The sequence below is a fragment of the Corapipo altera genome, unplaced genomic scaffold, assembly GCF_003945725.1.
Source record: "Corapipo altera isolate COAL_440 unplaced genomic scaffold, ASM394572v1 2b, whole genome shotgun sequence".
In the NCBI taxonomy this organism is placed as follows: Eukaryota; Metazoa; Chordata; class Aves; order Passeriformes; family Pipridae; genus Corapipo; species Corapipo altera.
The window spans coordinates 28,209,043-28,281,131 of NW_020884874.1; the positions used below are offsets into that span (position 1 = coordinate 28,209,043).

Consider the following 72,089-nt stretch of genomic DNA (forward strand, 5'->3'; position numbering starts at 1 on the left):
TCCTCATGAAAGCCAAGGCAAAGAGCCTGGGCTGTAAGATTTAATTTCAAGTTGTTTCAGTAACAGTGTGCTATTGATATGCCCCTTGAATATTGCCCCAAAGCCAAGAACACCCACACAGTATAAAGACATAAAGCACAATTAAATGTTCAGTGAATGGGTCAATTCTTTTCTCACTTATACCAAGGCCAAGAGTATCTCCATTAAGTAAAAATTAGCAAGAATGAGACCCTGTAAGTCCCTAGGAAAATCAGGCCAGCTGCAAACAAAAGCTATTTAGAGCTTGGTTTTGCTCACTGACACTTGTAAGACAGCAAAATCCGTGAAGCTGGAGGAGAGGACGCTCTTCACAGTAGTGACTTGTCCCATCTACATAAGGCAAGAAAATAGTAAGTGCTGTCCCAGTCTTCACCATTTCTAAGTGTACCATCAAATCTACCGGTTTTAGAAGGAGTAGACTACTACTTTCCACTGCTACTTCAGTGCAAGATGAGTAGGACAAAAGACACAAATGTGTCATGCATAGAGTTGGATGGGCAGCTTTTAGTCAAACAATAGAAAGAAAAAATATTTGTGGATAGTATTTTGCTGTAGGAAAGGAAAGAAGTGGTGCAGTTGCGAATAATTCACATTTCTGATTTTGCACACCATTATTATAAAGGAAAAAAAAGTTATATTTGGAATTGTTAGTGAAGTCACAAAATGCATCTGTGGATGTTGAAATTGCTAGAACTCTTACCGTTCATACTTTGGGTTTTTTCACCCATGTATCAAATGCATGTGAAAAAATTTATGAGTCAGTACCCACAAGCACACAGTTCAGACTCCAGCTCAAAACTCTAAACTTGAGAGCTGACAACAAGTCTCAAATCAAAAGGTTTTTCCCAATTTTGGACATACTAAACCCAGGAGTTCAAAAAAGGCTCTCAATGGTTTACAAACCAAGAGATTTTCCAGCAAAAGTACCTGCCCACTCAAACATCAGGCTTGCTAGTAAGTAAGACTTCTTTACTGAAACCACCGATTCCTGCCTCCAGAGTTGAGTGAAAAATCTAACAAAAGGCCCCTTACCTCAGCAGTTGAAGCTTTTCCTGTAACATTCCCTCCTTCAAAGGGTGATGTTTATACAAACTTGGCCATTTAGATCTAGCTACATGAGATCCTCTGCAAGGAGCACAGACCAAGGAGAGACAGTCTTCCTTTGTCAAGACACATCATTCACATGGGCCTCTTTCAGAACCAAAGACATCCCACTAATAATGTTGACAACAATAGCTGGATATTCCAACACAAAAACAGATGAATTTACAAGCTCTCTCTGATTTCCCTGAAGCACTGATTTCATTTCACAATTTCAAAAAAATTTGCTCAGTCACTCTTTAGGAATCCAGAGTTAAACTATAATTTCAGTAAAACATGAGATTTAAATTTAAAATGCTGCAGGCAAGCCTTTTCTGAGGGCCATTGGAATTTCTTGAGAATTCAGAAAGGTGTATAATGGAAGAAAGGTAGAATGCTTCCAGCTGAAAGACCCTCCTTCTGCCCTACCTTCAGTAGAAAACTGAGAGCCACAGCAGGTAAGCTCTCCCCTACACTCACCTCTGGTGGACAGAAGAAATTACATGAACTTACCAGCATTTATCCGAAAGAATTTCCAAGCTTTTTTTCCACCCTGTTTTATATCCCTTGAGGCACAGGAAAGGAAGACCTCATCTGCAGCAGAGTTTCAAAAGTGAAGATGTGCACCAGGTTACAGGAGTTTGAGTGATACTGGGCACATTAAAAGCCAAAAAGGGTCAGTACAGCTGGGTTTGCATGTACTTACCACCTCACAGGTTTCTCTTTTTGACAAGCAATTCCATTTACAAACCTACTAAGCAACAGTAGTCTTGTAAAGTGTACATGTAACAAGTCACAAGTTGTTCCATTTATTTGAGTAAATATCTGGTAAATAAAATCATCGGTAAACATTACAAAATTAAATACATTAAAAAAGCTTGCCAGTATACATGAAATTCACAAACATGTACTTCTTTTGAAAAATAAAATATGTTCAGAGCACCCTTGATATAAAATGTCTGACTAGTGTCACCTACCAGTAAATGGTAGCTTATTAAACATTCCAGTTAGGACATTTTTCAGAAGGGAGCAGGGATCTCTGTCTGTTCTTGCTTTTACAAGTAAGAGAACCCAAGTTAAGAAGTCTCTCCACTTCTCAGGGCAGAGCTATAAACAAAGACTGTATTATTCTTTGCCTACCTTTATAAGAGAGGAATCTGCATTTGATTAAGACCACATCATTAAATGCAATACAGTACTTGCAATTCATTTTGGTATCACTGCCTTTCCCCCACCCTGAAGCAGCTTTTAAATGGTGATGGACATTTCTCTAGATATCACTCCAGGTCCTTATTCAGTATAGGTTAGCACGGCTCCAAGACACCATGAGGTGAAGAGGACGTGATCCTGGCAAAGCATCAAGGTCAATCAAATAACTTTTAAATCTACACATTAGGTCCTTAAAATTCCCAATTTTCATATGCTGCAGTCTGAATAAGGAGATATGATAAAATTCTTCACTGGGCTGCTTTAAGGGTATTTAGAAAAATGGGAGCACTTATTTTAGTAATCTAAACTAGTACCTTCTGGTAGGAAATTTGCAATAACCACCATTTAAATAATTTACTATAACAAACCTTTCCTTCCATCCATGTGAAACAGTATTCACAACCCACTTTAAAATTTATGTACAGACAAGCACAAGAAACTGGACATCCATGAGTCAAATGTACAACCAACTTAAGAAACGTTATCCAACTAGTTGCAAGGAGAAGTCTCCTAGCTCTGTAAATTTACAAGATCTTCTGATTCAACACATAGGCTTGCTGCCCCTCATCACTAACTCTTGGATTCTTCACTTGCTTCAGTAATCCTCAGCTGGAAGTTGAGCAGCATCCAGATTGTTGATATTTTTGATAAAAAAAATTTGACACTTAAAAAAGAACCCTTAAAACACACAAAAGAAATTCCTTGAGTCAAAACTGAATAAAATCAAAGAAGTTGTGGAGAAAGACAATTATTTTAATAAAGGTCTTGTATTCAAAGTCCTGTTTCCCTTGCCATGTCTTTTACAGAGTGCTACTACTTCAAGTTATTTATATACTCTTCTTTTGAGGGGGACTGAGTTTCCTCATTCCTCTTATCCGAGTTAGCAGCTCTTTGATAAATTCCTAGGGGAAAAAATAGAAAATATGAGTAATTTTAATGATCCCATAATACCATGATTGAGAATTTTTAGAAAGTAAACTATACATTTTTATTTAAGCTTTTACTGCTAAGCTAGAATTTCTCTGGCCTGATCATCAGAAACTTTATAAGCATATTTTCATCACCCAGCAGAGGTGTGAACAATTAGCTTTTCCTTGTGAGTGTGCTGGCTCAGTTTTTAGTCATCTTTCAGGCTTTTGCCACACAGGGTCTTCTACCAACTATTGAATGAAGCAAAATCTATGGTTGGATACAATGCAAACAGTCAAAGCAGACTTTCACAGCCTAAGCCTGCACAGAAATCAGCACTCCTGCCAACAGAGGTGTTTCTTTAGCCACTTTACCTGCCGGCACTAGTATTTTGGTTGGTTGCATACTCAGTTGTAACAGAAAGAAGATACGGCTAAAAATTCGTCTGTTTTTCCTCTTCCCTTGCTGCTTTCTAAGCTGGCTCAGCCCTCTGAACAGGTTCACCACTCAGCCCACACTAACACTGAGTGAGGCAAGGCAGGAATAAGGAGCTAGAGGTAGTACCACTGGCTTATCATGGGCGAAAGTGGTTGCGGAGCTAAGTGAATGACACTACTCTGGAAAAACAAAACAAAACAAAAACAAACCCTAAACCGAACCAAAAAGAAAAAACAAACCCACAAACAAAACCAAACCCAAACCACCACACAAAAAACCAACCAAGCAAACAAACCAACCCACCCAAAAAACCCCAAACCAAACCAATTCAGTTTTTTGTGAGAACAGAAGTTTACACAGTTGCATCATTATCTGAAATTCTTTTGGTATACAATTTCTGATGGTAACTGTAGATGCATTAAAAGCTAAATCATCTCCTTACTGTCACACTAGGAAAATAATATTTACCCACAGTACTGTATATGAAAGCTGTTAGCTACAAACAGGGAATGTAATTATGGATTTTGTCAGTCAGGTTGAAGTGAAAAGTCAGGTTGGATAGGGCTTTTTCCTGGTCTAGTGGAAGTTGTCCCTGCCCTTGGCAGTGGGTCATACCAGATGCTCTTTAAGGTGCCTTCCAACCCAGATCATTCCATGATTCTATGAAACAATAAAAAGCATGACTTCCTGTTTGAATGCTTGAAGTTAAAAATTCCAGTGAACAAAGTTACCACCAAAATGACAGTACCTCTCAAAAAAAGTCACACAGGAAATTATATTATCCAGGTACTACACTTTGCATAAGGAAAGTCTCTGTAAATGTGTATTTTAACTTGAGAAATATGCCAGGTTTTTCTAGTGGGACCACAATCCTAGCAGGTATCATCCCAAGAAAGCAATTTCCTTTCCTGACCTTTTACACATCTTTATACTGAGCTGCATGTGCTGCTGCACCATGGTTATCATTGCACCTACACTACCTGTGGCTGAAACTAACAGCAGCAAAGGCAGAGCAGTATACACGTCACTGTGTTCTACACTCACTAAGAAACCTTTGATATTTGGGCTTCCACCCTTGAACTAAGCCAAGGCCAGTTCAGGAATACATCTCTGTATATCAATATCACGTTTCCCATCTGGATAGACAGATAGCCTAAAGAGATGACCAGAAAAACAGATTTGTTAAGACCCCAAATTCTCCCCCTGTACCCTCTAGAAGTTATGTTTTTTCCCATAGGCACAAGCCACTGCAACAATGTCTACTCTAAACTTGTGGGAATCCAGTACTTTTCCAGTCAAAACAATCAGAAAAATGAGGAAGACATGTTTACTTTGAAAATTCACAGTTTTCAATGCACTTTGCATTGGTTGTCTCAACGTTTCATCATTGTAAAGACCTGACAGATAAGGCAAAACTATGTGGCATGGTGCTGGTTGAAACACATAAACACACTTCAGGATTTTTTACTATCAAACTTAAATAAAGCCCTGCAGTAAAATCATTATAGAAATAAATGCCCTAAAGTGATCTTAAAAGGCCATTATTATTGCCTTTCAACAGCTCTTTCCATAAAAAAACCCCTATACTCCCATGCCAAAACATCGGATTAAGACAGTTTTAGGAAGGAATGGGTAGAAGTACAGTTCTTCCCTTTGATAAGCTTTTTTTTCTGTTCAAGCCACAAATACTCTATACCACCTTCATTCACCATCAAGGCAGCCACAAGACACTGCAACTGGAAACTGTTCAACAGTTTCAAATAAGTTGAAAGTCAGAGCCTTACAGGAAGGGGCATATGCAGAGTGAGCAGGGACATCTATGGTACTGTTTGGGAGGCACTTCTGCCATTTCTCTGTCCATTTTCTCTCAGAGAAGTTCAGAGCAAGTTTCCCTTAGATATGAAACATAGCCACAGGTCAGTTGCTTTTCAATATGACATTAAAGCAAGAGAGGAATTCCTCCCCTTATATTTTTAAGTGGTATCACAAGCGCCTTCTTTTGCAAAACAAGATATTTGCTTGAAGTTTTCAGGCAAGTTTGACACCACCTGAAAACTTCTTAGGGCTGCCAAAATAAACCACACTGTAGGGGCAACCCCCTAAGCAGATCTGAGGTAACTGCAGCTATTCTTAAGGCAGAGCAATCATTCATTTGAAGAAGCATATATAATAATTTACAATGCTTTACCCCTCAGGAGTTATTTTTTCTTGAAATAAGGGTCTGCAGTATGAAACAGTAAAACCCAACAAGAGCATTTTGTATGTGGCAGACATTTTGCATAATGCAATAGGGCTGTTGTGCACATCCCATGGGTGCACAAACCACACCACTGGTTCAGTATATTTCTGATTTAAGTATCATTTTGCATCTGACACTTGCATGGAGTTGGCTGTTATTAACACAGTTCTGCTCTGGTGCACTTTCCTGCTTTGCAGCTCCCCATCAAGGAAAGGCAGCATTCTAGAAAAGATGTACATTTTCCCTTATGGAGGCAGGAAAGGAGACTTCACAGCATTTCAATAAGCCTTCACTTTATAACTAACTTTGCTTTATGACAGTAATACCCTTTTTTTTTCCCTTTAGCCATCACTCAAAAATTGCAGTTTTGTTACTTGTGGTCATTTGAGTCAAGGTTTAATATACAAATCTATCTCCACCTTGTACACAAAAATCATTTTACACAGAGCATTTTATTGAAATCCCCTTTAACAAGATATGCTGAAATTTAGCATCTGAAAGCTGATCATGTACAAATCTTTGTTAAAAGTAGTCCCATAATACAGGTTGAATTATCTACCTATTATACTGATTTAATTCACAGAGTTGAAAAACATACAAGAATAATTCAGCTAAAGATTCAAGAACCTATTATTCCTTGGAGAGTTACAGCCAGGAAAACACAGGTTACATCCACTTTTAATAGAAGAAAAATCCCATAGCAGCACTTTGTACATTGGTAAATAAAATAGAAAATATTTTTTTTTTAAACAAGCAAAAGTTTACACAAACTTGGTTTCAATTCTTTTTACAGATATTCTGCAAAGAGATACCCTTGTTACAAGTACTGAGAATCCTGTTAATTTATAATACTAAATTATTGTTTCTAGAAGACATCTTTCTAATTCCAAAGGCAAATTTAAATGAGAGACAGAGACTAAATCTACAGTTCATTTGAACTCATTTATATTCAGCCTTAGGCAAAAAAAATCAAAACAAAAGATGACAAAGGTGAAATGATAATTCAGAAAAGCGGAGGAAATCACTTCACCTCTCTGCTTTGGTGGTGTGACTCATTGTTTTAATGAGGTCATTTGCCCAACAATGAATTCCAGGTTTTCTATTCAAGTCTTCCAATTAATTCTGGAAACTAATTAGACTCTGTCTCTCCAAGTTTCTCTTCCACAAACAGTACACATGTAGTGAGACTAGTTCTTAGACTAAAATTTAGAGTTTCTAGTCCACCTGCTTCACTAGAGCATGAAATGAATCCTAAGTCAGCTTTCCTTCACCGCTTTGCTTTCCTTCACAGCTTTACTTCCCTGCAGTCAAGTCAAAAATCAAAATTTTCTTAACTGTTTGCCCAAGGCTATTTCTTCAAGAGGCCTGATTGGTTGGATGTAAAAACTAAAGTCAGCCTGGAGAGCAATCCCACAGCTACCTGTGGAAGAAATTAAATAATTACTTTAAAAAAAAAAAAAAAAGAAAAAAAGTGCCATCTGAATGTGAAAAAGGGGCAGGCAGGGGTGGGAAGGAAGAAGAGGGAACACTACCTGTCCTACTGCCAAACGTACTCCTTTCCACACAGGCTCAAACCTGAAGCCAGTTGTACAGAAAGAAGAGAACTGACGAGACATAGTTGTTTTGGGAGAACAGGACCAGAAGCTGCCGTCTGATAGCAAGAACCAGTGCAGCATGTCTGTAGCCTCACTGAACTATCCCATCAATACACTCTCTCCAGTGAGGCCACAGCACCATCAGTGTCCAGAGGACAACAATAAGCAGTGAGAACAACAATATGCAGCAATTTAGGTTCTCATTGAGCCCTGTACAAGGCACTAACTACATACCACAAAGCTTAGCCATGCTAAAGACCTGCAGTCCAGTTATTCTCCAATTTGGTAGCATGTAAACAAGCTTATTCTTGCCAAGTCACTGTTTGCTCCTCCATTCTTGGAGGAGGAATATTGCTGTGGGTATTAGCTTTTTATAAGTACTTGCAGAAATGAAAACATAAACGATTAATTCCCTCCAACACTACAGTACAATAAAGGGCAAATCTCAGCAGCCACATAAAGGGTTTTAGTTCATTGAATTCAGTGGTCAAATGGGTGAACAAGAAATCATGTTTTACTAGAAATGCCTCCATCTGCATTGCTTTTAAATATGCATGATTCTTAACCTTTTTTCTCTACAAATTGTCCTATTTGATTTCAAGTAAAATGGGCACATAATACAGTTACTGTGACTTAATAATTTACCACTCATCAGCTGCCCTGCAGCTGATGTCTATGAGTTCCTAGGCTTACCCAGATGTAAGGCCATACACTGCACTGAGGTTTTAGGACACATCTATAGTGACTATTGCTTCAAATGACTATCCTACATATCGCTGCCTTGCAATTACATTGAAAAAACAAGTAGTAACAATAACTTGAAATAACTCATTCCATAGTAGTACCAAAAATAAATATACAATCCTTCAAAAGTTTAGGGGTTCTATTTCAGAGACACTGAGCTTTCTACTCATGCCTGCATACTAGATACATACATTATCTGAACAAAACAGGTTTTAGCTTTAAATCCACAGTGCCTAGACCACTCTAGAAAGCTGCATCACAAGTCTGTCATTTGCTCCAACTAGAAATTAAACTTTGCAAAATACATAGTTAAGCAAATGCATCTCTGTGTTTTTCAAAATGAAGTTTTAAAAGCTGCTGAAATAGTAATTGAGTAGTCGATGACTTAAATCTCTGCCTAAGTTTTCCAGAAAATATGCACAACAATTCAACATAGTTTGTTTGCAAATCCTATTGAAAATCATTATTAATTCAAAGTTCCCGGCAATGCAACTTTCTTTAATGATGCAACTTCATCTCCGATTTCTCTCATTTTGCACTGAGTGAAGAATTGTACTAACGAAATGGTCTGGATAGATTTAATCCTGATTGAATGAGAGAGCTCTCCAGCCCATTCATCTGAAGCTTTGTATATTTCCATAAGAAAAAAAAGAAGTAAATAAACCGCAAATCTAATTTATCCAGTTCTCTTAAAACATTCATCATCTGCAGCCATTGTGTTGCTCAGCTGCATCTTTTGGACTCAGCATAAAAATTGCCCATTCATTGGATTTCCCTCCCATAGTAGGTTAAGAGTTTCCTTGTAATTTCTTCTGTCATCACTTTGGCAGTCCCAGCAGCGGAAGCTATAATTCACATTGACCACAAATATTTCAGATTTTCTGCAAAACCCAGTCTAAATGAGTGGCTTTGCTGCTACCAATAGCAGAGATATAGTAACACAGATTTAGTCAGCCTTCTTCAAAGTATATGTCTTAAAAAAACCTCATTGATTTCACAACCACAACAGTCTTCCTATCCTAAATAAAAGTCTATTGTCGAGTATCTAAACCTTATCATCAGGATTGAAGATAATATTTAAATTTCTTTGTTCCTCTGCTAATGTGAGACTTGAAATTCCCTGTGATCTACATTAAAATTCTCCATCATATAGACAGAACTGAGACAGCAACTTGACAAAGGTTCCACAGGCGATGCATGGGACTGAATGAAGAACTGGCTGCTCTGGCACATGGATGATGCAGGAGGATGTTGCTGCTACCTGCTACTCTTCAGCTACAAAAGTTCATATCCAAAACTTGGTTATGGCACTGATTTAGCAGATACCATATCCCTGAAATCAGTGTGCAGGACTCTTTACATAAAGTTCCCACATGAAGCATATTTCCATGCAAATTAAAACAGTCATAACTGCTACCTTAGAAAAGCTTTTAACATTTTAGAGCACATTCAACAGTCTAGCTATATTTCCATTAGAAGAAAGGTTTCATAACAGTTCCTCATAAGTTACAGTCAGCTATTATATTTGACTTAATTATTAAAGAGGCTCAGAGTTCTTTCTATCTTTCAGGTGACCTGGTGAACTCTGTTTCCTCTAATGACAAGTCAATCCAGAATACATGCAAAAATGCCTCAGTCTTTCCTAAACTTTTAGTCTAAATGGAAAGTACTAAGCAAAACTGACTTAAGATATACATTTGCAGGTTTGGAGGCTTTTTTCAACAGATGGGATAAGAGCTTCAAGTTATTAAGCTTTCTGCCTCTACTATTTTTCTTTATGTTTGAATAGCAGAGACATCATATTATATAACTTTTTCCCCAGTTAAGAATTACTGCCTTTTGCAAACTATATTATTCTTGATGATAAAAAACCTAATGCGCTTGATTGCCTGTATTTGACTGGTCAGGATAAATTCCATCAGCTCATATCCATTCTCCACAAATCTTCTAAAAATCCTTTCACAAGCCAATTACCTTAATAGCCTTGAATGGTCTGCAAATATAAAAGGATTGCAGATTTTCTAGACGAAGTGTAGATCCTGATATAGCAATTTTAAGCCAACTTAAAGGCTGTTCTTAGTCCACACATGGCATGTCAAAAATCTCTATTTTTAAGTGGCCTTAGTTAGCAGTCATGCAGTATTACATGCCATAGATGAAGAAAAGCTGTTGCTGGGAAGTGACACTCATTTTGGCAACTATCCTAACAGAAGAGTGGATTAAGTACTCCTCTCAACTTAGCTGTCTCAAAAGACTGTCAAGGAAGATGAATATTCTCCCAGATAAGGGAGCTGCCTCCATACAATCAGCAGATGACTGAAGATGAAAGTCACCACTTCAGTATTAAAATCTCACCCTCATCCAAGTGCCTTGAGGGCAGTCAAGCACATGTGTCCAGGATGTTTTTTCCTGTGAACTGCCATGCCAACTTAATTTACCAGCATGGCACAAGTATTTCCTGTAGGTCTATGACCAAGGTTTCCAGTGAAAAACTCACTAACATCTGTCATGTACCCTTATCAGCTCTCTGAATTTGTCCTTGCATTATGTCAAGTTTCACATTACACGTTCAATGAAGAAGGAAGAAGAGTAATTATATGAGTCTCTGCTTTCTTCATCTGCCTTCAGATAACACAGACATAAGAGGTCAGCACATGAATGACTGTTAAACTCTTGGCAACCTGTTCCTACCACCTGGTCATGACTGAGAAGAGCCATGTCAAGCTCCACATGCCCTATCAGTCTTCACACCTATCTTAAGAAGAGCCACAAAGGTTCAATTGCACTTGCTTAGAGAAAGCTGGAGGAGGCTGACAGGGGTCATCTATAGTGAAGCATTACTACAGTGAGACATCTGAACACTTGGCATTATGGTATCTGCACAGTGGGAGATGTGTTTTATCTGCTGTAAAGAAACCAAGGTACAACACAGATCAAGTTACATGTGCGTTATCATGTAAGTCTTTCCGGGTGAATTCTCTGCACTGTCAAAAAGTTTGTACCAGCAACTATAATAACAATTATGGAGAATTTCCCCAATCTACCATAGGAATCAATAAAAATGAAAAAGCCTTGAAGAAAATATCTGATGGATTGGGAAGTGCCTATTCAACCACCCAGTGGTTCTTCCTGACAGTCTGACTGTCAGGAAGCCCCAGTACTTTATGTGGTAACAGATGCAGATATTACAGAAGAACCAACCTATATGCAGTCTTGTTTCAAGAACCTAAGGCCTGGCGTCTAGTCATGCTGTAGTGGGTTTCTGTGGCTGGGTTTTGGTAGCGGGGGGAGGGCTACCGCAGTGGCTTCTGTCAGAAGCTGCTAGAAGCTTCCCCTCTTCCGTGGAGCCAATGCCAGCCGGCTCCAGGACAGACTTCCTGCCGCTGGCCAAGGTTGAGCCAATTAGGAGTAATAGTAACACCTCTGTGATAACATATTTAAGAAAAGAAGATTGTTGCGCAGAAGAAATTCCAGCCAGGGAAGAGCAGAGTGAGAACATGGGAATAACAACGGAGACACCAAGGTCAGTGCAGAAGGAGGGGCAGGAGGTGCTCCAGGCACCGGAGCTGAGGCCCTGCAGCCTGTGGTGGAGACCATGGTGGAGCAGCTGTGCCCCTGCAGCCCATGGAGGACCATCGGGGTGCAGAGACCCACCTGCAGCCCATGGAGGAGCCCATGTTGGAGAAGGTGGATGCATGAAGAAGGCTATGACCCCATGGGAGGCCCAGGATGGAGCAGGGTCCTGCAGGAGACCTGCAGCCCGTGGAGAGGGAAGTCCACGCTGGAGCAGGCTTTTCCCAGGTAGGACTTGTGGCCCCTGTGGGGGACCCCCGTCAGTACAGCTCATTTGTGAAGGACTGCACCCCATGCAGGAGTGACCCATGGGACAGCAGTTTGGGAAGAGCTGCTGCCTGAGGGATGGACTCACGTGGAAGAGGTCCATCAAGGACTGTCTCCCATGGGAGGGACCCCACCAGAGCAGGGGAAGGACTCCTCTCCCTGAGCAGCAGCAGAAGCAACAACTGACCATAACCCCCATTCCCCATCCCCCTGCACCGCTGAGGAGGAGGAGGGAGAACATGGAAGGAAGGAGGGGTGGAGGCAAGGTGTTTTTAAGACTGTTTTATTTTTCGCTCTTTGTTTTTTATCCTATTAGTAATAAATATAAGTACTATCCCCGCTCTGAGTCTTGTTTTGCCTGTGAAGGTAATCAGTCACTGACCTCTCCCAGCTCTTATCTCTACTCATGAATCCTTAGCTGTTTTCTTTTTAGCTCTCTCCTCTGTCCAGTTGCAGAGGGAGAGTGAGAGAGCAGCTTCAGTGGGTACCTGGTATCTGGCCAGGGTCAACCCACTAGACACGCACAACTGAAAGGTGTCTGATTAGGGGAGTCCTGTAAGCCACCCCCTCTACTAAATACTGTGCACCAGCCGCTTCTGGGAAAGCACTGACTCTATAAATGGAACCAAGAAACTGATTCATGACCTTGACTTTTGAATTTTATTTTTTTTTAATGAGTCCAAGGTTTTTTTACAATATTTACTCTTCCTAGTAAGCACACATTACTATATGAGAAGTAGACTATATTGGCACTGGACATATTAATAGGTATGCAAGTTGAAAGCTGAGTAACTAAATTCTGCTAGTTCAGGTTATCCCACAATTCTATTCAAGTCCACTCACAAATACAATTAGCCAAACTGCATATCTGCATAACAGTCCTCAGAATAAAAAATTTTACTGTCAGAGATAAAATTAACTGTTTTCAGATTGAAGAGCACAGTCTATCATGCAAATATTTTAACCATCTGATGAGAATTGTTTAGTTTTTCTATCACATGACAGGTTTAAGTATCAGTATAGTCAGTACAGACATTACAGAAGACATTATTGATACTTCAGCCGGAATAACCAGCAGTTCCTCCACAGGGCAAAATCATGTTCCTACTGTAGCTAAGGGACAGGGTACAAACATTTCCAGGTTATAAAGCCCCAAGTCCATCAGCTACCAATAACATTCTTCTAATAACTTTATCATATGTATAAAAATAAAGTTACTTTATCTTGAACATAGCTACAGTTTCCACACGTGAATAGTATTTAAGAAAAGTCTTTTACCTCTGTTGGTTTGTAGCAATCTACAAGAGTTTCCTAGAAGCAAAATATGAAAGAGTCAGTTCCCATAGAGAATAACAGTGAACATAAACAAGTCACAGTATGAAACCTGACAAGACGGGGGGAAAGGAAAGGAGTAAGAACCAGGAATCACTGAATAAAGATGCTACTGAAAAGCAAGTGTTATAGCAAGTTATCTTTGCTTTCTAGTTGGATCAGAATGATTTGCAACAGGAGAGAAATAATGGTTTCTTCCTCCAGGTAGCAAATTACAAAACCCCTCTCTCAAAAAAAAAAAAGAGAAGAGGAGGAGAATCCAAGAACATTTCTTCCAGCAACAAAAGAGTGAAAGGCAGCTTTCTATGAGGGCACCAGAGTTTTTGTAATGCAGAAATACAGGCAGTTATTCCTAGCAGGGAATCTGCTGCAGCTAGTTTAAACAGAAGCAGCAAAGCTATTAATGAATACTCAGTAAACAGCCCAGGGCCATGACCCACATCTCTGTGGCTGGTCAGTGGGCACTGAGAAAGGGTGCCAACAGGCACTCAAATCAGGTGTGCTGCATCTAAGCACCCACATTAGTCACCTTCCAGAAGAAGCTGAGGGCAAACCATGACTCTGGAACAGTTTTCCTTTTAGTAATGCATCTGAAAAGATTATAAACAGAGACCCTTCATATTGGTTTTACACCTTGATTTAGATAGATAGATAGATATTAAGAGAAATATATTTCTTTTCTTCTCCCTCTCATTCTTCCATTCATTAACTTCTACCTCACAGAGGATTCAAAGAATTAGAGAGCTGTTTTGAACTGTGCCATTTCAGCAGACTCCTTTTGAATTTCCCTGTTAATTCCTGTTCCTGACCATCTTACCTTTCCTCAAGCTTTTTGACAGGTTACTTCAAGGTAGCTTGATGAGTTACAATTTCTAGCTAGCATAGACAGAGAAGTAATTGCCAATAGTCTAAGGACAAGGGAAGATTTTTGGTCTGTATACACATGCATGTATGTTTCTGCTGCTGAAAGAAATTATCTGGCCATCATAACTTACTCTCGGCCATATAATTTTTCCTATGTGACTGTTCTTTATTTTTTATACTTGTACAAATTAGAATGAGGCTTATATGGCTTAGAATATTTCCCTATAATACTGGATTCTTTGAACTTTTATTTACTCCTATTATCACCTCTCTTCCAGAAATTTTTTATCTAAAAGGATTTTGATTACCTTTGAACAGTCTAGTGGATTATGCTAAACTCAGACCTAAGAATCTCTCAGTTCTAATTCTACACTTACAGTGGATTCAATCAAACACAAGATGTGGATCCAGATGCATTACTTCAGCCCCATTCCGATTTAAAATTATAAAATACTACCTGTAATTTGAGAGCTCTCTCCTCTTCATTGGCTGCATCAAGAAGGTCATCAATGTCAATTTCTACTTCTGGCATCTCTTCTTCCTGAAAAGAAAAAATACCCACTTAGTTCATAGATCTATCCTTTAACTAACCTCAAAACCAGCATAGTGATAGCACACAAACCCATCTTCCTGGAGCCAGACAAGGAAATCAGTAAGGGATGGTGGTTTGATTCCTTGCTCCCAGGCCAGTAGAAGGTCAAGCCTCAGCCACATGGGAAGTAATGGCTCTTAAGCAACCCTTCACTCACAGCCAGGATCTGTGTTACTAACTCATGCCCAGCATTACAAGTCATGCTATTCTCACAGTACTGGGCAAGAAGATGAAGAAGTAGTCAGGGAAGAGGAAGTAGATAACAGCTGCAGCAGGGCACAAAATTGCTTTGAAAGCATTCTTGATTGAACTGCTTATTTTGTTAACACCGTGGAAGATCTCCCTTGCTTAAAGCTGGCTTACAAGGATGACATACATGGCCTATCAGAAGAGCTCGGATTTTCAGTGTCTGCAGTGGAGCACAAAGTCTAAGGCATAGAGTATTTTAGATAATTTTTCTTAAAATTCCTCCACCCACACGCTTCTCCCATTGCATCATCAACACCTCAGGTGCATTGTTCCCTGAGTCAGAGCAGCAGTCCACACATTTTGAAGGACCCCTGAACTCTGGAATCCCAATGAAAATTCATCATCCACAGATATCACTATTTATTGCATTTTCAATTAAGCAAAAAATATTCTTTTGGACATTTTTTGCATTTTCTCATCAAAATTGTTACACAGCACCTCACTTCACATACAAAACTCGGGTCTCAGGCTCTCTCCCACATCAAATCTGACCCTGGTAGTGCCCTCAGTGTCATGGACACACAGCTCCTCTGTAGCCCCTCCTCCACCCAAGCCAACACACAAGCAGTGCAAAACTGTCCCCTCCCACATGTACACTGCCATCAATCGACTCACTAACACAGCATCACCTTGGCACCTCCTGAATGAAAGCAGGGACCTGAAAGCCTCCAAATGGAAGGGTGGATTTGAGAGTCAGGATGAAGCAACAAGACCACTATCCCCAACAGCAACTGGCTTCTTGAACCCCACCAACACATTTCAAGATCCTTTAAAGAAACATTTTGACAAAAACGTGGTGGTTCCAGCAATTTGCAAAAGTTTCAACAATTGTGAAATAATTTAACAGTTCAAATGGCAACTGCTCCAGGTAACACTTATTCTTAGCCTGGGAGCAAGGAATCAAACCACCATCTCTTAAAATTACTTTTCTACTGGATAAAAGATGAGATCAAATATTAGCAAGGAAAATAACAAGTTAGCTCCAGTTAATCTAACAGAAGCTAAACACCAAGGTAGCAAACAACTACCCGTATCAGAAACTCCAGCTAAAATGCCAACTGTTCAACATCTTTTCGAGTGTGAGAAGGAAGGACAGAAGTTGGATGATTAAGTTCCCCACTCTCCACCTCTGAAGGAAAGCGTGTAGGAACACGATAGCGGAGTTGCACAGGCAGTTAGACCAATGAATAAAATACACAAAGAACACTCTTTACCCAGTTAGCAGGTTTAGAAAGGAAGCATGGACATCTGTTGAGATGAATCAAAGACACTAGTTATTGTAATGCAATCTGGCAAAAAGGGAGTTTCTAACCTAATCATACAGACTCCTTAGCAATTTAAACAAGAAGAAGAGGAAAGAAGTCTTCCACAGACTATAAAGATATTCAGCAAAAGCCATTAGAATTTGAAAGGATAAAAATTAATCCACAACTAAGTGATATACTTAGTAGCTTACTATCCCAACTCTACACTAATTAGCATATCACACCAAGAACCAGAAATTCCCCAAGTAGATAGTAAACCTCCTGAACATTTTATCTAAGCAGTTCATCTTAAATACTGTTAAGACAAGGCGCCTGGAGTTACTGTTATACTGTAAACTTATCAAAATACCCATTCATTGACCTGTGTAAATGCCAGTTGTGCACCTCTCTGCATTCAGAAGTGCTGTTCAGCACACTGAATATTTTGTCAGATACACATTTTGAACTCTCGTCTGTTGGAGCAGCATTCTGGCAAAGTGAAACAATGCTGGAAAGTGACAGTGAGGGGGAACTGTCTGTAAGGCATATAATTCTTTTTTGTGGTCACACTTCATTGAAGCTGAGTACTCCTGAAATGTTAGTTTTACTCTGATTGGTACCAATAAAGTGGAAGAAATCCCTGCTTGTATTCTCCTTCACTCTTATCTTCTTCAAGTCAACTTTTCCTACATCTTCAAGGTTCACAGTGCCATCAGACCAGAGGGCAACTGTACCACTGAAGCTCTGGCGTAAGAGGTAACACAGCTCCTCTACATCACAGAAAGCCATTAAAAAAAAATAAATTAGAAATACTTCCAAAATGAGGAACTTTGTGTCTGACATACTGCCATTCAATTGAGTTACATTTTCTGTAAAAGATCATGTGTATCTTCTTCACAGCAGATTTGAACTCTGACACAGAACACAAATGAAGGGGGAAGCCAAAAAGGTAACTCTTGCTCTTATTTTTGGCTGAAAGAACAAACATAATCAAAGCATTTTTTTCTCCATCTGAACTACTGTGCCTGCATGATCTCAAGAGTTTTATGTTAGGCATAAAAAACACGTGCTTAGGTCAGGAGCCTGACTGCTTCACAACAGCTGTAATGACAGAGGGAAGGAAGATACAGTCATGTCTTCTGTTTGACACATTTTATTGGTGAGATAAATGTGATTGTTCCTACTACAATTAAGCAGCTACAGATTAGGCTGGGGCAAGCCTGAAAGGGTCTGTGCATAGCCAAAAGGTGGTATTTTGAGGGTCTTGTTAGCATCACAAGGCTGTGAAAAAAAACCCCAAAGCACTGCCATGTTCTGCTCCAGTGAGAGGAGATAAGGTGATGCAAATAGCAGACGATGGGAGGGGTAGGGATGGGGCAGAAACCACAAGCAGCATACTGACAGGGAGCAGCCCCCAGAGAAGCTAAAATAGAAGACATGGGGGGTTGCAGATGCTATCTATGAATTGAAACACACGGTGGGGAGAGAATGGACACTGCTTTTAAGCACCCTCACCAGTTTGCATTAACAATGAAGGCAGAACGTGAGCTGATTTCTGCTGCAGTATTCAAAAGTCAAAAAATATGAAAGTTAGTTTCCATGATATTTAATGCTACTTAAATTCAACCTTGCATTGAAAGACAGCCCCATGACTGAAGGTTGCATTAACTCTTTGCAGGCTACTGACAAAAGACCTTGGGCACAGATGTGCATTATGTAGTAAATAGATGTAGCAGTTTAAGATATTACAACCTCTCCAGCTGACAGAGGTGATCACAGCCTCAGTTGTGAATGGAATAGAAACAGGTGAGCATCCTTTAGTGAGACCAGAAAAAAAGCCTTTGAAACCAGCTCAAGCCAAAGGCCGGATTTGGCAGGGGCATCTTGAAGAACACTTACATATCCCAGTCTGCTGACCTTGAGGACAGCACCTCCAGTACAGCAAAAGCTGGTCTGACATAATTCCAGGTATTTACTAACTAAACATTTATCTGAGGCTTTAAAATTTAAAAGGCAGTAGTTGCCCTATGGATAACTTTCCCCTATAAATCCAGCTCTTAAATTAGCCTATTATCCCACATCCTCACTGCCCATTCACTGTGCATCATCTCATTTGCAGTGCTGGAAAATAATTAAATAGGCTTGTTTGGTGTTTAGTTTAGATTTTAAATTTGGCAAAGAAAGGAGAAGTTAAATGCAGGAAGAAAAGTTAAAGCCAATATTTGTATAGTGCATTTGGAAGCAACATGAAAGGACAGCAAGAGGAAAATGAAAGCAAAGGAAGGAAAGACAACCATATAGTTCAGATGTATGGAAGTTTAAGATTGTATGAATCAGGGATTTCTCTCAAAGTCCTGGAAAATGCCAGTGTAAGTGATCAAAACCAAACTAGAAAATAGGATCAGTTTTTCTAGAAATATCCATTTAATATAGAAAATATTTATTTATTTTGGAACAGACATGTGATGGGCATCTAATACAGTTAGCTCTAAACAAGGTCATCTGCAGACATGGATGGCACTGCTAGACAATGGCTTAAGTCTCAGGATGATAAATAAAAGTGCCATAAATTACCAGGACTAGAAGTCATTGGTTGCATGTGTAACCTGATGGGATTATGAATGTATTGCACTTAATTCAGGTAAATGACTATGACCAAATAGTCATTTGTCTAAAAAACAAAGGAAAAACTCATGTGTTCCTTGTTTCAAAGCCTACAGTTGCTTTGGGTCAGGGCAAAAGTAGATAAAAGTGAAAATAAAAAAAGAATAATTAAGTGGGGAGTCAAAATACACAGGTAAAATAAAGCTATTTGCAAGACAAAAAGACTACTCATGTCTACTGACTGGTATGAGGAAGAGAAAATTAGGAAAGGATGCTGGAGACAGCAAGAAGAGACTCAAAAGTGCCAGGGTTTGTAAAAGTTGCAGTAGGAACAAGAATCCTCAGTGGTACAACCAAATTACTAAATGACAGCATGTTTTCTCCAATCCTGAAATATTGGCAGCAGTAATGCCATAGCAGACATGATGATCTAATGTTAGACATGGAAAAAAATTATTTCTCATGCAGCAGTGAATATTAGTTTGTACAGCTGACAATCAGTGAACACATTTAGGATGCTGCTCCCAGTATGATACAATCTTTAGTATGCAGTTACATATTATTTTCTCCCTCATCAGGCACTTATCTCATTAGCAACCAGTCATTGAACGAGAAATCTGAAAGGCAACACACAGTCGAGGCCCCACACTTCTGAGCACATGCCATCCAGTACTGGCTCCAGCTAAAAGCTAGAAAAACCTGTGTTGTCCCCAATCTGTTCTAACCAGAGCAGCAGCCTCTTCCACCAACAGCCAATCTACCTTCATCCATCACTCTTGTTCATTAAATGAAAGTGCAGGCACATTCAAGGCAAAGTTACCAGATTTGTCCACTCATTTTGAGTCAATGATCCTACTGTTTCTGAATAATCATAATTTATCTGTGGCAGCATGGCCATTTAACAGTAACCTTCTCCTGTGCTGAGCCCATCTTCAAGCCTGACATCATATGGATTAAGTTAAATACACAGAAAAGGAGGGTCATCAAGTGTTCACCTGTCAAGAGAATGGCTTATGCAAGCTGCCCAGTATCTCACATCTACATAACACGGTATGAACGGCTGGATAAAAGTCGAGGAGACAGTGTTTTATCTATACGGTCTAGATATGACCTACCCTCACCCCCCGGCACTAGCAGTGCATAGTCTTGCACTCACACCACTAGAGGGAGGTAACACTTTGCAAACACAGCAAGGGCCCCTGAAGTTGCTGGTAGACCATGGAAAGATCTTCTGAGATCTGATGCAGTTCTCAGATCTGGAGAACAACAGTCTAACTTTTGTCCTCAAGTACACATTGTCCTCTACTCCAGTTCTTAAAAATCTAGCCCTCAGCTTTTACTCTTACAGCTTGATTCCTTGCAAAATCCTATCGCCTCTGTGTCTACTTTTTGGGCTATTGCTCCTACATCCATCCAATCTACCTTTCCCCTTCAACTGAGGGCCAAAGAAAGAACTGCTGCAAGCAGAAAAGGGAGCAACTCAGCTCCCAGCCACTGTGACCAGGGCTTCCTGCCAAGACGAACTGCAAGAGCCGAGCCACTTCTAGCTCCCTACAGAGCAAGTTTGTTCACATATGACAATCTTTGAGCTTATTGCCAAACTTTAACAAGTTCAGGCATATGATAAGCACAAGTGAAAGAGGAGGGGAGGTATGTGATTAAACTGAGAACACTTCCATAAACTGGCCACAGGCATCTCTGACACACAGTAAATCTGATCCCTCCTAAATTTCCAAGATCGGACATATTAGAGTTTCAACTCAGTTGTTGAAAGTCCTCAAGCAATGTGAAGAAAACACTCTTTTTTTTTTCTCTCGATTTTAGTCTCAACATCAGAAATAACTGAAGTCTTACCTAAAAATCTTTCCAAGATATTCCATCTGAGGCAAGCACATACTGAGAACCTCCTCAGCTCAGATGATTTCAATCTGGACAAGTCTAAAAAAGTGCGTTTGATGGTTAAATCAAGAGTAATGCCAAGAACTATGATTACGGGGCTCTGCATGGAGGACTACACACCTTGCTGTGAAGCAGAGGAGGAGCTTACCGAGGAATCACCAAAGTCTAGCAATGAACAGGGTGGAACAAACCTGTAGAAAAGGTGAGAAAGATGGACAGATACTTACATTCAGTGGTAGTGTCTACAGGCAGGCACAGCTGGACTGCAGTTTGCTCAGCCAGTGTGTCATGCTGCAAGGTCCAGAAAATATAGCTGGATTAAAATATAGCTGGAAAATATAGCTTTAAGACCAAGAGAATAAACCCTGTTGGCAAAGCGTGTACATTCAAGTGCCATAGTCTATTAACACAGCAATTAAATTTCCAGACCAAAGCTTACCCACATCCACCTGGCTCAGAGAAGAAAGAAACAGCTAAAGCCTGTCTGCATCTGCCAATTCACCCTATTTTGGTAAGTAGATAAGTGGGCAAACAGCCTAAAGCTTATATTAGGAAGTGCATATCACATTACAAGGAAATCTCAACGAGGAAATCTGTTGGAGACTCCTATCTGAACCCAGGGAACAACAGGGAGCACTCTCAAGCTCCAAGGTCTATAGCGTAGCCTAACAGCATCCCAGATCCATGCCAGTATGCAACTTCAGGGTGTGTTGCTCCCAGCCAGAGACACACTATGAGAAAAAGCACAGGACTACATGTTGAAACAGATACCACCATGCTCCTTTGGCAACTGGAAAAGCATGCCCATCCTGCAACCTAGCCAACCTTCCCCGAAAAGGTATGGTCAGGAATTCTTGGCCTCCTCCATATCTACCACCATCTTCATTGTCTTTTCCTGTCATACAGGTAGCAGATCCGTTTGAGCAGTATGTCCCTTAAAGGCAAAAAGAGGGACACAAAGTTTTGATTTAATCAGTCTCCATAATGACAAGTTTAGAGATTTGATACAGTCAAACAACAGGGACATGCTCCCTCTGTGAGTTATATTACCTGAAAATATAACTTGTCAATCAGTATTCTTGCAAGTTGCCTAGAAAGTATAAGTCATCATAGGTTTGAAGGGTTTGGTTTTGGGTGGTGGGAAGGAGGAAAGAACTCAGAACAGAATGATGTCAAGCAGGACAATCCCTGTATAAGAATATCACCCTAGGCAAACTGGGACACTAATCCTGTATGTTAGTGTTACTTATCAATAGCCAAAAACAGCTTAAGCTTCCTTACTTAGAAACAACTATAAAGAAAAAACATGGCACAAAACAAATTTAAAAACTTCTGGGAATCACTTAAGTATAAGGGCATCTTATTATTTAAAATTTAAAATTCTAGTTATGAACCTCATTAAAGCGATTAGCAACAACTGATATTTTTAATAAATAGGGGAGGAGCACCAACTCATGCCAAGTTCTTCCATTTCATTACTCAAGCTGGCTCAGTCACTGTAAGCCATTGTTGTTTGTTTCAAGCTGGCACTGCCTCTCCTCTTGGCTCTCAAGTGACAGTAGAGCAGATGAAGTAGACAGATGTTATTCCAATTCCAAGTTCCATTCAAACAGTCAGCCCTTCTAAAGCAGTAAATGCACCCTGAAGTTTTTATTGTAGCACAGTAGTACACAAAAATGGCAACAGCACAATCCTGGCACTTAGGTGATACAAAAAGACACAACTCTGTTGTGCTGTTATTTCATGTGGGGTTCCTCTATCAGCAGAGAGGGATTAGGGTTTTGGGCAAAGATCATCATCCCTCAGTGCAATTCCTGTGAAAGCTTCCTTTATGGGCAAGCCTTTGTGAAAGAGGATAGGGAAAGGACATCCACATCCAGAGTACACATCCCCCCACCCAGCTTCCCTGAATATCTTCACCCTCCCCCAAAACAAAAGCCTGCCTGCATTGACATTCAACACAGAGGCAGCTGCTGTTTTTGCAGATGGCACCGCAGTTTTGGCTTTCCTTCGGTTAGAAGGCTAGAGGGCAGAAAGACAATGGCAACATACCATGATTTAAACTTACAGCTACAGACACTAAATTTAAGTCAGCTGTTAGCTCCTACATCACAACATGGTTAGCATGACATTTTACCCTGTATATGGGGTGGAGGAAAAATAAGACAGCCATGTGTCAAAATTCAGTTGAAAAAAGGGAAAGGGGAGGTTAAGTTAAAGCACAGTGAGACAGGTACAAGTACTGCCAAACCACTTCCTGAAGTGAAGTTACTCAGCTGAAAGGGAGGCAGGGCCAATTTCAGAGGACAACTGAACCTATAGACACTATGCAACTATGGGTTTTCTGAATGGAGCAACGGAAAATCCCTGCTGCTGCTGTGTTCTGCTGCACCACAGGCAGAGACTGCATATCACATCTAAACTGCCTTAGTGCCACACAGTTATGCCAACACAAAGCTTTGAAGGAAAAATGGTACCATTTTGCAAACAACAAAAAAACAAGTAGTTGAAAATTCACTGATGTATCAACTTGAAGCTAGAGTTTTATAGTGTTAGTAACTTGTAATAGATGAAGCATAATAATTTCCACAAGTTGTTTCAATGTAGATTCTTGCCTACCTACACCCAGGAGTAATGGCAATGGGATTTTCAAGTGAAAGTCAGGGGCTCCCTTTAATCAGTATGGGCTAACCAGCCACTAAAATTCACTGTATATTTCTGCAACAATGTGACCACTACTGTCAGAGTTACCTTCATATTTATTTAGACTATATGAGAACGCCATGGTGACCTCACTCAAATACTCTAGAAGTGTGCATGCAGAAGAAGAAGAAGAAGTTCCTCTATTTCCACAGTTCTCTATCCTGCTTGCTAGCAGGGCCACAAAGCTGCTATTGAAAGAATAATGTGTTAGGAGAGCTAAACTGAGTTTTATTGCACTTCAAACTCTGCCAGCTCAGTTGAGGCTGGGCTTGCCTAGCAGACACACTGCCTATTGCTGGTCATCAACACACCCATCAAGTTTTCTTGGCTGCAAGGAAGACTTTCTGTGCTCTTTCAGAAGACCATGCCTTTTTACTTAGATGCCTGGGCTGGCTGCCACATTTCACTGGCTGCATTCTCCCATCATCAGCAGGAAGGTAACTCGTACAGAGTTGGATGCCGCCTGCAATGACAAACAGCACTGGAGGCTCATGTAGGTGTCTTGGCCAATAAAGATAAATAATAGATCCCTTCATTTTCCTTTTCTCTGCTTCTGTTCAAGAATTTTTGCCTCTCAGTTTGGTTCGTTGTTTTTTTTTAATTTATTCATTATTATTATTATTATATGAAAGCTAAGGAAGTAATTCACAAAGAATCAACAGGAGTAACTTTTCCTCTAATTAGCTACTAAATGGAATTTTGTAAAAGTAAAACAAATGCATACACACACACTACTTAGGGGTTTTTTTATCAAATCAATTTCTTGGTATCCTGTGTTTTAACAAGTTTTCAAAAGAGCCTATTATGTAGGTGACTGAAAATACTTATCCTAGGCCCTGGACTTGCTATTTTTAGTTTGGTATTTATCTGTTGCTTGAATGGGTGACTGAAACACTAGTCAGGGGTCACACACTTGCAGTGCTGACTCTCGTCTGTCCATACACAGTAGTTGTTGTATGAGCAGCTGTTTAGGAAGCACTTGCTCAGAACTCCCGTCATAAAGCATCCAACAGTGAGAAACCAAAATAGGCTCTGACTTGGAACAAAACAGCTTCTAGGAATCCCAAGCTGGCCAAAAAACACGGTTTGGCAGGCCTTGCTTGGTTCATGGCCCTACCATTCATTTAAACACTTCCATTGGTTTAGTTGGGAAATGGAAGTTGAGAGTCAAATACAACTTGCTATTTACTCTTACTTTACAATGTGGGTATTTGATAACTTCAGAAAAATTGTGACAACCCTTGAAAATCAGATGATTTTGACTACGACACTGATGCAACTGCCCAGTACAACAGAAAAATGCCCACTTGCCTTGAACAGGCAAAATACCTGTTTGTGCTTTCCTCTCCTGGTTGGGAAATTCTTACCTAGTCTCCAAGGAAGAGTCATCATGATGCTAATGCAGACACAGCTGCTAAGTTAGAAAAAGGCATTTTTGCCCAACTTTTCTCTGCGTACAAAATAGACCAAGGCAGTAGGAAATATACAAAAAAGATCCATTTTGTTAACACTTCACAATTTAATAAATGTCTCATCTGAAAAGTTTGTAACACTAGAAGACAGAGAAAACAAGTAAGTGCTAGAAGGTGAAAGCTGAACATATAAATTAAGACTATCTTCTCTGCCATTGTTATAGGTGTATTAATTCCTTTCAAAAGAGGGATTTTCAGTGGAAGCATTCAGATCTCTTTCTTGCATTGAAGTGTTGTCTTCCCAGCTGGTTTGTTAACTGAGATTTCTGCCATGCACCCTTCCTTCACACTTACAAAAGCACCATTTCACTACCTGATATATGTGCTCATGGGTTCAATGTCATGTCGTTTCATCCCATTTTAATTAATATCTAATTGTCAATAAGTTTTAGCCCACTCGTTTTTTCCAAAATTCTTTTATTATATCCAAGTGTGGCATATTTGAAAGGAATTTAGGTTTTAGCTAGCATTTTAGGATACCACCATTTAAAAGCTCCCAAAAATGTGTCAAAAATGCCTTCCAATTCATTTAGGTTCAAGTATACACATTCACACTTTCCTGACTCTCTGAAAAATGGGTTGTAAGGAGACACTAATTACACATCAAGAGCACATCCTTGCCACTAGAGCACAAATGCAAGAGAAGAATTTATTGCAAAGAAGTCCAAAGCACAACCAAAAGAAAAGCTTGCAGCAAACCTTTTTGAGTCCCAGCTCCCTGCATTCTTCTACCTATTTCACTATGTCCCTATGATCATAGTTACCTATCCCAAGAGAAGCTAACCTTCGCTTACTGCCAAAGAATTGCACTTTGAACAGCCAGCAAACCTTATTAATTGTGTTGCTACCTTGAAAATGCAAACTGAGCAAGTATCACTTGGTAGAGCCTGCAGGTGATCTGCAACAACTGTTTTAAGAAGAGACACCAGCTTAACTGCCTTCCAAGGTAGCCTTCAGCATCAGGAACTCCCATTTCAGCTCCCTTGACCCCTAAATAGTGCACTTTTTCAACAAAATCTCACTTTGCTGTGATCAGCCTAAAATTTGTTCTCCTTCTTCTGCTTCAACTTCAAGTTTTATCTTTCCTAAGCCGATGTCAAATATATGTGAAAATATTTACCTCCATCTTTCACAGAGACACAAACTTGCAAAGTCAGGACTTGTCAGCAATCTCTAATCATATGCATTGTTGGAAACAGTCACAGGAAGAAGAAAAAAGTGTTTTTCTTCCCAGTGGCATTCCAAAAGAAACAAGTGGATGATGTGGATATATATACACTTTTTTTTTAAAAGAAATAAAAGCTTTGTAGTTCCATAACCATAGCCTGAAAAGTAATTTAAGACATTCAGAAGAAGAAAAGTATAATGTAAGGCAAGATATTTGTTGTTTTGGCTTTGTATAAAAGTAAAAAACTGAAGTCATTCCTGAAGCTTCTAATTTACTTGCAGCTTTACTTTTTAAATGCCAAAGAGCCTATCATCTTCCACAACAAACTATCATCTTGCCAGCAGCAAACATGTGGCAGACCTTTTCACATTGTATAATGAAAACTTGTGGTGAGCTGTATGATCATGACAGCTCAAAATAGAATGAGGCCAAAGCACTGAGATGTCCCTCTGCTCCTCAGATACACAAACGGACAATATTTTCCAGCACAACCATAAACATTCCAGATGCTCATGCAACAGCTGCTAGCCCTCACAAATCTCTGTAGCAGAAAGATGATGCAGGCAAATAGAGCAAGCCCAGGACTGATGAGGTCCTTAAATGAGATGAATTTATGGAGCAGCAATAGCAAGAACAGAGAAATTCAATTGGGCTGAACTGAAGGGAAAGAACTACAAGAGGCTGCTGAAGCATGAACACTTCCCCACCCTCTCCACCCCCTTCTTAGCAGTACAACTCCCATATACATGCCAAAAAAAACAAATGCTTAAACTGTTTCCTAGACTGAACTACAGCTCCAGGAAAGGAATATTTTTCTAAAGCTGTATTAAGCCTAGCCCTTCATTATCAGTGTTAGAGCCCTGGCAGAGGGGCCATAATCCTCACATTTTCAAGTTAACAAAAAAGTAATAGACTACTCTTAAGTATGTTAATTAGCGCAGTAGGGAAATAACGGTGGGAAGTAAAAAAGATTTTAAGGGGACTGCAATTTTCTCAAGTATCCTTTAAATGCCAGAAGGCGCCACCTTCAATTATCTGGAATACCAGAGATTCTCAGAAAGGAGAGAACTCTCATGCATACTCAAGATGTCATTTCTTAAATAGTTTCCTGATTCTGTAGGACAGTGCACACAGCAAGACTACCTGGGATCCAAAGCACTTTGATGTAAATCAGAGATCCTCTGCAGCTCCTGGAAGTCCAGAACAAAATCAGAGCGATGCTTCTGATTAGCACTGAGTTTCTAGAGGCCAAAACAAGGGGATGTTATCAGTGGCCTTGTCTGCAGCCAACTAGACACAGCTTTTCAGATAGAACCCAAATGAGTACAGCACTCTCTCAGTTTTCTCTTGAAGTTGTTTCCATACTTTGCAAAGCATTTCCAGCAGCTTAGGTATATTAAAAATAGAGCCAAACAGTAGCTTCATTCAGACTGATGTTACACCGAATTGCAATACTATTTCATGTTACACCATCCAACACCACACTATATACACAGTGCACACATATATACACACTAACCCTTCAGGATCATGTTAAAAAACCACAAATATGCACCTACATCCACATATGCATGAACAGTTTCCTGTTGTTACAGAAAATTACCAGAAGAAAAAGAATGTACACAAATTTCTGCAATGAAAGTATAGGTAGCAAAGCCTTGAAGAAGCAAGGCTTGCCACAGCCCAGGAGAGCATATTAACAAGCCATGTGTTCATTATAACAAGCTCAACAGGATTCAGCTTCTAAATGCAGAGATGCTACCTACAGCATCTCTTGTCCCTTGATCAAGCAGACAGTTGTTGGATATTGCCCAAGTCTTGCCACATCCCTTTCGGGGAGTATGTTATATGTCTCTGCCACCAGTACAGTCTGGATTTAAAAACTGCTTTCCCAGGGGGCTATGCCTTTGAGCAGAATTAGTCGCACTAACAAGCAGCCCACAGTCAGGTTTCTCCAGCTAGAGATATGCAGACATAACCAATGCTATTTGCTTAAAGCTCTCAACTTCTGCTCTCACCCTGGAGAAAGATGCATTGTACTTCCAGGAATACAAACACTGAAGAATATGAAATCTGCTTTCAGAAGAGATACTGCCTCTCAAAAAAAGAGACAAGAAAGACATTTCTCTCTAGTCTTATGCAAGCCACATGACTAGTTTTTTATTCTTTCCCCCGACCCCATTACTATATTTCTCCCTTCAAACAGAGAAATTATGAAACAGCTGTTGCTTTTGCCAGCATTGTGAGAGGCAAAGAACAGCAGTCAGAAGTAGCAGCAGGGGAACAAGACTGTAATATACTCTGAGTCTCATCTGTTGAGAGTGGGTTAACAGAAGACAGAGGGCAAGGAGACAAATTGGGACCCCAACATACAGTCAAACAGCTCCTTTATCACCACCAATCTTATATTCTTCAGCTCAACACCCAGCAACTGCAGGAAGAGAAAGGACAAAACTCTTCAAGTTAAACGTACAATGTCCATCAATTTAGTATCTTGATAGCGTTCACAAGCAAGTCGTTTAATTAATACACTGTGCAGCCAGTATTTTGGCTTAGTTGTTACTCTGCCATGTGGCAAACTAGACAAAGCAGATGGTCAATAAGCTCTGTTAAACTGTCAGGGCCAGCTATTATGAAGAGACACAAAACAGCTCTCTGCTAGTTCCAAAATTTATAAGCTAAAATCTCAGCAACCTCAGCTCGGTTTCTCCTCCTAGAAAAGCTGGCATCAAAAGAATCAAAGTTAAACTAGTGACTTTCCCAAGGCTCCAATCCTGAAGTTCAGAGCACGCCAGGCACTGTGCTAAGAGATGCTCAATTTCATTAAAAGGTGTAAAAATCTGAAAATAGGCAGTATCATCTGTACTACACCAAGAAACCACTGATCTGTGAAATCAACAGGTTTGCATCTTAAAAATAAAAAATGAAAAAATGTGTAGCAAGTAAATCAGGAGAGCTGGGATTGAAATCGAATATTAACTCCTCAGCCTTTGAATTCCAAACAGGGAAACCAGCCCAGCCTAAGTCTTATTAAAAGGAACAGTTAACAAGTCAAATTTCAAAATACATTCTGCTTTTCACTAAAAATGCTGTTGTCACACAAACTCTGAAACAATCTCAGACACTTGACCTCACATGCACCTCCAGATAGTACTTTGATCCTCACAACAAAAGAGAGACGCTCTGAACAAATAACCAAGCAGAGTGGAAGTCTGGTTCAGCAAAGAGCACAAGCTTTGCCATATTAGAGGAGAAGGTTTCTGGTAGCATGTACAGGTACACCTTGTTCTGTTCTGCTAAAACCTGCCTCTTCATACTACAGTAGCCTCTTTGCCTACTCATCATGTAGGGGCCTTGTTCTGAGGCATCTCCAGAGACAAGTGTTTTAACATTTTTACGAAACGCCATCACGTTTTGCTCACAGAGCTGTAAGGAACACAGGTTATGCCTATGTGTACTGCTCCCTGGCCATATGATAGCTAAAACCAACACACGCCTTCTGCTCTAGCACTACATCTAGCTCAAGTAGTTAAAATTTGCTTAGGATTAAAAAGTTTTGAGCGCAATTCTCTGTAAGTCCCCATGAGGAGAGGTTAAAAGCTTAACCTCTTTCAAGTTGTCTTTCAGGCAACAGAACTCATGAAAGAGCATCAGAAAAATGCTGTAGTTAGAAGTTAAAATGCAGGTTTTTTACTTAATGGACAAAATGGGAACTTTACTAGACATCTTGAGATGATGTCCAGTGAGCTGATGCCCCTATCTCTATATGCACCATCTCACTTGGGTGCACTGAAGTCACCATCACTAGATACCCCAACACCACATTTTTCAGGCAGTACTATATCTCATTTGTGTTTGCAACTAAGTGCCTATCAGTAGAGCTCTAGTAACAGTGGTTTGGTCTTGCAAAAGACATTTTATTAAGTTTGTTGGCATCATTCAGAAGCTGTTGGCAAGAGCAATTAAGGAGTTAAGAGACGGACCAACTTTGTTTTTCTAAGTTATCCATGATTTGTGTAATATGGGCTCAAAATTTCTAGATCTTGAACGTAGCCAATACAATATATTTACAGCAAGGAGCCACAACAGCTTGAGCAAGCCATCAGGTGAGGCTGTAACATGTGTTTCCTCCTTCTGGACAACACTGGCTGGTTTCTAGCCTCTAGCAGACTCTCAAGGAGCCATTCAAAGAATTCACCTGGATTCACACTTCAGCTACTCATTTCTGTGAGTCTTGCTTTCCTTTCACTATTTTATGTCTTGGAAACACTTAGAGGTTATCCTTCTCCTTTCTTCATCTACCCTGCTATCAAATACACACATTAATCACATGACAACTAAAATTCATACACATGAAGCCACTTAATATGTAAACAGTCATATCTAACTCAGGAGCAGATGTCTTCCAGAATGCGACCTTCATCTGATCAAAATAATTTTTGTTGGGAAACATTTTAAAGCAACACTACAAAAATGACTGGTTTTTTTACCAAGTCCCAGGACTCACAAGCTGGGAATTCTCTCACCCAGTTTTCTATGTCTACTACAGAAACGTTATCATGCCCCATCTGTGGAATATGTCCCATTCCTGGAAGGGTTCAAGACCAGGTTGGATAGGGCTTTGAGCAACCTGGTCTAGTGGAAGGTGTCCTTGTCGATGGCAGGGAGGTTGGATCTAGATGATCTTTAAGGTACTTTTCAACCCAAACCATTCTATGATTCCATGATTGAGCAACCATCCATCCATAGTAAACAAGAGGAGACTGTAAAGGGAGCATCAAGCCATTACAGCCTGGAGGTCTGTCTCATGACAGATGAATCTAACTAATAGTGTCTCTCATATAACTATATGGAAGACCTACATCCTTCTGTTAAGGAGGTAGTTGAAGTTCACTGCTGCTATTTTTGATCCTGGAGGCAACATACAGTATTATCCTAGTCCAAGAAAGTTGGAGACAATGCCCTTCTTCAGATTGTGATAAGGCTAATCAGTATACCATGATAAAGGTTGTGTCAGGATGTGAGACAAAGGGCAGACTGTCTTTAAGTCTGGCTGACTGTGTAGCTTACAACGCTTCACCAAAAGACACGTGTTACAAATCACAATTAATGTAATTTAATTTTCCCATCTGTTACACTGTATTTTAAGACTAATTATTTTACTACCAGATCAAATGAAACACATCAGAAGTTCTAAAGATGGGTGCTACCAGCTGGCTACCTTGACCACCCAACAGATGTTAATTTCAGTGTGGAAAAAAACCCCAAAGAACAAAAAAAAAGAAAGAAAAAAAAATACCAAACAAAAAAAAAAGTAAAACAAACAAATAAGACCCCAAAAACAACAACAACAAAAAACCTAAAAACAAAACCCAAACAACAAAACAAAACTAAGAAGTACACCAACAGAAACAAACCAAAAAACCAACCCTAACCTTCCTCAAGTCAAACATTTAATTTGGAGTTTTAATTAATTTACTCAATGTAGTGCTAAATTCTTTTCTGTAGAAAATTATTTTCTACTTCCAGATATCAAAAAAAGGAAGTAATACAGTCTGAGCATCCTTTCTGTTCCAGTTCTTAAACATAGATCACCTTCTTCTCATTAGCACATCTTAGTCAAATAGCTGACTATTTTGCATTCTTCTCACATTACTCCACCTTTGAAATAAAAGATAGGATCAGAAAAGCAGGAGAAGAAAATTTCAAGCAGTTAAACACTACCACTTAAAATAAAATGATAAAGAACAGTAGTGTTATCATTGACACTGTACTTAGTATATAGTCTGAAATCCAGAGTCTTTGGGTGGCAGTGAAGTATGTATAAGAAACTTAACATCATTACCCAAAGAACCCAAAATAAAGTCTTTCGGTGGAGCTCCTTCTCATATGACTCACGCCTACAAAACTCCTGCATATAAACCAAATACCTGCAGCAGCCTATTTCCGTTGTAGAGACAAAATAATAGCCATAGGTAATCACACCCTTTCTGCAAACCAGGACCTCATGGAGTTTGACTTCACTGTCATGGTTACAGAACTGATGCCATCAGAAGGAATGCAGAAGCACTCCTGCGCACCTCCAAAGTAGCAGTTGCATGCTAGTCTATAGCCAGTTCAAAGGAACTTCAAATTCAAAGTATAATACTGTGTTAAACAAAAAATCAAGTTATTTTTAACTGGCTACTTTTCTTACAAATATACAAAGTCTTAAGATTTGAAGCCCTTATAGAAATCAGTCTGGACACACACATGTAAATGAGGAAGACTCCTATAATCTTTGCTCCTCCAGATTCTCACAAGCCTTTTCTATTTCCACCTACAGATTTTCTCAAATGGGAGATGTTTCAGGAACACCTGAGATGCTAATCAAGTCTTCAGACATGAAACTGCATGAACACACACGCAGAAGCAGGTGGAAGGAAGGGAATAAGATCAAAGTCAGGCACTCCCTTCCCCTCCCTGGGAAAAAAAAAAAAAAAAAAAAAAAAGATAAGAGAGGAAGATCCATGCTGCTCCTGTCTCATGTTTCTGTTGTTTTCCACTTTTTAAAAGATTTCAGTTGTCAAAGTAGTTTTCAGCACAAACTACATCCAATGCATCCCAAAACAGCTGACTTCCACAAGACCCCTTGTAGACGAAACAACTGTTCACCTGGCTCCCAGGGTAACATACAGGATCACTGGAGTTTCAGCGGTTGGAGGGTATATTTTGAGGGGGGTCATTTTGTTCTTTTGCTTGTTTGTGGTTTGGGTTTTTTTACACTGTGGCACACAAAAGAGCGAAGACTCCCTTTGCCAATGAAACGGCACATCAACAAAGTAGATTCAGGAGATGACTACTAACTGGAAAATGTTTCCCATCAGAGTCTGACTTCTTGCTAACAGGCCATTTTCTTTAGTGAAACATCCACTTTAAAGTGATACTCAAAAGAGGGCTGGGCTATGTATCACATTTGTGTTTGGATTGCTCAGGTCTGTTCTTACACCAAGCAGAAACAATTACACGGGTTAGGGAGCACTGGAGCTAAGGAAGTGTGGGTTTCCTGTAATTTCATGTCTTGATTCTCAGGTGCCCAAATAAAGCCCTTTCCTTTTCAAGAATATATAGGAAGGTATAACATCTTATCTGTGTGGATCCTCTACAATTTCATAAAGAAGGAAGTTCTTACCTTCAGTGAAGATACTCAGGGGGTCTGTAAGTTTTGTAAAAATAGGCAGCTAAATTCTACAGTTAGAATCATGCTCTCTGGCCAATTTCACACTAGAATTAAAGGAGGTAGCATGCCAGAAGACACACACAGAGACAAAATTTTCTGCCAAACATGTTTAGCTTGTCATTTTAGCTTAATAATGGAAACAATTACACTTAATGCCTTAAAAACACAGCCAACCCTGATCTAATTACAGTCCAAACTACTATCGGCCGGAAAAGCTACTTTCAGGATTTGTATTTGAATGAGTTCAGCAAGCTGTCCTGAGCTTGGAGAAAGTGTTTATGCCCATAAAAATAATGTGCTCCTGCTTGGCTTTTAAGTACATTGTAGCACCAGTTCAGAAGACTTTCTGCTGTGGAAGAGGACCCTTTTAAAACTGGTAGCAGCAAATCAGTGCTCAGGTAGCCCCAAACGCTCTTTTTTCCCCCCCAAATCAAAAGTCTGAGCTTCAGAGGACTCCCCATGCATTGTCATGATTGTATGTAATCACTCTTTGTCAAACCTACATTACCAGATTTCTTCAAAACTCTTATTATGCATTCTAAAACATGTTAGCACACCACATTAGCCACAAGCTGCAAGGAATGCACATTTCTTTAATATTTTCTCTTATCGATGAACAAGGAAACAAAACAAATAAAGAGTAAGCATAATCAAAGTGACAGGTGGATTCTGAAAATCACTTCAGGCTACAGCTAATAATAGAATACCCAGTTTCAAATTAAAAGTTTGGATGAGGAGTCTGGCACCCTGAAATGTGAAAGTAACACTAATGCTTTTCTAAGAGCTGGTCAGGCTGAGTGAGCATGCAAAAATACAGCAGCAGCATGAGAATTTTCTCATGCAGTGATTGGCCTGAATCCAAGCTTGTGGATAGATTTTTTTCCTCCAAGTAAAGCTGGGCTCTACATATACGCAACCTCCAAAGGCAAGATTTTCTCCAGCAAACCAAGCAAAGCATTCTCCATCTAGCTCAGAAAAGGCACTGGCTGGCCCAGGGTCCTTCCAGTCAGCACAAGGTGGTATCATCAGCTCCTTCCCACCAACCTTCACTTAGTGCTAGCCTTCTTAATCATTCAAAAGGCAAATGCAAGCAGAGTTTAAAGTTCACCTCACCGATTTTGGGATATCTCCAGAATGAGCACATGTTTAAACATTAGAAATTCCTCCAGAACTGCAGCAAAAGCACTTTCCACCCCTACACACCCATGTTTACTGAACTTCACTGTCACAGCAACAGCTTAGGAAATGTCTGAATCTCTCTGCTGATCATAGAATCATAGAATCGATTTGGTTGGAAAAGACCTCCGAGATCATCGAGTCCAACCCTTGGTCCAAATCCAGTCCATTTACTAGATCATGGCACTCAGTGCCACGTCCAATCTGCGTTTAAAAATCTCCAGGGATGGTGAATCCACCACCTCTCTGGGTAGCCCATTCCAATGCCTGATGGAGGGCTTAAGAAAGCTCAGGCCATTTAAGAGGTTGAAAGACAACATAAACGACCGGGAGAGGGAGAGTTGTTTTCTGAAAATAAAGAAAAGTGTTGAGATTTTTCTAAAGCACCTACATTTGTACACTGTTTGAGGACCCCATCTTCTCATTACTGCCCAAAGCTACCAAATAGGTACTTTCAATACTTCTCAAATTCTTCCAACCCCAGATGGCTTGGAAGATGGTTAGGAAGAGAGAAGATGGAGCAACCCCCTCAAGCACGTCTTCACAGCTTGTAGAAGATATGTGTAAAGTACACTGTACCCATTTTCCTCCCACAGGCAGGTAGCTCAGATAAAACACAAATGGTTCAGTTCTGCACACATGGTGACAAGCACAGGAGTCAGGACACTAATAAATCCTACATTCATAATAAGCAGTGCCATAACAAGAGTTCTCAGGATAAAATCCACTGAATATGGAACAGGTGTAGCAGCCATTGCCTGGTCATTTCAGCACAGCAGAATACAGGCATCCAGGTAGCACTTTATGACCAGGAAAGAGTCTAACATAAGCTTCCTAACTAGCCTATGGAATAGAGAGTTAAAAGAAGGTAGCAGAACCCATTGCCACTCATTAAAATCAAATATAGTCACTATTCCTTTGTTTAAAATACCCACTACCTACAGCTGCAAGCAGGAGATAAGCTGTGCCAAGAGTACTTTGTTTATTCTGCTTTAAAAATGCTGAAGATGCTTCATATAATGCCTTTGGCAACTACCACTGAATAAAGACAAGCCAAGTCATAAGATACTTTGTAACATAAAAATATTCAGAACCAAAATACACAAATTTGCAACACCATTTCCCAACACTAAAGGATTAAACAATTATGTACTTAATTAGAAAAATTAGGACGTCAGTTTCACCTTGTTTCAACACAGACCAGAATTTATTTTCTACTGTGGTTTCTGGTGTAGCTCTGGACAACTATTTATGCAATTACACTAAGGAAAGCAGGCTAATTTTTAAGTTCCTTCATATTGTTCTTAACGAACAAACAAAAAATACACATAGACAAAAAATAACTACTTTTTATCACCAAAAATCCATGTATTCACTCAAATAGGGAATACTCATGTGAAATCCTGAAATTCTTCAGATAGAGCCAAAGGAGAAGCAACAGCTGATTGAGCTCCCAACCTAAAGAGATTCCGAATATACAGAAAAACAAGCTGCAGTTAAAAATTACCTATCCATTGGTAAACGCAGCTTGGTGGCTTATGTTACATATGCTTTCAACCTGGCAATTTGGTTTAGGTGATAACAGTTGTTTTGAGCACTGGGCCAAAGTTTTACATCAGAGCATTTTCACATTGCCCTAGAAGCCAAGGCAATGGTACCTGTCTCGTTCAACATTTTTAATCACAGGAAACCACTTTGGCCTTCTTTTAACATTTTGTTTTATAGCAAGTCAGCTTAGACCTTTACTTCTGCATTTCTCCAAACAAGCTCCTACTCACGTAAGTAGTCAGTCCACCGTGCACTTGACATTCTACTCCCAGCCACCCTGGCCTGTTTGGAGCTACAGGCAAAACTCTCACTGCTGCTTTCTTGTGGGCTGGTTCTCTTCCACCTTTTGATGGTTATAGCCCTTTGATTTAAGCCCTAAAGCAATTTCAGTTATTTGATGCTTTCCCACAATATCTTCTTCTCTTCCCCCTCAAAATATGCCCCAAGAACAGCCAAGTTCCCACAATTCCCTGGGAAATAAAAAGCAGCTCAGTTTACTGCAGAAAAAAAAAACTATGGGAATAAGACACCAGCAGTCCTAGCAACGGGCATGTGGGACTGAAGTACCTGGGTACATAGTGATCCATGCTGCTTACGAGTACACCAGGCCCAGGAGCCCAAGCTAGTGCACCTGCTCTGCATCTGACTGTGTTTTACATGCAAGGTTATCTTGCACACAGAATAAACACGTCAACTGAACACGAATTAATTTGTACACTACAAGACTGCCACCCTGCAGAAGTTTGCAATTCACAAAGAAGTTTGTTTTTGAAAAGAGTGAAGCGCTCCATATTTAGGAAACAGGAATTATAAATAGAGAATTGATTTTACAATTAAACACAGCCTAAATAGTTGACTGATTCCAATAACCTTACAATAGGATCTTACCATGAAATATATGTGTGACGTTGAGCAAGTTGTAAAGTGATAGTTTCCATCTCTGACGTGGAGGAAATACTTAGCTAGCCCTTAGTGCTGAAGCTTTGTTCATTAACCTTTGAGCACTTCAGACTGACTGTGTTTCAGAATTAAAGCAATGTAAATATTTATCTGGGAAACAGGAAGAATAAAATTCTGTAAGAGTCAAGTGAAAACTAACCTTAGTTTTAAAAATTGGTCTTCCAGTTAACTGTCCTCAATCGCACAGCCTCAATGTTACATTAACAGGCTTCTTCCTTTTTAATTGCATATAATTTTTCTTGTGATGTATTTAATAATGGCATTTAAATGGATCATTAGGATTGGAAATGTTCATCTTTTTGGATATGAAAAGTTTTGTTTTCAAAGCTGCCATTAGCCTGCTGATAGTTTTCTTTAAGGCACCATTAACACAGCAGCAGTCAAGACTGGCTTACATTGCTGCAAAGAAATTATTATCCGACAAGTTTAATCCTTTTTATCTTACCTACATGAATCTTTGCAGAAAGCTTTGCAGGTCAGGTAGTTATGAAGATGCAACCAGAAAAGTCATCAGCTCCGGTACTTCCTTTGATCCTGTGTTACCTGCCGCTGAACTTCCATGACAAAGTGATAGGAGAGGGTTGCATTGCCAGCTTCTGAAGGAATACTGGATCAGATACAGTACTCAAGCTCTTACCATCTTTTCTCCTTTTAACACCTCCAGCCAGCCTCCAGTCCTTAGGAGGACTGCAGTTCCTCCAAACAACATTCATGGGCTCTGGGTTTAGCCTGCCCCTCTTCTCCCTTCCCTTCTCTGCCTTGTACAGCTACTCTGCCTTTTACAGCTATTTCATCCTTAGCAACAAAGAGTCTGTAGCAAGCAAAATCTTTCAGCATGTCAGACTGTTATGAGGAAAATAAAATAAGAAACATTATTTCAGAAACTGACATTCAAATGGGTTTCATGGCTGAACAAAGACTTCAAAAAAATGAGTCTTTACATAAAAACTAAATTAATGGTGTGACACACACCTTCTCATCAGGCTCCACATGGCCACTCTGGTTATGATAACTCAGCTGGGTCTGCACCAAGATATTTAAAAGCTCAGTCTCCAACACGTTAACATACCTCACAGCCTTACATTACAGCCTGCGATCCAGACCTGGAGGTCTCCCTGCAAGGACAAATTTCTCACATTTGCCCCCAACAACCTTAAGAAGCACTCAGGACCAAAGGCCAGTGTAAGAACATATCCTAAAGCAAGGATATGTAAGAACATATCCAGTTTAAGAACATATCCGCTCACAGGCAAGCCAGTGCAAGAAGCCAAACTCTTCTGAGTGCTCAGCCCCAGGAACACCCCCATCACCCCCATGGCCTGCCATGAGAGCCCCTGGGACCATGAGACCCTGCCCCAGCCATGCCCCAGCAGGGCCAGCTCCTCACACCTCATCCACAGGCCTTGCTGAGCCAGATCCACATCAGGGCCCAGCCTTGGCTCAGCCACAGGGAGATGCCCAGAGCTGGGGCTGCCCTGGTGCCCCTGGCTGCCTGCTCTTGGCTGGGCATGGGACAGATCCTGGCTGCCATTCCCTGGCCCAGGTGACTCACGTGGAACAGGAGCAGCACGAGCACACTGGGTGACCAGCAGCAAGGCCCAGGGCTGCACACTGCACCTGAGCCCCACACAGCACTGCCGGATTGCTCCATAAAACCTGACAATGAAGAACAGTATCTTTCACCAAATACCATTTTTGCAGCCAGTGGCAGAGACAACCCCAGCTGAATTTCAGCAGGAAACACTTCCCACCCAGCACCAGGCAGCCAGCCACAGGGTCACAACTGGTGTCTCCCAGCGTTCAGTACTGGGGCTGGTCCTCTTCACTATCTTCGATAGTGATCTGGACAAGGGGGTTGAGTGCTCCCTCAGTCAGTTTGTAGGCAACACCAAGTTGTATAGGAGTGTTGATCTGCTGGAGGGTAGGAAAGCTCTGCAGAGGGATCTGGGCAGGCTAGATCGATGGGCTGAGTGCAATTGTATGAAGTTCAATAAGGCTAAGTGCTGGGTACTGCCCTTAGGTCACAACAATCTTATGCAGTGCTACAGGCTGGGAGAAGAGAGGCTGGAAAGTTGCTTGGCAGAAAAGAACCTGGGGTGCTGGTTGACAGGCAGCTGAACATGAGCCAGCAGTGTGTTCAGCTGGCCAATGGCATCCTGGCCTGTATCAGCATCAATGTGGCCAGTGGGACAAGGGAAGTGATCATCCCCTTGTACTTAGCTCTGGTGAGGTAACGCCTTGAGTACTGTGGTCAGTTTTGAGCTCCTCACTTTAAGAAGGACATTGAGGTGCTGGAACGAGTCCAGGGGAGGGCAATGGAGCTGGTGAAGGGTCTGGAGCACAAGTCTGCTGAGGAGCAGCCGGGGAAGCTGGGTTGTTTAGCTTGGAAGAAGTGGCCTCATGTTGCACCAGGGGAGGTTGAGATTGGGTATTAAGAAAAATTTCTTCACTGAAAGGGTTGTCAATCACTAAAACAGGTTGCCCAGTGAAGGAGTTGAGTCACCATTCCTGGAAGTATTTAGACGTTTAGATGTGGCACTTCAGGACACGATTTAGTGGCAGACTTGGCAGTGCTAGGTTAATGTTCAGACTTAATGTTCTTAAAGGTCTTTTCCAACCTAAACAATTCTATGATTTTATCACCATCCTCCTTTCTCAAAGGTGCCTGGGTTTTCCTCCCCTCACTGACAGCCAGCCTCACCAGCAGTACTACTGCTCTGCAGCCATGTTGTGACCAGAAGTCAGCTTCAGCATCACTGTTGCTCCATCCTGAGTATTACAAGATTCGAAAAGGGAGTGCTTGTAAATTAGGAGAGAGGAGAGAAGAGATCACATCCTTTTCTTTCAGCTTTCACTCTGTGTCTCGTTTCCTGCAACATCTCAAACACTAAGCCAGAGTAACGCCGAACAAGCACAACTTCTCATATATTTATTTTCCTCCTATAGCACACACCTTCTGCTTTCTATTATTCTTCTCCTCAGCCTACAGCAAGCAAAGACTCATCTACAGCAGCAGAGCTGAAAGCCAACTGCTCTGTGCACAACTACCCTGCCAGTCAGTCTTTGCTAACTCACAGATGGCTTCCCTTCTTTTTGTCTTGTCTATATATGTCTAGGTATTTTGTCTTCTGAGGCAAGAAATTCCCAGGCTAGGCTTTCATGCAACTTCCTTCATGTTGATTTGCTAACTGACCATTTGAAAAGCAAAAGCAAAAACAAAACCCACATAAACCTGGATGACTGCTAAAAGAAACAATCACACAACATGAAAAACAAGCCACTGTGGAAGGAGAGAGTCAGACACACTCTAACTTCACTGCTTTTATGCTTAGCACTGCAGCTGTGAAAATGAGAAGAAACACGTTTTTTCAAGGCACAGCCAGCCAGTCTGTCACAGTGTTTCAGAAGTACATCTCCAGTGCTCCTCTTCAGCACTGTGAAAATAACTGCAAGTATAGTTCAGGTTTTGCTTTTTTGTGAAGTTAAAAAGTCAAAAGGATGAGAAAATAGTGGTATTCTGTAATAACAGCAGATGCCATAATCTGACAGGGTGAACAGGTCATTTTGACAGTAATGTTGAAAGACTGCAATTTTCTCACACTAACTGTTGATACCATAGGTGGAGTACTAAAATTAAATAAGTGTTTAGCTGGGCTTGGTGAGTGGAAAATTGCCTCTATTAAAAATTTGCCTCAAAACATACCTTTAGGAGGTATAGAGTGCAGAACATCAACTCAAAACTGCCTATTATTTCATTTTTTCTGTAGCTTGTACCTCTGACATTTAGATCTGGTAGCTCCTGTTCCATTAGAAAGTCCTTATGGCCTTAAACAATTTATTTTACTGAATGCCTATCATCCCAGAAAATTCTGAGGAAAAGTGATTTACAATGACCAATTCACCACCTGGTGTTAAGCTTGGAGTGAGGGGGCGACTGCACAAGCATACCTGAAGACACATGCCCTGATTAGACCTACGAGTTGCAAAAAACACTGAAAAAATGTTTCAGAAGCATTTTGGTACATCATGTGTCTCAGAATTAAATGTACAGACATCCTTACTAATTGCAGAAATACCAGCAGTTGTTGACAGTGATCGTATTACTCCTCCCACTAATCCATATCCGGTGGACTCTCCACCACTTTAAACACTATTCAAACAACTTTTCCTAAAATACAAAATTCTGGCTCTCACTTGTCTGAGGAGCAACATCTAGAGCACAGGAAGCAGACTCAGAACAAACTATTGTCAATCTCATTGTCTCTACAACCCCTGACTTCTAAAGTTCTCTCTTTCACTACCGTGAATATTTCTGTGAGTCTTTAGTGGAGAAAGACAGAAGGAGACAGAGGGCACAGGAAGAAAGCAAGTCAGAAGAATAATTACCTATATTTATCAAATTAGCATAAGCAAGCTAGCAGAATCTGGGCAAGGAGACATAATATCCACACATCTGGATTTGAAGTACACACTAGTACAAGAAATAACCTGAAAAAGTATGGAGACAAGGCAGGCAGGCTACTGTACACTTTCTACATGCCGTCTCTATCTTACTTCTGCCTCTCCAGGTCCACCCAACTCTTCATTTTCTTCTTTTCTTCTCCAGTCTCTTCCTATGTGGCCCCAATAACCCAACACTTCCGTTTGGTTCAGAGGCAATGGATATCCCTCTACTGCCTATTGCAGAGATGGAAAGAAGTAAGCTCTAGAGGAGAGAGGTGTATTTGTTCTCCACTAGTCAAAGGCATGATATTTATTACAACACAGAACTTGTTGGCACAGGACTTGAACTCCACTTGTTGTCACTGGAAAAGAAGGTAGAGAAAGGGTGGGAAAATCTCCATTTCCTCAGAGCCCTGTCAACAACTGCAGCTTTTGCACTTGCTAGGAGATGGTTTCCAAATGAGTTACCAACCACTTCATCCTCTCAAGCACTTAAATTTCAGAGCAGTTCTCAATGCAGGACATGTGTCCTTGTGGTATGACGCCTCCTAAGAGGATAAATTACCCTAGAGCCATCAGCAGTAAAAGCAGAGATGTAGCCAGCAGGTGGAGGCGTGTGCAAAATACAAGGTGGAGCAGCAAGTTCTCTGGGATTCATGCCATTACTGCCAAATGATGAAAAACAAGCATCCCGTGAAATACTAGAGCAAATGCCACAAGATTAATTTTGAGAACTCTACACCTCGTGGTGCCCATAACTTTGATGATAAAATTCAATCCCCTGCTACAATGGCTGCAGCTCTCTAACATCTTTAGCACAACACAGAAGAAAATCCACTGGTGAGATGACGTGATTACAGTGAAAAGATTTTTTTGATACCAAAATACCTGTTTCCCCAAAACCAACTGCCACTCATAGTAGATCACACCAAGCATTCTATTCAGCCATAGGGCTAATAAAAAAAATCTCTGCTCATTATGCAGACAAAGTAAAGAACTTAGCACTCTGCAACTGCAGTGTCATTAGTAAGCATAGAGAAGAAACTGATATACAGTCAGACTTCATTTAGCCTTCTTTAGTACTAATATTGGTATTTTACTGTTTTCATAGCTGAACTATCAAAACAACTTTAGCTGATCCAAATATATCCAGAACATGCTGGTTAAGGAATTGTTGTCTAATTTGCGCATCTCTACAGAAGTCTAAAGGAATCACTAGAGTATGAAATTGCTAAATGAAGAAGAGGCATTGATCACAGACTATACTGAGCAGAGGAAGAAAGAAGCATTCAGCACTTCCTAACCATACCCATACCATGGATCCAATCTCAACAAACAAGACATTTGTTAAAAATAAATTACTGTCTCCAAAACAAATACCTTATGTTCTTGATATAAAAATAGGGCATGTTAAGTCTATGCCTGGATGTCACTTCTATTAAGCAAAACACTCCAAAGCAGATAGGAAGGACGCATCATGTTTTTTGTCATCCTCCACTTTCACAGCGAGTAGAAATAGTTTGGTATTAGCAAATACATGTTGTACACTAAATCACTGTTATATAGTCACCCTTAAAAGGCACAGAACTTAAGCCATCAGGAGTTTTCTAAATGTTGCTGTTTTGAGGATTATGCCAGTGGAATGATTTCCCACATAGGAGTCATAGGACATCCCTACTTCTGGTTGATTCACAAGAGCAGGTCACTCTCCATCTCCAAGTAACAGAAATCCAGCTGACTGCTTCCTTGCAATTTGTACATAATTCTGCACACAGGAAGAATGCAATAGCAACTAGGACAATGGCATACCAGGTCAAATTTGACAGACTGATTACTTTTTTGTAAGAATGGAGATGAAAAACCCCTAAAGAATATACTCAGAAAAAAATCTGATCAAACAGGATCAACACCAGGTCCTCTGCACTCTGGAAATTTAGGTTAAACAGCAGTGCAATTAAGTAGGTTTGCCTCTTGAGGCACTTCAAGGATTAATTACTCCATCAGATTGTTTGAAAGAACACAAGGAAAGAGCACATGATATAATGAGGTTTCTAAATGGCTCTCCTCACCTCAGTTTCAGCAGCCCTGTAAAAACAGTCTGTTAGTCTCCAGTATTGATTTTCTCTACTCTGAGAAGCTGTGTGTAAATTGACTTCTGCAATAAAAGTCATACAGTATGGATACATCAAGCACCTGACGCACTCAGGGTCTTCTCATTGCATTTTTGTCTTGCCAGCCAATTAAAGTGTTATTGGTCAGAATAGGAGACAGTTTTCAATTGTCAATATTTCTTTAGTCAGAAGTATTACGTCCTTTCTGATTTAACATGGGAGACAAGAAGTCTGCTTTCTGGGACTTTAGGGGGAAATGTTTTATTGAGCGGTATCAAAACAAGTGCTCTTGCATCCTGCAGAATCTACAAGGAACATAATCTTCTTCTTGAAGAAGTTGAGTCTGCAAGAGATCTAGATTGCTTTCATGGTTTGTAACAAGTCATTCCTTGAAGTGTTGCCTGGGCATAGCAGTGTGCTCTGCACACTGATGACTGCTAGACCTTTCCCTCCCCCAAGATACCAGTTTTGAGCAGCAGACAGGCCAGGGACTGGTAGTCAATGCATTTTGGCTCTGGTCCACTGATGTCAAGAAATATCAGCAGGAGTTCTAACATGCTTTAAAGCAGACACTCCTCTTCCCCAGGGGCCAGAGACACCACTTGGCTACACCGGCAAGTCCCAGCACTGCAAAATATGGAAAAGTGCCTGAGGGATCTTTAAAATGAATTTGAAAACAACTCCAGATCCAGGAGGTGGGATAATCTGCCATGACTATCCCACCAAGGAAGACAAACCCTGGGAGAAGGGAGCTAAAGACTGTATGGGACCCCTGTTTGATTCCAGTGCTGCTTCTCACTGTCAGATTCCCAGAAATGTATTTTGACACATTGTCCTACCTCCTTCCACTTGCTATATTCAATGTACTACAAACTACTAGCAGAGAGTAAGAGCTAACAATTCTAATACCAAATGTATCCATTACGTATTTTAAGATGAAATCTGATACAAATTTTAAAAAAAATTGGAGAGCAAAAAATGCTCAGAGACATTGAAAAAGAAGGCAGAAAGTTTGTTTAGGTGTTGGTTTTTACAGAAACAGTCCTGGAAGCCTCTTTTGCAGGCAACCTGAGACAAGACAGTCTCCAAATTATAAGTGAAAGATTGATATCTTGCTTCCTCATATAAACGCATTCTTTGGTTATCAGAATTACTTCAAGACACTAAAGCAAACTTTATATGTAAGAGTTTGGGTTTGATAAACAAATAGCAGCTGGATACCTATAAGCAAGTTGATTAAATCTTTAGCTAAGCAGACTAGTAAACTAGTACTACAGCAACAGCTGAAGTAAGAGCTGAGATGCTTCTGGCTGCCAGTGAGCCAGTTACCACCAGTGCTCCTCCCCACACCAGTTTCTGCACTCAGAGAGAACTTAGTTTTCAATATTAACAGAGTCCAAATTTTAGGGGCTTTTGTTAGCTTTTTAAGTAAGAAGACTATGCAGTTTTACCTCAACACACTTGAAAGAGAATTTGACCATAAGACTAAGACGGCATGATTACTACCAGCACAACAAAAAAAAAAAAAAAAAAAAAAAGACAGTAATATATTCCAGAACATTTGGACTTCTTTTCTGACAAAACAAGTGCACTATGTGCTTCAGATACTATCTTCAAAATGTAAAGCAAACAACTGTAAAGGCTTAGGGCATTCTTCATTTTTAAAGTAAATGTGTCAAAATGTTATATACCAGTCACCTAAAGTAGAACAAATTGTTTCTACCATGCTGGAATTAATTTAGATATCTGCTTCAAAGAGGTTATCATTCAAGTGCTAAAATAAGTTAGGATCTTAAGCCACTAACATATATTTTCCAAGTACTGCTAAATTAATTCCATGAAATATTAGTGAGCATATTTCTTCCAGAGTCTGCAGTCATCTACACAAAATACTGCAGTAGTAACTGAACTATAGCGGAATCACTGTCTTAATACTTCTGCCCCTCGACTGTGGTCATCACTTGAGCCCAGTGATGCCCAGAGTAAGGACAGGCAGCAAAGTGCATTAACAATCTGTTTAAACTTCACCTCAGAGTGAAAGTCCAGGTAAGCTCATTCCAAGCAAGTATTGATCTTGTGTCTATGTCTTTCTACATTTTATGGAAGGGGTGGGAAAGTGACTAGTGTCTAAAAGGTTTAAAACATATACTTAAATATATGAAATAATGTGGAAACGAACATCATATAACTGAGTTACTTCATTTAAAAAATTATATCAAATGTAAAGAGCTTATCTGCAAATGAGAAGGAAGACCATGTGACCTAGGAGATCCTTCCCAATTCTGTGTTCTAGAAAGTAATCCTATTAAGACAGTCTGGTAAGAAGATTTTCATTAGGCATTGACTGTGCCATCATTTGCATTTCTGAAGTCCAACACAGAGGACTGAAGCGTGTGATTCCTTTGTTGGGAGCACATTTAGAATGGTAAACTCTTCTCAGTCACCACTGAAGTGTCACTTGTAGACTAGTGCCACTGCACAAGGTAGCCATTTATTATTTACCATTATGCCACTAAATTAATGCTATCTTCTGTACTAGCTTTGCTTTACAGGTTGAACAGTAATACATTGAATTAATTATCTACAAGCATTCTAATAATTAAAGATGTATAGTGCATGTATAGTTATGATTTTTCTCTAGGTTTAGATCCACTAGATCTATGCTGCTGATAAATATCACATGGATTGAAAAGATACAAGACGCCTTCTGGGCCTGCAATCTGTGTGTTCCCCAAAAATAGTTTAAGATGCCATGTTGAACTGGTTCCAAGAATAGATACCATACTCCCAGGGTGGGGGGAGTGGTGGTATAGTGGTGAGGTAACAGTTCTGCCATTCAAATGTGATCCTCAGAATTAAATACTTATCACTTCAAAGAAGATTTGATTTGTTACAGTGTATACCTCTGCCCAAACAATTCCTTGTTCCAAGAAAATCTTTAACAGGCTAAATTTATTCTACCCTTTGAAATACAGTCATACAGTATGGAGTGCTGTATGGACTGCCTACAATTAAGATTTTATCCCCCTTCTCCAGCATTAGTAGGTTCTAGAAATCTTGACTTCCATAATTCCACATTCCACGGGGAGAAACAGCAAAAGAAACTGCTAATGTTTTACAACAGGCAGCCAAAAGTTGCAGTGACAAAGATGGATAGCCATGTCTAACCTACTCAATTTATGCTGTCAAATAGAAGTTTCTGGAGTTAGATGTAAGACAGGGAGAAATGAGAATTTAGCTTTTGAATACTGCAGGCAAGACAAAGGGCTGCTGAAAGAATGGATTGATATTGCTGCTGCTGCTTTATCACCTGTGGTGACAAGAGACAAGGTGACCATAACTCAGACTGAATCAGGTTAGAGATGGGAGAGCATTTATTTTTTTTCTATCAGCATCTCCCGCACTGTCAGGATACCATGTGTACACATTATGTACAGTAATATGCACTACAAAATTGTATAGGGTGTTTTGGCTGGGCTTGGGGCCAAGTACAGTGTAAATGGCTGCACATAAGCTGTTCTAAAGGGAGAACTATAAGAACGCAAACAGGAGCTCAGCCAGCCTTTGCAAAGCATGAATCAATAGAGAATTAGTTTAGGGTTTTCATGAGACTAAACTATCACAGGACTTGTTCTAGTTGAAGTAAGACTTCATTTCACATCTTTTTATTTAGATACAACACCTATTTAGAAACATTCCCTATGCCTTACAAGAAGAGTAAAACATGCCATGAAATATTTATTTTCCTCATTTAAACGGGGTTATTTTCGTTTTAGGCATTTGCTTCCACAGCACAGGTTAGATCAGCTAATGCAAATCTATGAGAATAAGGAGAGATCCCACTCTAACACAGGAGTACAAGGGAACAACAGCACCTAAGTCAGCCCAGCACCCTCAACAAAGCGCAGCACAACCCACTCTCAGCTGTGTGTGGATAGATCATCCATGTTGTAGTTTAATTGTACTACAAGTACAGATACATGCAAGGTAGACTCAAGTCCAAAAGCAATATAATGAGTTTGTGTGACAAACTTCAATGGGAGGAGTTATATTAATGACCACTTCCCCCTCTTTCCCTTCAGCTGTACATTCACTGTATGATTTGTAGTATAGTTTACCATTTATTTTTTCTATCCACAATTTTTCCATTGTATCCATGTTCTCCCTTCCACACCCTCTTCTCCCTTCTTACCCTGGATAATCAAGTACTGGCACTAGGTAAAGCAATTTGCCCAAAGGCATAAGAGTCTTTGTAGCCACAAAGATTGGAAGATACTGTTCATAAGAAATACAATTATAAAATCTTAAGTGATGTAAGCAATCAATTATTTATTCATCTTATTATAAAACAACCACACCTACTGCTTCAGCAAAGAGACCAGTTGAATCTTGAACAGAGAGGGAAAGGACAAAAAAATTGCTATGGAATAGCTTATGAAAGATAATCTGTGTTGTGAAACCTTAAATTGGAAGTGAAGAACATTGCTGCTGGTTCAGATAAAACAATGAACCATGACCAATGCAGAAATGACATCTAGACTATACAAAGATCAAGTAGTGGAAAAAATCATTTTCTTGGAATCATAGAATGGTTTCAGTTGGAAAGGATCTTAAAAAACACCTAGTTTCAACCCCCTGCCATGGGCAGGAACACCTTCCACTACACCGGGTTGCTCAGAGCCCCATCCAACCTGGTCTTGAATGCTTTCAGGAATAGGGAGTCCACAACTTCTCTAGGTAACCTGTTCTAGTGCCCCACCACCCTTACAGTAATTAAATTTCTTCCTAATATCTAATCTATACCTGCCCTTTGTCAGTTTAAGACGATTGCCCCTTGTCCTCTCACTACATGCCCCTGTAAAAAGTCCCTGTCCAGCTTTCTTGTAGGCCCCCTCTAAGGTCTTCCTGTAGCCTTCTTCTCCAGATTGAACAATCCCGATCCTTCTCAGCCTGTCTTCACAGGAGAGATGCTCCAGCCCTCTGATTATCTTCGTGGTTCTCATCTGGACTCTCTCCAACAGGTCCCTGTCCTTCTTATGTTAGGGGACCCAGAGCTGGAAACAGTACTCCAGGTGGGGTCTCACAAGACTGGAGTAAATGGGGAAGAACTGTCTCCCTCAACCTGCTGGCCACACTGCTTTTAATGTGACCTAGGATGCTGTTGGCTTACTGGGCTGCAAGTGTACATTCCTAGGTCATGTTGAGCTTCTCATCAACCAACACCCCCAAGCCCTTCTACTCCATGCAGTACTGATTTAAATTGTTCCCTTTTCTCAGTCTGGCATGGATTTGTACTCCTAAAGGAAATGCCTGAAGAGCCTTCATAGGCAGCTCTTCCAACTATATTTTCTTGCACAGTGAATTTTTAAACAGAATCCCAGGGCATTTCCATTTCTGAAATGGAAGAGGAGTATGTTTGGATGTAACACCCTCTTACTTCCTGACCAACATCATATCCTTTGACAAGTACTGATTTCTGTAGACATATTCTAATAAAATAGTTTATTACTCAGCGAAGGTTAGCAATATCTAATATCTCATATTAGAAAGGAAGTCTAATACTCAGCTTCTAGAGTGCAGAATCTAAGGGCCCATTTGACTTGCGCATGCAAATCACTACATTAGAAAATATTCAGCAACAAACCCATAGTACAAACAAAATCTTTCTTCATTACTGTGCAAAATCTGTGTGCCATTTATAGCAAATGCTACAACCGTGAGTACATAGGACCCCAGAGAACAGAAATTCACATGCAAAGTTGAATGACTTCTGGGGACAAATCCAGAGGTCTCTTTTTTTTTCTATATATAAAGTTGTACAAGTTTGGCAGGTGCACACAACGTAGATCATACATCTGGAAAACTAGACTGTCATCACTTTCATGCTGAACTACAAGTTGCAAACCATTAGGGAACAAACAATGATGATGTAAGTCATTCTCTGCAGCATTATTTTGCAATTCTTAACCAATAATGGACTTAGCCCAAAACACAAAGCATCTGTGGAGAAACTATTTTTAGAAACAAGATACCTAGTAAAGGTCAACACTGAAGTCAATCCAAATCCTGCAATTAAGGCACTGCATTTTCAATATACTAACCTGTGACCACAACCTGTTTCAGCATTCATAGAAACCAGAACAAACAGGTTGTAAAACTTTTTTTTTTAATGAAGCAGTCGCAGAAACAAACAGCCAGATTGACACTCACCTGAAGCACTTGACCTGAGTATATTAAGAAGGTTCTGGTGCCCAACAAATCCTGCTTAAGTCTCTCTGGTCCTATTAAAGTTTCCTACCTTGGTAACCCTTTACCATTCAGGCTGTTCTTTATCCCTGAAGTCTGCATCATGTGGAAGTAACCTTTCTAAAGCTGATCTTGGTATCATATAACTGTGGTCTGCATTAAAAATAGTCTCAAATAGCTCATTCTAAACCACTCCCTCCAACACCATTATATTGTTTGGCATCCAATTTTTAAAACTGGAAGTCTATCAGTAAAGACAAGATCCACTAGAAAAAGAACATAAACAAACCTGTCTCATTATTTCCCAACCTCATCTCCTAAACTTTGTCATCAAACCAAGAGAGGCTTATAGCCGACTTGAGAGACTCTGAATACATATTTAGCTTCAAACAAAGGGAGTGTTTCTGCAAATATCCACTTATTGATGATTCTCAGCATAATAGAAAAGATTATTTAAATGGAAAACAGTGAACAGGCACTACATTTATGCAGTCACACAGAGAGACACTCAAGTCTTCTTGTAGACTTTCAGAGCACCACAATGCAAGTGCCCTTATTTCTGCTCTTCCCAGGAATAATGTGCATTGCTCCTTAGAAACAGAGCTCTGAACCAGAATAGCAATGAAACACTGACACTGGTTAGCTCTTCCAGGATTAACAGTTATTTCTGACAGTTATTTCTGACATTATGAAAGACTTCAGATTGTTTCAGAATTTAAGTGCCATTGAACTGGGAAGTTATAGTAGATCTTCCACAGAAGTTAAAGTGAGCAATTCCCAACCCCCTCCCCCCTACACACAACCTACCCTCAGACAGGGTTATTAACTGTCTGCATAGGTGATTAAATTTCAGCCTGAGAGCTATATCTCTAAGCCTAAAAGTAATTCAAGCAGATTCAGGAAAAGCATCTTGCATTAAAATGCTGTTGTCTTTAATCACTACACTCATCATGCATCTTCAACTTTATTCTGATAGCATATTAATTGCTTGACCTTTTCACTACCATCATCTGTGCTGGCACTGGATAAAGTTCATGCATAACAGCAAAGAAGAGCAGAAGATGACAAACATTTTGCCCTCAGCCTTCAAAGCTAAAAGCATTTTCATCTTTTGTGTCAAACCATTTTTCCCCTAGGAGTTACCTCAGAAACCAAATCGTCAAAAAAGTTTTATGCAGCCATATACGGTTCCCCCCTTAATGAAGAGCCCTTCTTTTAAAGCAGATCTTTTTCTATTTTAGTTGGAGGCAAAAACTGCAATAAGAATGAAAGGTCTTCCTTCAACAAGCCTATGATTTGAATACTGTGAAGAACAGCAAAAATTCCTCTGGGCTTTGGTTTCGTCCTATGTATTGCACTCTCTTATATACAGATTATGCCTGTATGTCAAAAGTACACAGCCCAAAAAGCCTGGTGCTTTTGAACAGCGAGAGTCAAACCAGAGGATGGATCCAGCAGACTAGACACTACATTATGAGCTTGCACAGACACAAAATCATCAGTTCACACAAACAACTGTAAACACTCCTGACCTCAGAGAAATCCTTGCAGCCTACAGGCTATGTGGCCAAACAAGTCATCAGACTGGAGAGGCAAATCACACCAAGACAAGGAGTGAGAACTGTTTATTTTTATTATTTTTCACTAGAGTCTCCATTTGTATCTTTCCTTCCCATAGCTCATGGATGTGAATAGTTAAGGAAGTCTAACTTGCCACATGCACATTTCTTACGCATGCTTCTAACAAATTGGCTGATAAACTGGTTTTGAGATTAAAGGAGTCTCTTTAAACATTTGTATTACATGTGTGCTAGATATTCCATGCAGGGTATTTACATTTTCACATCCACTCAAGACATCCACACCTCAAGGACTGTCAAGCTCTTGCCTTCCTAGCTCCAGAATGCCCAGGAACCCTGGTGAGAGATGTTGGCTCCAGAGATGCTAGCTGCAAAATTCACATTTGGCTTCAACAAATCTCACTTCAGAAGTCTCTAATAAAAGTGAATTAGATTACTGATGGGAAAAGTATGTGCAAACGTCACGTCATCCTTAACATTTTGATCCTTTATAACAGTAAATACCTGAGGTGGAAGAGAGGTAGGATCTCCTGGGGACTAGAAAGTCTACATTTTTAATGAAGCTTTGACAAAACAATGTACTGGTACTTCCTTTACTTGCAACTTTGTTATCTCTATAAGAACAACAACAGTTGCCATTCCTTTGAACAAACTTGAAACATCGTTCTGCTCATCTGTCCTTTACAAAAGAGAATTCATTCTGGCAACACTCACTCTTTGCTCAGAGTAACAGAAAAACAGGTTTGATACCTATAAATTAGGTACATACAACCCCCCAGTGTTTTCGATTCTCGCCCTAATGATCTTCGAACTGCTCACTGAAATTTCCTGGCCAGTATCTGCTCCGCTTCTATCAGTCGGGGTAACGAAAAACCACGGTCCAGAGGGGACAGTATCCGCACTGAAGTCCTTCCCCCACAATAGCCACCTCTGCACAGCCCCCGTGCAGCTCCCGCTCCCTTCTCCTCCTCCTCCCCCTGCACCCGCCGCACACCGCTGCCCACTCCGGCCCGCCGGCCGCTCCGGCGCTCGCCCAGCCCCGCGTCTAACGGAGACCGAAACCCGCCCGGCCCCGAGCCCTGGCCCGCCCTGCCCTGAAGGGCTGCAGGGACAGCGGCTCCCGGCCAAACACGCCGCTGGCGCACCGCCCGCCACCCTCGGAGAAGAGGGGCCGCTCCGTGCCCGGCCGTGCGGTAGCCACCGCCCGTCCCCACAGGGCGGTCCCCTCCCATTCAGCTCGGGAGGGTACGGGGGACACCACTTCTGCAGGACTGGGAACGCCTTGCCCCCGTTCCCTGCGGCAGGGCACCACGGAGGCGCGGGGCGGCGGCAGAGAGGGGGCGGCGGGCCAGGAATGTCATTTGGAGGTGGCGGTGACAGCGCTCCCCTGCCCACCGCCGAAAGGCGAGTCGGGGCGGGAGGAGGATGCCGGGGGCGAGGAAGGCAGCGGCGGCAGCAACCGCGCCGGGGACCCCGAGACCCCGGCCCCGCACCTCGCAGCCGTAGAGCTGCCCCAGCTGCTCCACGATCCACTCCTCCAGCACCAGCCGCTTCCGCAGCTCCTTCCGATCGTATTTCACCGTTACTTTCCCCTGCTGGTGGCGCCGCTGCTGGACCTGCACCACCGCCGCCGCCGCCGACACCGAGTCCTCCCGGGAGGTGCTGCTGCCGGAGGAGCCGCCGCTCCCGCCGCCGGCGCGGGGGCTCTGGAAGAAAACGCGGTTCCCGCCGCCGCCTCCCGCCGCTGCCTCGCTGCCCCCGGTCACCACCGACATGCTCCGCTCCGCCGCGGCTCCCGCCGAGCCCAAAGGCGCCCGCCCGCCGCTACCGCCGGGCCGCCGCAGCCGCCGCCTGTGCGTGTGCTCCGCTCCCCCGCACCTGCCGCTTAAAGCCTCGCATGGCTCGGCGGCGCAGCGGCCCCGCCGCCGGGGGGTGGGCCCGCACCGGCGGGGCGGGGACAGACCAGGGGCGGGGCTGGGCGGCTCGATTAGGCTCGGCTTTGCACGGCTGGGCTCGGCTTGGTTTGTCTCGCTCGCCGCCCCTGCGCGGCGGATCGCAACGTGGAGCACCCCGAGCGAGCCGCGGTGCCGGCGGCGCAGCCTTTGGGCCGCCCCCGGTCCCATCGAGGCGTGGGTGGCCGCTCCTCGCCGCCGGCGGAGGCAGAACGTGCCCGCGGCAGGGCGCTCCCCGGGAACTTCGGCTTGCTGGGTGGTTTGTGGCTTTTTTTTTTAAAAAAAAAAAGGAAATGCAGTGGTGCTCCGTCATACACACTACGTTTATAAATACTGCATACCTGCAGCATTAGGATTCTGAATGCGATCGTTTTCTTCTCTTCGTGAGAACTGTGTGTGTGAATGATTCCAGGACAGTGAACGCAAACAGCAAATATTGCAAGCTATCAGCAGTCAGTGTAACGATTAGCCATAGAATCATAGAATCCACCGTGTTGGAAAAGACCTCCGAGATCATCAAATCCAACACTGCTGTGGTTACTAGACCATGGCACTAAGTGCCACATCCAGTCTCATCTTAAAAACGTTTAGAGATGGTGAATCCACCACCTCCTTGGGCAGCTCATTCCAAGTTTGAATTACTCTCTCTGTAAAAAATTTCTTCCTGATATCCAACCTAAACCTCCCCTGGCACAGCTTAAGAACGTGCCCTCTTGTCCTGCGGCTGATCACCTGGGAGAAGCACCTCAATATCCTTCCTGGACTGAGGGGATCAGAGCTGGACACAATACTCCAGGTGTGGCCTCACCAGCACTGAGTCCAGGGGAAGAATCACTTCCCTGGTCCTGCTGGCCACACTGTTCCTGATCCAGGCCACAATGCCATTGGCCTTCTTGGCCACCTGGGCACACTGCTGGCTCGTGTTCAGCTTCCTGTCAATACAAACACCCAGCTCCCTTTCTGCCTGGCTGCTCTCCAGCCACTCTAGCCCCAGCCTGTAGCGCTGCATGGGGTTGTTGTGGCCACAGTGCAGGACCCGACACTTGGCCTTGTTGAACCTCATCCCGTTGGAATCAGACCATCTCTCCAGCCTGTCCAAGTCCCTCTGCAGAGCCCTCTTCCCTTCCAGCAGATCAACATTCCCCCTAACTTAGTGTCATCTGCAAATTTGCTAATGGTACACTCAATCCCCGCATCCAGGTCATCAATAAAGATATTAAACAGGACTGCCATGTGGTGATGGCACATGGTGATGGTGATGGTTTTTTCTAAAATGCACAGGTTAGCCTGTGCTTTCAGTTTCGTGTATCTCAGGAGGCACTGAGTGAGATGGCCCATCATACTCACCAAAATGTTCCTATGACTCCAAGTAAGCAACCAACATTAACACAGGCACTGTTTAGGCACCCCAAGCCACCCATTTTGGTGAAGAGGTTTGCCTGTGAGAAGGGGCAGAAGCCAACCTCCTGCATGTGCAGACCTGGGACTGGAAGTGCCTGGTGTCCCAAAGCTTGGATATGGCTGTAGGAACCATCCTACGTACACACTGACCTGGGAGTGGATGTCTTAGGTCAGCAAGGGGCAGAGGGGAAGAAGGCATGGATCACCAGCCATAATTACCTGGGCATGTCTGCTTCAGTCAGATCCTTGCTGATGTTTGGCATGACCATGTAGCAGTGGCATCTCAGCCTCTTCTGCTTTCTGCACTTGACACACCACTGAGCAAGAGGCTAACATGAGGCATTTAAGCCTCATCAAGCTATTTAGGTAAAACTCAGCTTGTGCTGCTAAAGGGATCATAATCTACTATGACAAAATCTTATTATTGGTCTTGAAAAGCTATTATAGCTTTTAGATTTTCATCTAAAAAAGCACCAGTCCATCAAAGCAAAGCATATAGAGTTAAGCTCCTTACCTGTATGTAGGGACCACATGATTTTCAGATATACTGAACAACTGCAACTAGGAATCACTGTAGATCACACTTGAAGCTTGAGCTGCAGGCAGAGCTTGAGAGAAAGTCACGTGCCACAAATCTGAGTTTATGCAAGAAGCCTGCCCTATCTACCAGGTACCTATCACTCAAGTGAATCTTGATTTCAACTGCACCTGGGTAGTGCTGCCTGCCTGGTTTTTATAACTCTAGGCTTGTGTAAATACAGTAGGAAAATACCATCATCAACAATTTGTTCTTAGAGAAATCAAAAACATACAAGAGAGTTTTTGGAAGAGGGAAGTGGCTGTTTTTAAACTTTTGTGTTTTTTGTGGCCTCTAATTTAGGTCTTCAGCTCTGCATGTCATGTTGGAAATCTGGTGCTGTTGTTCTCAGCCACAAAACTTCAAACTTTTCTTATTTGGAACAGGAATATTTTCATCTTTATAGACTGGTTTTGTTTTCAGTTGCTGAGAAAAAAAATGGATTAATGCAAAGGAAGGTCAATATTTCTCAAGAGGCTTTTTAAAGCCATACTAAGCATCATACTTGCTCCATGGGATATAAAGCAGGAATAACCAAACTGTCACCATAATAGGATGTTTTCTGGAGCCAAAAGACCACTGAGGTGTTCCCCACTGGACCTAAGCTGATTGGAAAATACTGAGATTTTTGATCTCTGCAGTAGCAAATATCAGGTGTATGGATGGCTAAAATATTCTCATTGACTCTGAATGTGAGAATCCAAAAGGTCTCAGCAGAAGGACTTTTTCAATACTATCATTAATAGGATATTTTAATCACTGTAGACATTTAAAATCTGGTACGCACTATTCAATTAGCACTTCTGCAACACAAAGTAGAAAATGAGATACTGGTGATTAAAAAGCATGTCCTCAGAGGTTATCATTTCAAAGTTACAATTCTAACATTATGTATAGTGCTTGGTAAATGTGGGTGGATAAGAAACTGGTAGATCTGCCAGCATTGTCATAAGGCAGTTTTATGTGCTATTGGTTTTTCATTCAGCTTTTAAAGCGAGCACATTCCTCAGGAAGCCAGAGCAAAAAGTGCTGCCAAGAATCTTTCCTGCAATGATTTTGCTTCATTTGAAAGAAAGAACTGGTTGTTTAAAAGTCAAAGTTGAGCAAAAATGTTTAGATCTGCTAACATCCTAGGAATGAGCAATGCAGTCCAGTGTGGGCATGATCTCTACTTTACTCCTGAGTGGCTGAAGGCATATGAGAGCATTTCTTGGAGAGAGTTTCCTCACAAATACTTCTCCATACCACAATGGAACTATTAATGGTTACACCCATAACAAAGACAAGTGTTAATGTGGCAGAGGGAGGAACAATCCTTCCCAACACTTCAGCCTTAGTTTTAGACCTACCTTAAGGAATTAATTCAGGGCATAAGAGATTAGGCTTCATAGTTGAGGGTCTTCCAGCAACTGAATCAAAATCACAGTGCTGCATTTCATCTGAAGCTAATGGTTGATCAATAAAGCCAAAGGGGAGATAAAATACTTTACCACTGAAATGTTGTGCTCTTTCGGTGTGACCATGTCTAGATTTGTCTCAGAAGAGCATTGTATCGGGTGACAGGATAAGTAAAGAACAGACAACAAAGGCAGAGGAACACTTGCATAACCTGCATTTCCCCATGTTTCTTTCCCAAAGAGTGGATGTGAGAAGCTCTAGTGAATGTTAGCAACATGAAGCTGTGTCCACTTCCCATGCATATATCACATGGTCCTAGTCTGTTTTCCAGTCAAAGAAAATAATAAAGAGCATCTAGACTAATTTTTCAGGAGGCCTAGGCAGTAACCCTTAAGGTTTCAAGGCTCTGAGCATAAAATGTCTGTTCACCTTTAGTAACCCTGTTTGACAGCACTTTTATTCTCTTCCTAAACACTTGATGCTTCACATCAGTGCTGGCCACAAATGTCAGCATTGACTCATTTCTGTGGCTGAGGTTCTTCTCCAGGCAAACTTGCTATTTAGGAAAGAAAGTTTAGGTTTGTTATCTCCAGTGATAGTTTGAATCCCTATTTTCCTGTGCTGTCAAATACTACACTGGCCAAAGCCAATACTCCCTTTTTAATTCTGCTCTCCAATGGGGTTTCCTTCCCCAGAGGCTGTTCGAAGGAAGAACCTCTTCAGCTTGCATCGTCTCCATGGCTTTCCATTGTTTCATAGCAGCTTCTCTTAGGTGTTTCCATGCTCTTTTCTGAACAACTTTGGAAATAAGTTGCTGGACTCTGAAATAAACCAATGTGTCATGAAATTTCACTCTTTTTAGTATCTGTTATTTTTCTGAGGCATTTTCTCTTTAAGGGATTCACATGTGTGCGGTTTTGATGGTTTCTGCTTCATATGATGATGTGTTCAGTAAGAAATTGGGAGTTGAGTGGAAGACTCATAGGTGGGGATTTTTGGCAACCCATAATTGTTTAAAACTGCAAAGTACACACCAGTCAGTGATTTTGTTTCCTCACTGAAATGCACATTTGCCTTTACATGTTCTCAGAATCGTATAAGTCATTTCATGCTTGTATTCCTTGGCTAGTTAACAAAATACTCGAGTTAGGAGGTGACAGGGAATCTCTTAGGTGTGTAATGATAGACTCCATTATTTTTGCAATGTTAGACAGCCTTTGCCTGCTGGCTAACCCTGCATTTTAAGAGCTCTGCATGGCACCTTGATGAGCTGTGAGACTTCGCTCCAGGCACACTAGTGAAATTTACTGTTGCAGGGCTTCTCTTTTGCAAAATTATTGGAAACTTCCATCAACCAGATAGTCTTTGTGCCTAATGGTGGCATCTGAGGAGTCTGAAGACACCATCCTGAGTTATTTGTTGTTACTTTTGTGTGAGAAAAGTGTTTCATCAATGAGGAGGCTTGACATTCCACTCAGCTGGGAGGAGGTTTTACTCCTGTGGTGTGCATACTGCACATTACTTTGTCTGGAGAGTGTTGCCATGCTCCTCATCAATAAGCCAAAGCAGTTCAGGAGAATACTGCCACAGTTCATAAACCACTGCAGAACTAAGTTCTGCTTTCATCACAGTGGTACCCCATGCGTGTCAGACGGTGTGTGCCATTTTTGTGTCTTCTATTTGAATTTAGCTTGAGGCTACGAGCTGTTAATGGGTTCTTTGTCTCTAAGTGATTTTCCACTTTGCATGTCCTAATTAATGCCCCTCCCTCAGACTGGTAAATTTCTTATCTCTCCAGATGTATTATGATTTTGTTTTCATTTTTAATCACTTTTCATCTGTTTGTGATATTGATGTTCCCTACTCTAAAGACACTGTGCTTGTGTCAATCTATAATTCTTAGCACTGCCAACTCTTTATTCTTGCAGTCACCCTTCTGAGGCTACAAACCTCTGTTTATTTAGTTTGTTTTGCCTTTATTAAAAAACTCATCAGAATCTGGCTCATACAAATGTTTATTATTGATGGCAGCTTTTTCCTTTGTCCTTTCTTGTAAAGAGAGCCTACTGGCTCATTGTTCAACCCACTGCTGTATTACTGTGGCCAAAACAGTAACTCTAATACTAGTCAGATAAAACAATGACACAAAGCAAATATTTGTTAGGTTGTAGTGTTTGCTCTGGTCCCTCTTGCTTATGATATTATCTGTTTATAGCTTGAGACTCTCTGATAATGAAACTTTGGAAGATTTACATTTCAAGAGGAGGTCATTTGGTAGTCATGAGTTATATAGGTTAAGATATATTCAGGTACAAGGTGAATGCTGCACAAGAGAGAGAAAAAATAGAGGGAAAAGTAAGTTTGTACACATGCACTCATTATTTCCTACAAAGTGTGCACAGGGACAACTTCCTCCTGTCTCAGAGCAGAGATCTGAGCACGGGATATGACTGTAGCCTCATTTCTTCCCTACACTAGTAGTAGCTAGAGATCATGATGTTATGAAGTCTGCCAGTGCTGGCTGTTTCTCTATGGTGGAATTCCTCCAAACTTTCACATACATAGTGTAGGACCACATGATGTACCTATGTAGCTGTTCCCAGACCAGAAGGCTTATTAGGACCCCCACATACCAGCTGTCCATAGCAGCTTCCTCTCCTTCCCCCAGTTCTGTCTGTGGCTGGCCAACCAGTGTCCTTGGGGAGAAATGGCCCTTTGGGCTCCTTATGAGTGCACATCTTGGGCAATTTGCATGGGACTGTTTGGCTCTGGGTCTCCCAGCTGCTCTTGCAGTGGCCGTGGTGTGAAAGGTTGCTGGGTCCCTTAGAGCAGGAGATCTCTCTGGAAGGGGTCTACTTTGCAAAGGCAGGCAGTCTGGGTGCCCAGAGTTGTGTCTTAGCAATCAGAAGTTCAGAGAGCTCTCAAGTATCAGGTGCATCTCCAAGCATCTCTGGTGCATGCTGCTCAGTCATGTTAGAATGCACAGACTGTGCTGTCACGGCACTTTGTGTTAAGAATAGGTAGCAACTAAAGAAGTAGCGGGTAAGCTCTGTTTACTGGCACTTGACCTCAGTAACATCAGCAATTCCTGGTACAAATAACCTGTGATTGTTCACCTGAGCACTACCATCCAAGCTGTCACTTTTATTTAGAAAGATGTGGACAGCCATCCTTTTTTCTGGAAGGGATTAGTGGGGAAGTAGGGAATCAATAAGGCAAAGATTTGAAAAAAAAGCCAACAGCAAAACAAACCAGGAAGCAGAGCTGGACAATTAACATCCCACAGCCTCTAGTAATATTGATTGTTGTTTTGCCCTTGAATCCCGCTCTGCTTACATAGAAGTATTAACCCTTTGGTAAAATGCAAAGGGAGAAAATGAGTTTAAGTATTTGTATTACTCCATAAAAAGAGATAAACAAAAATATTAAAAGTAATGATGGGTTAAAGAGCAAGACACCTGATATCTAGATTAATAATTGTCTGGATCCGTCATCTCCCAGATCAGTATCTGTCAACTCTGCTACACATTCCATTTCACTTGCACTCAAGAAATAATGCAGAATGGTAATAAGTTATTTTGCATAAACTGACCCAGCCTGTAAAGAAGGGGCATAATGGGTTTCACCCATTTTGTTTGACCATTAGTGATTAGTGATGGTATTCAGGTGCTTGGATATGGGGGAAAAAAAATGAAAGAAAAAGAAAACTAGACAGAAAACAATCACTTAGAAATTTGGATGCCAGTAGTCCTGTTTTCCTTCAGGTCCCCTCATCCTTGCATCTCAAAATATTCTGCAGAAGAATGTATGCAGAGTGAGCCCAAGATTGTCTAAAAACTGACGTGGATGTGCAGCTAAAACCTGGCTGTTCCTAGTTGTTGGACAAGATAGAAATGCTAAACTTTTTAAGTCCTTAGTTACCTCCTTTGGGAAAGCAGGAACCATACTGAGCTTTTCAGCATAGAAAGAGCCTGTGGTCTCTCTGGCTATAACAAGAGATGCCAAGAGCATAGAGTTCTTAAAAGCATTAAGTAACGGATGCCATTCCAATCCATGTTCTGTCAAGCTAAAAGCTACTTTGATGGAGAAAACATAAACAGTCAAGAAGGTTTGCTGGTAAAAGCTATCAGCTATGGTTTGAATAGATAACAAAACAAGGAGCAAAAGTAGAACAATTTCTACTGCTCAGGTGTCTTTCTGGAAGATTTTTATAAGAGTCCTGAAGACATTTTTCAAACCTTGAGAATATTCCAAGTTGCCACTCAAAATCTAGTAAAGAAAAAACATGGAGGATGCAGGAATTGAATGTAGAGCAGCAACCAAAACAGTTCGTCAGTTTTATATGTATATCACAGGACGCAATTCAATAAAAGAAATGCAAACACTCCATATTCAACAAATACATGATTGGAAAATGTGAATTTGACAGCAATTCTACCAAGGACCAACAAGGGATCTGGATCACAGATTGAACATGAAAAAAGCTGAATTGCAGTGGGATGTATAAATTAAGAAGAACATCAGGCATACGAGACATGAGGTAACTACTGTGTGAGATTCTATGGGTAAGGCCCCTGTTAAGACTGTGAGGCTCCAGAAGAAATTGGACCAATTTGGCAGAAATCGAAGAGAAGCAACTGGAATGACTGGACATCTAAAAGACATGCCCTTTTTGTAATAGCCTACAGGGAAAGACTGAAGAAACCAGAAATACTTTGTCTATAAAATGCAGATGTGTTGATAAAGCTGAGGAAAATAATGTGCTCTGGATCTCATGTGGTGAGTGCAGGGAATAACAGACCTAAACTGAAGCAAAGGAGATTTTGATTAAATGTGATGAAAAAATTTCCAATGGTAAGGATAGAGAAATGGCAAAATACACTGCCTAGGAAGGCTGTGGAATGCACATCTTCTGAGGTTTTTCAGAAGGAAAAAGGCAAATGTTTATTGTTTAGTTATCTCTCTACAGGGAGAGTTTATTCAGCCCAAAGGTAAGGAGATGAACCAGGAACCTCTCAGGCTACACCTATCCCCCTAAGCCCTCCAGGGCCAGGAATGGGCTCAAGCACTGGTACCCAGTTACTCATTAAGCTACCCTTGGCATCCCCATTAGAGCTCAACCCTGCAGTAGTCACTGGCCTGGGGATCTAATCTCCAGAGACATCCCAACATCCACTATGGACAAGGCTATCATATTCAGGGGGAAAAGTATTCAACTGCATCATGGTATTTGCCCTCAGGGTGAAAGAAGAGGTCATGACCCCATTTCTTGTAAAGACAAGCCTAAAAGTGCCCTCCAGCCCTAATTTCTCTGGGTGTTTCTGTACCAAGATGTTTTTAATGAGGAGAATCCAAAAGCTCTCTCTAAATATGTGCAATTTAAATGAATAAGCTTTTATGTGTACAACAACAATCCAGCTCTGGGGCATTCATGCAATTTTGCTGCACTTAGCAGCTCTGTATAAATAGCATATGAAAAGAAATATTCTATGTGCAAACATAAGATGTTCATAAATCCAAAATAGTTATAATTCATTGCAATATTACCAAGAAAGATGAAAGTCCCATTATCCTAAGTACTTTCACAAATCTGTACCAAGAGCCACTCCCTGGCCCAAACGTTGCACAGGTTTAAAACACATGGTCATGGTAAGGACATTTTCTTAAGTGTAAAAATGAGATTATCTGTACTAATTTTTAGTATAAGGCACAATTTAGCATTTCCTCCCCCACTTCGGCTTAAGCCATTTTTCCAGGAAGTTCAGCTCAGTAAGCTTTATACAATGACATGACTGCTTCAAAACTTCCTTTTCTGGTACAGATATACATATTGGTTAATCTGTTAAATGCCTGTCTAGAGTACCTCCAGTTAACAAACTTCAAAGAATTGGATAGTACAGAGATGACTTAGGATCTTCTACCTACAGATATTGTCCTATATTTAACTTTCTCATTGTAATGGGAGGAGAGTGACATGCTGTCAGGTTCCATAAACATAAGTTACTCTTTTTAACTGCTGTCAGCTTTAAAGCTATTCTATCATTCTGGCCTTGCACATTTCTAAGCACCACTGAGAGTCTGGGTAACAGCACTTAATAAAACTATTTCCTAAACTGAAATTCAGAAAAGTGTTGCAAAATGGACCCATATAGCTCTCGCAGTAGTGAAAATATCATCTGAAAAAAACCAGGATTATTTTCTTTTCCTTTCAAACCCACATAAGAAAAACACCACAGGCATCAGCTAGTTAGTAACCTCTTAGTGCACTGACCTGTTTGATGTTCACAGGAGTGTTAGTCAATATATTAGCCTTGGATAGGGTACCATTAGTAATTTATGCATGAATTTTAGTGCATAGTTCAATCTTCATCTTCCCCACAGCCTACAAATGCTCCACCATCACACGCAACTGCAGAAAATGCAAGCTATGAAAAAAGTTATTAATTCTACTTGAATTTTGGTCCTTTGCAATGCAAAAGGCATGGTATTGAGATATGTTTGTAATATTTTGCACTTAAAAATGGCGGTATGTTTCTACTTTTAAATATGGCATTCTAGATAATGTTAAATTAATCATTAGTCATTTAGGGCATTTCTAATCGTTATTATTCCTAAGCCCCTCTCTATTGATTCTCAAAAACTCACTAGACTGACCTCTGAAAGAACCCTCAGCATTTGAAGAAATCACATGTAGATATATGCTAGCTTCTGTGGGGGAGTACATTAGTAATTCATCTCTAAATAACAGACAGTAAAATGTCCCTGGTATGTTGTAAATAGGAAAAGATTGCAATCTGCCATGGATCATCTTGAGAATGGGAGCTTAATGAATCAAAGAAAACCAGTCAGAAATTGAATTTGATAAGATACACCTGCTAAGTTTTGTGCTTTCTGATGATGAGGCTGCATCTAAAGCAGCTGTTCTGGAAAATGCAAGGTGAATCTGAAAAAGGTAGAGGCAGAGCATATAAAAAAGGAACCGGTGTTTGATGCTGTGTGAAATGGTCCTTCAGCTCAGACATCCTGTTGTTGAATTACCTATCTATACCTATTTTTTTATATATAGCTGCACTTCACACTGATATTTTTTCTAGCAACAGTGTGTTAATATTCATCCATCTAAATTATTCCTGGAATGATACATAGTACAGCTCTGTAGCACTAGGAAATGAGGCAATTATGGGTAGAGTTAATAAATCCACTTTGACTGCCTTCCCCTTTCAGAGCTGAATCCCAAGTCCATGGTTAGGCAGTTACATTTTCTATACAGTGCAGGAAGCACTTCAGAAGAGCAATCCAACAAACCTCTTGCTTTTGCAGAAGATGCCCCAATTGAGTCTGAAGTGGTGAGCCTTTTTCAGAATTGCCTCTGCTGATTCTGAATAAGGACTATGAGCAGCGTAGCAGTGTCATTTGCAGCACTTTATTTGGGTTTATAGACCCCACTTCTCACAGCGTGACTTCAGCAGAGGCTGTGGGGGCTGAACTGGCAGGCATCAGGGTGGATAGAGGAGTGTCCTGGGAGGAGGCACTTTTTTAGGGCGACTGAAGCAATTCTAGAGTCAACCTCTCCATCTTTCTATCAGTCCTCTAAGTATGAAGTTGCTATTTAGACAGTGGAAAACAAATACCTCTCCTCAGCATTTAGTAACCCCTGTCATATCCTAAAACACTTCTGCCAGAAATTGTCACAAAAAATACTATTAAGCAGCCTTTACACAGTTTTTTAAGTGAATTATTGCACTCTCATGGCTGGAGCCAGTGTGTCCTGCCAGGCTTTCTCAGTTCTCCCTTGGATTTTGGTCCATAGGATTTTGGCCTATGGTCTGTTAGTAAAAAGAAAAAAAAAAGTGTCCATGAAAAGACACATGCTTGACTTCATCTCTAGTCTGGTATACCTGCTAGCAGATGCTGCACATCCCTGCATCATTCTAAAGAAGACAACACAGTGCTTGTGGAAGCTATATTTTTAGGTATCTCTTTTTAAAAAAAAAAATAAAAAGAAAAAAACAGGTGTTCTTTATTGGCAGAAGGGAAATGGAGGAATTATTTCTGAGTTTATTCTGAATTGATAGTCCTTTATATTTCACCATGCCTGGATGAATACATTAGACTGTATAATATTGTTATTATTATAAGAGATAGGATATTAATGGCAGCAACGATTTTACCATTAAGCAATTCAGCAATAACCAGATGTTTGTTTAATATTTTTTACTTGGCTTATCTCCATCTTTCCTATACTAGCTATGGAATTTGTGAGTCCTGAATCCTCTAGGTCCATAGATTAACATGATATGATATATTTCTTTTTATGTCAAAACATTTACAGTATACTTACAAAAACTAATAGAAGGTTTAAAATAAGCCTCTCTCATAGCATGTTTAGTTTGCTTTCTAATGAGTTATTTCTAATGCTTATTTCTAAATGAGTACTGTCATTAAATTTAGTTTCTCTTAGCAGAGTCCTCTATATTTTTGATAAAGTCAGATGAAGTTTTTTCTCCTTTAGCATTCCCATTAGCCACAACAAATCTTTCTCTTGCTGTCTGTGCATGCTCTCACTGCCATTTCAACACTGACTCACGACTGAGAAAAAATTAAGACTTTGACTCGACAGGTTATAATCCTCTGCCTGCACCAGGAATGCAGTGCTTTGCTACTTTACAACTGCCAGTCTGTGAATAAGGAGGCATGATGGCCCCGTCTGATGTAATTCAGCTCGCCCTGATTAGATAGGGGAGAAAAAATACACACATACCTAATTGACACATGTGAATTATTTTATTTGATTACGAATGTGCTTGGAAAATCTGTGGTAACATTCATTAAATAAGTGTTTGTTCACATACATAACCTGGCTCACTTCAGTACACAGGATGAAGGTTGGAAACTGCCTCCTGTGAAGTGACTGGAGTTTTTCTTGATTGCTGAACAGATAGTGTTTTTCATGTTCTCTCCAAATCATGCTTATTATTCACAATGATCTTCTCTCTTTCTGTAGATTTATATTATTGCACAGATGCAAAGAATGGCACCTGTTCCAGAGATCATTGTCAGCACTTTAGTATTTATTCCAGTGTATTGAATACATTGAAGAAAACCTACCTTTAATAAAATGTAGCAATACAGTTACACGAAACACAGCTCTTGTATTTTCTTATATGCTCAGTTCCTACCATCTGCTTTGCACATAATACTCAGGCTTGCGGAGCAGCTTCCAGGATTTTGGCATTTTTATTGCAGATGCCACGCCTCTTCCCTGTTACAATGCCATGCATTTTTTCAATTGGAAAACCAACATACATGGGTTATACACTAGCTGACAAAGATGAAACAGTGTAATTGAAGAATGGTGAATTCCATAAGAAACAGCCTAAAATGTCTGGTAAGGCTACATAATATAAGATGGCAGACACTAATTGTCAATTTATATTTAATTGTCATTAATTGACATACTGAGCTAACACACCCATCCAATTTAGAAAAATGTCAGAAACATCCTGAGGATCACTATAAAAGCACAGTTTTCATTAATACACTTTGGAGTGTGGAACTGTGTTTTGCTTCCCAGAGGATATAGAAAGGAGGAAGACAAAAGTAGATTTATGGCACTGTTGCACAGGAGGCTCATGTCAGGCAAAGGGTACATCAACACCTGTTTGACTGGTGGTTGCCCCAAGCTGGGAATGGGGAGAACGGGGCAAAAAGTTCAAGCTAAAAACAGGTGAAAGGAAATAAAACAACCCAAAACTAGAAATGGGCCCTGTAATTCAGGAAATAATACAAAAGCAGTTAATGTTTATAACTAATCCCTAACTTGTTTCTGACAACATCCAACAGGTCCTGCTCTCCCAGCACAGATATGGGAAGGTTCATAGCAGAGCTGTGCTGGGGCAGGTTTAGGGCAGGTCATGTCAGCACTCTCTCTAGAGCCACATGGCAACTTCAATGTCCAAAGCACTGCTGCTTCCCTGTGATGCTACACCCATGACCACTGCATGCTGGCATGCCTGAAGGAGATAGGGACTTAGGTAGGTCACAGCACGGCTGGCAGAACTCTTCCCACTGCCTCTTCTTCAGATGTCTATCCTAACTCCGTTCCTCCTTCCGTGCCCAGTGTAAAGCTTCAGGATGAAAGCCAGCCCTCCCAAAGTCCACAACAAAACTCCACTTGAGCAGAAGAAGTTCAGCTGCTGCCTGGAGCTACACAGTGGGTCTCCTTGTTCAGCCTTAGTGTCTGTGGAAAAAAGACACAGCAAATATTCGACCTTTGAGATGTGTGAACCCATACGCATTTTCAAGGTATTCTAAAGCAATGTCAAAACCCAAATGCATTCAAATATATCACTATGTGTCTCAGCCGAAGAAGTATCAAAGCCAGCAATATGTGCTTCGATAGCTACAGGACATCCCACATATTCGAGGCCTGGCCAGCAGCATGCACTGAAAACACAGTTCAGATCAAAAGTGTCTAAACAGCTATCTAGTCCAAACACCAGTAAAATCCTTGAAATTATTGTTATTTCCTGAACAGGAAATGTACTGATGTACTAAAATCTATAACTGAGACCCCAGTTCACAGACAGCTTTAGAGTAATTTCATCACAACTGCTCTATTGTGGCAGTATTGTCACTCATGCAAGTTGGTCACTCATGCCTCCCCTTGCATGCCACAATCTCCGACAACCACAGGAAGCAGATGTTTGGATTTCCATAACACTTGTTTACTTCTCAGGTGTACTTCGTTTGCTCTCATTAACAATGGAATAGGTTTGATTTGGAGCAAATTTAGTTTCTATAGCCAGCTAAGTAGAGAAAGTATCAGATCTTTTTTGACTGTTGTTGTGAGATTTTTTTTCCCAATTTTTTTAGCTGGGAACTATTTCACATGTGCAGACCTTTTCTTGTGTTTACTGGCCACCTGAAATAAGAGTGCAGGAAGCAAAAATCTTGATGGTTCATCAGTATTTCAGGCCCCAACAACAACACATGCAATTTTATTCAGAAAAGGATTGAAAAATTTTCTCGGTTTGCAGCTTTGAAATAGAGCAAGCCCAGTTCAGTGAAACTGAAGCCTTGAGCAGGTGACAGTGGCAGATGCTCCAGCTGGCCCTTGCTGCCACACAGTCCAGCAGACCCACATAAAATGCCACCCCTGTGACCACAGAGGGCTGTAGACCAACAGGGGTTTCATACGACTTATTCGTTTCTCCCACACTTAATGTGGCAAAAGGCTCTGCCATGGAGGGAGTAGGCGATTTTTAGCCTCTCTCTGGGACTTTGGGCCAAAACTCTTGCCCTTCTGCCCTCACTCTGCTTACAGATGGCACTGACCATTGGGAGAGCAAAAATTCAGAGTCTTTACCAGGAATCCCTTCTTTCCTCAGAGCTGGCTTTTAAGTTGCTGGTCTATTTTTTACCTCAAGGACAACAAGACATTACCCAGAAAAATGAACTTCATTTCCAGAAAAGACAAAGGCAGCAGTAAGTCAGGCATAATAGTCTTAAGACATTTAGATACAAAACCTTATTTCTTTGCAAGAGCGCTACTGCTTTCAGTTCGTTCTTCATTCTTCTTGGTTTTTTTCTTTGCAAGATTATTACAGCTTTATCTTTGCTTGATAAATGATGGGAATTTCTGTGGCTTGGACTACAGCAAGAGCCTGAGGCCTACATTCTGAGAGCCTCTTAGGCTGACCCTAACAGGATCATATCTTGTCCTCATATTTTCTTCTCTTCAGAAGTTTAATTTTCTAAAAGTTAGCTCCCTGGTTAGTTTTCTTTGTGACTGTTTCATTTAAGGCTCAACAGTTTTCTGCCTGTTAAAAGAGCACCGGATTGACTAATGGAACAGGAATCATGATTCTGGAAAAGTATTTCCAAAGCATGTATATTCTTGTTCGACTCACCGTGTTTCTCTGAGTGGGAGAGTTACTATGCTTAGATGAACATGTTATGTACCAGTTAGTCAGGTATCCTGATGATTACACGTAGCTTTTTAAAGGAACATCATGCCTTTTTATGCAGTTTTGATTTGGTTTTATGTACTTTTTTCATCAGCTTGCTCGCTCTAAATTTTTTCCCCAAACCACACCATTGTTTTCAAGAGTCTCAGAAAATTAGATATCAGTGTGTTGATTTTATTCTTCCTGCTCAATAATCATACACTTCTCTCTCTATTTTTGCTTTCCTTCCATTCCAATGTGATTAATGTACAGCGACACAAAAATAAATCTTGCAATTACTGAAAACACATTTCAGGGCTACAGTTTCCAGAGATCAAAAAAAGAATAAACCACAAAGAAATGGAGGTTTGATTTTTACTTTCTGGCAGGCAAGGCAACATGTGGAATCAAATATATAGTTAGAATCTAGCTGAGATGGTAAGCCACAGCCTTCAAGAAGAAGCTATGTGGACATGTTTTGTCCAGAAAAAGCCCAGAGAGGAATGCTTCCCGAGGAGACCAGAGGGAAACCCAGGATTCTGCTGCACTGTTAAAGGTAGGACAAAACTTTTAAGTTTTTTCCTACCATTGCCATTTTACATGGGTGGGCAGGGATGCACTTTGCTCACGCTGCCTTTTACATGTATGGTGTGACTTTCTCCACCTGCAGCTGCACTGAGGACTCCCTTTGTCAGCTGTGGGAGGTGGGCTTGGCAGCAGCCCTGCACCCTGGTTCCCACCATCTCCCCTCACTCAGGCGCGGCCTGGCCTCTGATGCCCGGAAAGCTGTGGATATTACAAAAGCCTGCTCTGTTTGCTCTGTTTTGCCCTCCTTGGGATAAACAAGGATCCTGTGCTGTGGGCAGGCTGCCCAGAAAGGCATGCAGGCTTGGAAAAGGAGACTGGTGCTTTGTCTTTAACACTTCCCAAGGAAAAAAAAAAATGTTTTCTTTACTTTGGAGCAAATAATGGGCATGTGATAAATTTACACAAGAGGCTGGGCATGGCAGTTTTACTGCAAGAAAAACTCAGTAAGGGAAAGCACTAAACTCTGTCTCTTGCTCTTGTCTCCAAACACCCTTTCAGGGTAAACCTATTTATTCTGTACTAAAGTTGCAGGATATTATCCACACAGTGCTTTTAGGTTTTTTTAACCTTGGGAGAGTTAATTCATGTGAGGTACCCCAAACTATAAAATACACCACTTTTAAGCAAAGACAAAAAAGCACCAAAAAAGCAAACAAAGCAACAAAAAAGACCCACTCCAAAGCCCTGTGTTTGACTGGATGTTGCTCATTTTAAACTCTTCTATCACAGATTACTCTTCTTTTCTATAAAGGTTGCATACTCGAGTGCAATCTCCTCCTTTAGATCATGAAAAACTGAAGAGTAAGTAGTATATACCTGTTGTTTAAGCTAGGATTTGGGGAAAAACTAGGACTTAGCCAGGAACAGGACAAGAGTGGAAAGAGATCGAAGGAGATATTTCTTCTCTACTTGCAATAGCACTGAGGAGAACACCAATGGATAAAGGCAATTATAAAGGAGAACAAAGAGAAAGACTCACCAGGGAATACCAAATATATTTTGACATATAATATGTGACATATGTGAGCAGTGACACAGAGTTTGGAGGGTTAACTCCACACCCTGAAATTCCCTTTTAATAACAGTAAGTATCACATGACGATAAAATCTGCTGTGTTCCATCATTCTTTCCATCCCCCCCGGGAAGAGAGTATGAAAGGTATCAGGGCTGGTATCCAGGCAGTCCAAAGGCTCGTTCTCTCTTCCACATCCCCAGGCTCCTCAGGCACACACCTCCCTAATGGACTAGAATTGGCTTAATTTGATCTTGACAAAATAAAATTAAGTAAGCACAAAACCACTAAAGTTATTACAGAGAATGTCTTTCTGAATCATATTTAGATTCATGCCATGCCAGGAGATAATCTCCAGCTAAATCCAGCCTCAGCTGAAAAGAAACATGGAACTAATTCAGTTCTCTATACCTGAGATCTCAACAGTGCAGTAACTAAAACTGCTAACCACTCCTTTAATGCCTCCTCCTTTCTCAGGCCATTTTAGGATGGGTTGATCTGGATAATCACCCTTAAAATCAATTTTGACTTCCAGGTGCAGAAGACATTCAATTAAAAAAATATATCTTTTTCAAAAGTCTCTTATCTACCAAAGGATTTAGATGGTCTAAACATGGCAGGACTGTCTGTTCAACTGCCTGTTCCACCACTTTCCCAGTTTTTCAAGTTGATCATATAGAGATGGAAAACAGTTTTGTCTCTGTTGTTGAACAACAAAATGTAAGGGTATTCAACTGACAACAGTTGTGATTAAATTGTGATTAAAATAAATTCACATTTAGATGTCAGATCAAATCCTGAGTAAGTGTAAAATTATTGTAGCCCTGTTGAATTCATTGAATTTCTGCCCATTTTCATCAGCTGAGACTCTGACTAGGACTGAACTCTTCTGAGTAATCTTCATCTCTAATTCTAACAAAATTAGTAATTTATTTTTCCAAACATCTTGCAATGTTTCTATCCATTCATTTATGTGGAATTCCTCTTCGATGTTTCTTGTAGCTTGAACATGAAGCAGGGATTCGGCACCAACTCTTGCTGAATAAGGCCTCAGTGTGTGCACTACCAATCACTTTTCTCACAAGGGTGCTTAAAATAGCAGCTTCAGCCCATCGTAGCTCACTGGGAAATCTGTCAGCAAATTTCACGTTTCTATTATTACAAGACCAATTTTAGAACCAGGAAAAAAAAAGTTATAGCAGTGATATAGCTCCAGAGTGTTTTGAAAGAATTCAGGTGGAGATGGGTCAGCACTGCAAACACTTCCAAAATGTGCCAAAATTTCAGGATGCATTCACTTTTAGCATGTTCATGTGATCTTGAATTTGCTTTCCACAAACATTTGGTCGCTTAAAATGTTGATTGACAGCAGTGTTTGCACTTCATTTCTTAGGAAGTTACATATGCAAGTATTCACAGCTAATGAATTTGCATTAGCACAGGCAGTTACTCTTGCAAGAAATGCTCACAAATTTCTGACTTTAGGAGAGCAGGTAAATCTGTCCCTATTGTAGGCAGTATTGAACTGTGTGCTTCCACCTCAAAGACTTCCTACAGGTTCAGTTCTAAATTCGTCTATTGACATGTGGAACCCCAGAACTGAAGCTGTAATGAGACTGGCTGGGGGAGATAGATACTGAGTGCCATATGACTTATTAATTAGTAAGCTTAAATAGCTAACACTGTGCTATTGCCCGGAAACTTCATAA

At 40.9% G+C, this 72,089-nt stretch overlaps 1 protein-coding gene across 3 annotated transcripts; it reads right to left on the reverse strand.

Annotated features, from left to right (window-relative positions):
- Window positions 1–1,899: 1,899 nt before the first annotated feature.
- PPP1R14C (protein phosphatase 1 regulatory inhibitor subunit 14C) lies at window positions 1,900–53,391 on the reverse strand. Of its 3 annotated transcripts, XR_003526115.1 has the most exons (5): window positions 52,997–53,391; window positions 27,364–27,461; window positions 14,747–14,830; window positions 13,372–13,404; window positions 3,148–3,230 (listed from the first exon to the last, which is right to left on the reverse strand). XR_003526115.1 is itself a non-coding variant. In XM_027634137.1 (4 exons), the coding sequence occupies exons 1-4, from the start codon at window positions 53,276–53,278 to the stop codon at window positions 3,156–3,158; spliced, it is 474 nt and encodes a 157-aa protein (XP_027489938.1). In that variant the 5' UTR covers window positions 53,279–53,390; the 3' UTR covers window positions 1,900–3,155. The 3 variants fall into 3 exon arrangements, 2 of the variants coding, with proteins under 2 accessions (XP_027489938.1, XP_027489939.1); XM_027634137.1 differs by lacking the exon at window positions 27,364–27,461 and having other exon boundaries at window positions 1,900–3,230; window positions 52,997–53,390; XM_027634138.1 differs by lacking the exons at window positions 3,148–3,230; window positions 13,372–13,404 and adding an exon at window positions 16,159–16,207 and having other exon boundaries at window positions 14,755–14,830.
- Window positions 53,392–72,089: the final 18,698 nt, after the last annotated feature.

Coding starts and splice junctions, on each gene's coding strand:
- PPP1R14C (XM_027634137.1), bottom strand. CDS start 53,278: ATGTCGGTGGTGACCGGGGGCAGCGAGGCAGCGGCGGGAGGCGGCGGC. Junction 14,831..52,996: donor GGCAGCTCTACGGCTGCGAG/GTGCGGGGCCGG, acceptor TTTTCTTTTCAG/GAAGAAGAGATGCCAGAAGT. Junction 3,231..13,371: donor ATTGCTACAAACCAACAGAG/GTAAAAGACTTT, acceptor TTTTTCCCCTAG/GAATTTATCAAAGAGCTGCT.